The sequence below is a fragment of the Nicotiana tabacum genome, chromosome 7 (genome assembly GCF_000715075.1).
Source record: "Nicotiana tabacum cultivar K326 chromosome 7, ASM71507v2, whole genome shotgun sequence".
Taxonomy (NCBI): Eukaryota; Viridiplantae; Streptophyta; class Magnoliopsida; order Solanales; family Solanaceae; genus Nicotiana; species Nicotiana tabacum.
Window position 1 is genome coordinate 159284965 of NC_134086.1, and position 62432 is coordinate 159347396.

The following is a 62432-nucleotide window of genomic DNA, read 5'->3' on the forward strand; positions in this document are numbered from 1 at the left end:
CAGAATCTCTTCTCAATTCTCACTCTCACATAATAGAACTCTCTCTTCTTGTCTGTACTGAGGTTTTTACCAGACTACTGCATTTTTCTCTACTTGTTTCTTTGAAACGGGTATGTCCTAATTTCAAATTTCAGCATCCCCACAATGTGCTTACTTACAACTTTCTGCATCTATGTCTACTTTACTGCTTCTGCAGAGTTAAATACTTAAACTAGCATGTTGATTCCCTTTTGCTTGTTTCTACTATGAATCCCCATTCCCTATTTCCCTTTATGTGCTTTGAGTTACAGTTTAAAATATGGCAATATACAAGTTATTGTATATGGATTGAACTTGATCTCTTAGGGGATCCTAACCTCTAAACAATGTGTTCCAGTAGGTTTATGGGTGTGCCAGCATCGCCCATTGTTGAGTTATGACCACTAGCCTGCTTTTACCTCTTGCAACTCCCCATTCCCTATATCCCTATGTGTGCTGTTTCATTTTCCCTTTTTTCCCCTTTCAGAATTTTGCACTTACACTCCCTCTTAGTTCCTAAGTTCTGCCCCCCTATTGTGAGCCTTGCCTTGGGACCTTGAGTTCCCTCTGAACTTGGACACCTGAGGGCTGGCCTTTCCACACTGCACTTTGGCTTAATATGGTGATACATTTAGGTGTAAGCACTACCCGGAGTTCTTATGAAACTCTTAGGGAATTCTGACACACCCAAGTGGGAGAAAGGCTTTGAAGCATGATCTTTGGAGTTGGTTTACTTCATACTTTAGACAGGGAGTCTGAATCAGGCTCTCCTTGGTTGTAATTTTCAATTTCTGATGTATTTTTTCTTTATTTTATTTGGACTATAATAACTTGTAATAACTTTTGAGGATGGTTAGTGAAAGGGAAGGGTAACCATACATGTAAAAAAAGGGTAGATAACTTGCCTATAAGATTCCTGCATCTTTCATATAGCTACCATGCCTATAAGATTTCTGCATCTTTTCATATAGCTACCATGCCTATAAGATTTCTGCATTTTTCATATAGCTACCATGCCTATAAGATTTCTGCATTTTTCATATAGCTATCATGCCTATAAGATTTATGCATTCTCATTTAGTCACCATGTCTATAAGATTTTCTGCATTCTCATTTAGGAACTTCAGCATTCTCATTTAGATACCATGACTATAGGGACCCTGCACTTTCATGTAGATATTATGACTTCTGCATATGCATGTAGAGAACATGTCTATAGGTTCTGAAAATCAACTACAATTAGATGTCATGCCTATAGGGCTTCTACATTCTTATTATTTCCAAAAAGGTTTTTTTTTTAAAATCAGCAACGCATAGAAAACATGCCTATAGGAACTATCAACCAAGTTTGAAATGTTTTACTCGCTTACAAATCTAAAATCATTGTCTGACGTCTGCGGAATTTATGATCTTTTGTCAAAACTCGTCTTTCCTGAATAACTGACAACCTTTTTCTAAAATCAGTATACTTCATCTTTTTTTAAATCTGTAGATATCATGCCTATAAGTTTTCGTCTAACACTTAGGCAATCCATAGGACAGTTTATAAACAGAATCCAATTTTATTAACTACAACCAGCAGGCAGACCTGATTCGGGCTTCTTATTTAAACTATGTAATAAATTAATCTGCCTCCACCTTTTAAGTTTAATCAGGCCCTAATCAGTACGTGTAAGACATGCTAAACTATATGTTTTTCTTTGATTTAAGGAGGTCTGTTTGAGCCTTATTTGTATATGTGTTTCCTCATACTTGCTATATATATGTTTTTGCTTGTTGCCTTAGTAGTTTACCTTTTGAAACCACAAATAAGCCCAATACCTCCTCCCTCTAGGATTAGTAGTCCCAAGTACCTCCGGGGCTAATAGGATTGGGGCGGGTAATAGCATGCAATAAGTAAGCGATACCATTTCGTGCTTTAATACCTTAACAGGGTGGGAAAGGGTAGACATGGATATGATGACCACGCAATAACATCACGTGTAGCCCCTCACTGAGGAGTGATTACCGGATGTTGTGTGGGGTGATGCATATTATTAATAAACCTAGGACCCCCCTTCCCTTTGTTTTCTTTGTTTCTTTTAAATATTTTTTCAAAACCATTTTTTTAAGAAAATCAACTTTTTTTAGTTCCTTTTTTTCTTACTTTTGTTTATTTGTAACCATTACGTGAAAATCCCCTCTTATTTGAAGCCTTTATTTGCTTATGTGTTATTTACACTTAAGTCACAACAATAGCTTGGCTGAGAAACTAGTGGATTTTGAGGGGTGCCTAACACCTTCCCCTTGAGATAATTTCAAACTCTTAGCCAATCTCTGGTTGCTCAAAACAAACCCCTCCTAGTGTCATAATGCACTTAAATCATTAGGTGGCGATTCTTCAATTCAAACCCAATTCCCGAAAGGGAACGAGTTGTCTCCCAAATGTCACAAACCTTATTTTTGCGAGAAAAAAAGGGGTGTGACAGTAGGTGGTAGTAGAGTTTTCTTAGCTGATATCTGATTTCGATATTGTGGCTGCTGGGGATATTGTGTGCGTATAGCAACTGTGAATAGGTGACAGTTCTGAGAGTTGTATTCTTGATCACTATGAGTGTATAGTATATTCGATGATTTTCCAACTAAGGTGCCTGTATCCGAAGAAAAATCGTGAGTTTTGTAAAGGGGAAAGGTTAGTTCGTATCCTCGCTGACTTTGCTTGACTTGCTCAGCTCTGTTTCGGTGATACTGTGCGTATCATTGGGTTAGCGTTGCTAAACAAAGCAATTTTGGTGACAAACATGCATGATTTAGTAAAAATATAACATAAATACATAATCGAGAATAGTTTTCTTTAGATGAACTAACAACTGCGATGTGGTTCAAGACATTGCAACTTTTCTTGATCCGGAATTTTGAGGGTCCTCCTCAAAATTCTACCCCAGTTTACTGGGCTGCTGTTTCTGACGGCTGCTTGCGGTGACTGGTTGAAATTACTTCGAAATTTTTAGGGTCCTTCTCAAAATTCTGCCCGAGTTTCCCATTGCGGGGGGAATGAAAATTTTATTGAATTGTGACCGAACCTATAGGGCTGCCTATGTATCCCCTCTTAAATGGGAATTAGGTCAGGCGTAGTTCAAATTACATCATATAAGGAAAGCATAAAGGTTACACATAGTATCACTTGACTGCGTCTGAATTGATTGGCTTTGGCCAAACTTCCCCGTCCATTTCTGCAAGTATGAGGGCTCCTCCTGTTAAAACCCGGTGAACCATGTACGGTGCCAGTTGGGAGAGAATTTTCCTTTGGTTTCATCTTGATGTAGAAATTTTTTTTTAATACCAGCTGCCCCAGTGTGAATTGTCTTAGCTTGACTCTTTTGTTGAAGGCTTTGGATATTCTGTTCTGAGAGATGACCATGGCAAACTGCATTCATTCTCTTTCCGTCTATAAGATCTAGCTGCTTGTAACGACTTTTCACCCATTCTGTGTCGTCGAGATTTGCTTCCTGTATGATCCATAAACCAACATATATGGGGTTGCCCTAGTTGATGTGCGGACTGTGGTGCGGTACCCCAATAAAGCAAATGATAACTTCTCATGCCACTGTTTATGCTTCTCTATCATTTTCCTCAATATCTTCTTGATATTCTTATTGGCGGCTTCTACGGCTCCGTTCATCTGAGGTCTGTAGGCTGTAGAATTATTGTGTTTGATCTTGAAGGTTTTATACATGGCTTTCATCAGGTCATTGTTGAGGTTGGAACCATTATTAGTGACAATTAACTCTGGGATCCCGAACCAGCAAACGATACGGTCACGGACGAAATCTGCCACGACTTTCATAGTCAATTCTCTGTAAGATGCTGCTTCAACCCATTTAGTGAAATAATCAATTGCTACTAGGATAAACCTATGCCCGTTTGATGCGGTAGGTTCGATTGGTCTGATAACATCCAATCTCCAGGCGGCAAACGGCCATGGCGAGCTTGTTGCATTAAGCTCATTTGGAGACACCTTTATCATGTCTGCGTGTATCTGGCAGCGGTGGCACTGTCAGACATACTGGATGCAATCTGTTTCCATAGTCATCCAAAAGAAACCAGCTCGGAGTATTTTCTTTGCTAAGACAAAATCATTCATATGTGGACCGTAGGTCCCTGCATGAATTTCCTCTAATAGCCTGGATGCTTCCTTTGCGTGGACACACCTTAGTAATCCCAAATCAGGAGTCCTCCTGAATAGGATTCCTCCGCTATGAAAGAAATTGTTGGATAACCTCCGAAGCGTGCTCTTCTGAGTAGCATTTGCGAGTTCTGGGTATTCTTTTTTTGCTAAGTATTCCTTGATATCATGAAACCAAGGCTTTCCGTATGTTTCTTCTTCAACATGAGCATAGTAAGCTGGTTGATCATGGATCTTTACCGGAATGGGATCAATGAAATTCTTGTCTGGATGTTGTATCATGGATGATAGGGTAGCCAGTGCATCGGCGAATTGATTCTGGGCCCTGGGAACATGCTAGAATTCCGTCTTTGTGAACCTCTTTCTCAACTCCTATACATGATGCAGATAAGGGAGTATCTTGGAGTTCTTGGTCACCCATTCTTCTCGGACCTAATGTATAAGCAAGTCCGAATCTCCAATTACTAGCAATTTTTGAATGTTCAAGTCAATGGCCATCTTGAGCCCTAGGATGCAGGCTTCATACTCGGCCATATTGTTGGTGCAGGGGAACCTGAGTTTGGTAGACACTGGATAATGCTGACCGGTTTCTGATACTAGGATCGCTCATATGCCAAATCCTTTGAAATTTGTTGCTCCATCGAAAAACATTCTCCAACCGTCACAGGATTCTGCAATATATTCTCCTATGAACGATACCTCTTCATCAGAAAATATGTTTTCAGGGGTTTGTATTTTCCGTCCACGGGATTTTCAGTAAGGTGATCTGCTAGTGCCTGTCCTTTGTTTGCTTTCTGAATCACGTAGACAATGTCAAATTCTCTCAACAGGATTTGCCACTTGGCCAGCTTGCCAGTGGGCATGGGCTTTTGAAAGTTGTACTTCAAGGGATCCATCCTTGATATGAGATATGTAGTATAGGCACAGAAGTAGTGCCTCAACTTCTGAGCTACCCAAGTCAAAGCACAACATGTGTGCTCTAATAGAGAATACCGAGCCTCATACGGGGTGAACTTCTTACTGAGGTAATAGATGGCTTGCTCCTTCCTCCTCGTTTCATCATGTTGCCCCAGAACACAACCGAACGCTCCATCCAATACTGTAAGGTAGAGTAATAGAGGTCAACCTGGCTCGGGTGGGACCAAAAACCGGTCGTGTTGATAGGTACTCCTTGATTTTGTCGAAGGCCTTTTGGCAGTCATCAGTCTATTTGGTAGCGGCATCCTTCTTAAGCACCTTAAAGATTAGCTCATAGATAACTGTAGATTGTGCTATGAACTGGCTGATATAGTTAAGTCTTCCCAAGAAACTCATTACGTCCTTCTTGTTCTTTAACGGTGGTAGTTCTTGAATAGCTTTGACCTTTGATGGATCCAGTTCTATTCCTCGGCGACTTACAATGAACCCAAGTAGTTTTTCGGTAGGAACCCCAAATGCGCACTTCGCGGGATTCAGTTTTAGGTTGTACCTTATCAGTTTATTGAAGAACTTCCTCAAATCTTCCATGTGATCAGTGTCTTTCTTGGACTTGATGATAACATCGTCTACATATACTTTGATCTCTTTGTGTATCATATCGTGGAAAATGGTGGTCATGGCCCTCATGTAGGTGGCCCCTGCATTTTTTAACCCAAACGGCATCATTGTAGCAGCACATTCTCCATGACGTAATGAAAGCCGTTTTCTCAGCATCTTCTTCATCCATCCAGATCTGATGATAACCAGCGAAACAATCTACAAATGATTGCAACTCGTACTTGGCGCAATTGTCAATCAGGATGTGTATGTTCGGCAAGGGGAAGTCGTCCTTCGGACTGGCCCGATTGAGATCTCAGTAGTTGACATAGACTCTGACCTTCCCATCCTTATTCGGCACCGGCAAAATATTTGCTATCCATGTTAGATATTCTACTACCTTGAGAACCTTAGCTTTGACCTGCTTAGTAATTTCTTCTTTGATCTTCAGACTCATATCAGGCTTGAACTTTCTGAGCTTCTGCTTTATCGGTGGACATGTCGGATCAGTTGGCAGTTTGTGGGCCACAATAGATGTGCTTTGACCAGTCATGTCATCATATGACCAGGCGAATATGTCCTCATATTCCCTTAGAAATTTTGTGTACTCTTCCTTTTTTACCGGTGACAAATAAATGTTGATTCGTGTTTTTTTGATGTTCTCTGCATCTCCCAGGTTAACAATCTCAGTCTCATCCAGGTTGGACTTAGATCTGTTCTCAAAATTCTCGACTTCTTTAACAATCTCTTCCGGTATGTCATCTTCCTCTAAATCAACATCCGTTTGTTGCATTGTCTCATTGCATGTCACAACCATTGGTTCATCAAAATAGATAATAGTAATGTTGTATAAATAAAGTAATGAGAGAAAATAATTAGAGTAAGATTTGTAACTAAAATGCTTTGATAAATTTCATAACTGTTTTGAACATTGGAAAATCTTATTGCGAAAATTCAAAATGCGAAAGGAAAACCAACTAGTAAAAATAAAAGATAGTGCATGATGCTTTGTTCAGCCTTGCTACTCTGAGGCTTTCCGGGCTCTGGTGGTTTTGATGGTCCAATTGTTGAGGCATGCTCCTCGGCTTACAGCCTGTATGAAAGGGCCTTCCTCCTCCTTAAAGATGACACAACAATCCATGTCATCATCTTCTAGGAATAAATTCCTCACTGCTGCCAGTTCTTCCTATTCTTCCAACCCATAGATAACCTCGGCCAGCTAGAAAGTCTGCTCCAAATGTGGTATTGGCTGCTCCAGCGGGTAGTATGGCCCGCGCCATGGTGGCGACCAGTTGTTGAATTCTTCCCAAGTGTACTCATATCCCAGACCAAAGGTGGTGCCATGTTTTTTCAGTTTGATAGGCTTGGCGATTCCTTGGAGGTTCTTGCCAAGTCCCTTGCCAGGTTCATATCCACTCCAGTTCAATATGCTTTCAATTTTGTTGTCCCACCATTTGTCTTTGTCAATGGCGTTGACTCGGTCGATGTGGTGATAGGTTTCCCCGCCTATCTTCTTTCTTCCTCCGATCGCTGGGAAGGTTTGGAGACTGTATATGGGATTGCTACCATCGCCGTGAATGATCACCTCTTGGCGATTCCACTCAAACTTCACTGCTTGATATAGTGTTGATGCTACAACCCCAGCAACATGAATCCACAGCCATCCTAACAGCAAGTTGTAAGATGTCGGCATATCTATTACTTGGAAATTGACATCGAACCAAGTAGGCCCTATTTGCAAGCACAAACTAATTTACCCAATAGTGGACCTTTGGGAACCATCAAAAGCTTTGACGTTGATGGCCCCGTCCTTGATCTCATACATCCCTTTCCCCAATATTCTGAGTGTTACCAATGGACAAATATTGAGGCTAGACCCTCCATCAATCAGGATCCTAGTGATAAAATAATCTTCGCATTGCACGGTGATGTGTAACGCTTTGTTGTGACTCAACCCTTCCGGTGGCAGCTCATCTTCATGAAAAGTGATGTTGTGACTTTCCAATACCTGCCCTACCATGTTTGCCATTTCTCCTCCGGTGATGTTTCTTGGTACATATGCCTCACTCAGCACCTTCAACAAGGCATTCTTATGTGCATCGGAACTTTGCAACAAAGCTAGGATAGAAATCTGTGTCGGTGTTTTGTTCAGCTGATCAATGACTGAGTATTCCTTGGCTTGTATCTTTCTCCAGAGATCATCGGGGCCGGTTTTAGTGATGGTCAGCCGACCAGAGGCCTGATTACTCGACTCAGCTAAATGCTCCGGAGTATAAACCCTGCTGGTTCTTGTCATACCCTGTGCCGCAACTATTTCCTCGAACTTGGCTTTCCCCTTCCTTCTCGCCTCGGCTGTGTAATCCCAAGGTATGGCATTTGTATGGAATGGTGTTACAGCCGTCATTGCTACCGGAATCGGCATGGGCACCTTTACTCCGAATAGAGCATGTACTTTGGAAGGTACCACAGCAACTTCAAATGGTACAGGTGCATTTGCTGAAGACCCAAACTCGACCTAAATCGGTGCTAGCATATTTGCCGAAAATGGTGAGTCAAACTCAAGTGGTATGGACATGTTTACCTCGGCATCCCCAGAAGGTTGAGTCTGGACTATAATCAGATTAAGGGTGACTATTGGCTTTTTTGGTTCGTCACCTTCTATGATTAAACCGATCGATCCTTTCGGATCCCAATCACCCTTTATTTCAATCATGTGAACACCTCCACCCTTATGGTCCGGCAGAGGGTTGTTGCGGACATTCGGAGTAGGCTCCTTTGCCACAATGATCGTGTTATCAATCAAAGTCTGGATCTTGTCTTTCAGAGAGTGGCATTCATCAATGGTATGCCCTTTCATGCAGGAATGGTATGCATAGGATTTATTTGGATTGACCCATTGAGAAGGGTTTTCAGGGGTTATAGCAGGGATAGGGGTGACATAACCAGCAACATTGAGCCTTTCGTACAGCTGGTCAATTGGCTCAGCAATGGCAGTATACTGTTTGGAGGGTCTGCGGTCAAAATTTGGTCGAGGTCTAGGAAAGTTTTGGCGTGCAGGAGGTGACTGATTGTGGGATGGTTGAGTATTGTAGGCTTGATAGACATGTGCAGGTTGAGAGTATCTTGGTGAGGTAGGTTGATATGTGGGAAGTGGAGATGATTGATAAGTGGGTGGTGGAGTTTGGTAAGAGGGTGAGGGTGCTTGGTAATTCGAGGTAGGCTGATATGTGAGTGGAGGTATCGGATAGGCTTGGTATTTGATAGGGGATTTGGCTCTTTGTGCAACCTTTACGGTACCACCAGACAGTAAAGCCTTATTGGTGCTTGCAAAGCTTCAAAGTTTGTAACCATACCACTTTTGATGCCTTCTTCGATCCTTTCCCCTAGCTTGATGATGTTAGAAAATTTCTGGCTCTCAATCAACATCAGCCTTTCATAGTACTGCGGGTCTTGAGCCTGGACGAAAAACTTGTTCATTTGTTGTTCTTCTAAATCCGGTCTGACCTTAGCGGCTTCTGATCTCCAATGAGTAACGTACTCGCGGAATGTTTCCGTGGGCTTCTTCTTTAAATTCTGGATGTAGAACATATCTGGCGCATTTTCTATGTTGAACCTGAACCTATCCATAAATTCAGATGTCATACTCACCCAGTTCAACCATTTCTTCGGGTCTTGTCTAATGTACCAAGATAGAGCATCTCCTCTCAGGCTCCTCATGAAAAGCTTCATGCGAATCCTTTCGTCCTTTCCTACTCCAACTAGCTTGTTGCAGTATGTTCTCAAGTGGACTCTCGAATCTCCTGTACCATCAAACATCTCGAACTTAGGAAGTTTGTAACCCTTGGGCAGTTCGACATCTGGTTGTATGCAAAAATCTTCGTAGTTCAAACCTTCAATCCCCTTACTTCCTTCGATGCCCTAAATTCGACAAGTCAATTTTTTGAGTTCCGCAGCCAGGTTCCTGATGAGTAAGTCTTTATCATTAGACTCGGGTGTGCTTGAGATGGGTTGGGTGGAGTGTGGCATGGTTTTCACATAGATGGGGGTGTTATGGTGGGCGTGGAAATGGTTATTTGTGGAGTTCAAAGGTTCAGGTATGAGCAGTGGAGTATTATTGGATGTGTGGAAAGTATTACAGTAGTGGTGAGGAGCGGGGTGGTTTTGTGATTTTGGGATGTTTTATGGAGGCATGGGGTTCTGATCATTTGGAAAATTGATATCTGGAGTGGTGAGGGAAAATGACAAGTTTGCCAGATTCCGAACCTGATTAAGTTCCTCTTGAAATTTCAACAGTTTCTACTCGAGTTGGGACGCACTTTCTTTGGAGACCTGGGCACCATGAGTGACCTCTACCCGTTCAGTTGAGTTTTCCTTTCTAGTGTTGTTCAAATCTTCCATATTTCCTTTGTTCCTGCTTCTGATAGGACTAGGAGGAGGAGTGGGTGGAGGGCCCTTTGATCTTGTGAAATATGATGACGATGCCAGAGTGCACGAACTAACCTTTGGGGAGGGGAATAAATAAAACAAAATAAAAACAAAGGGTAACAAGTCAGTGCGAATTTTATAAGGAAAAAATGTTGTGATATTTAAACACATAATGTAAGAATGTAAATCGTGTCCTAATTTGGGAGCCTCGTCGTGCCCGAGGTAGGCCTAACGACAAATTGATTTGATGAACTTAGAATGCTAAATGCCTCATTTTATTGATAAAAGTAGACGAATCACAAAATGACACTAAATAATATGGAATAAAATGTCACTAGTGACCATTAGCCTCATTACATTTTTTAAAGCAAAAAGAAAAGATTCCTATCTATTTGGTCCCAGAAGGACCTTCTCCAGACTCGGCATCTTTGGCTCCATCGAACGGCTTCACCAGCTCGCGGAGTCCCAGCAGCAGGTAGGCTCTGGCCAGGTGTCCCCCTCGTTTCCTTCAGAATTCTGGCAGTCCTCGATCCTCTTGAGAAACTTCCTTTCTAGCTCCATTAAACCTCATTCCAAGTATCCCAGTCGCTTGTTAGCACTGACAACCATGTCTTTCCACTCTTCAATCAGTTTTTGGTGGTCTTAATGAATCTCATGGTGCTCGCTTTCACATTCCCGAATCCTTTTACGTAGTTGGTTGTATTTGACATGTGCTTCAGCCCTTTCATCGATGATTATATGACCTCGAACAAACCCGGATTGACCCAGACCATTATGATTATCCTCCAGCCAGCATGAATAGTATGGAGTACAACCAGCATGGTATCTGTCTGGTTCAATAGTGTCTCTTCCCATGATGATCTTGCAATGCCACATATGCTGAGCTCAACACTTATAAGGACTATCATCAGCTTGGAAGTCAGCCCGGAAGTGACTCATCTTGTCTACCCTTGGTATGACCTGCTTCCTACCAACCTGTCTCATAACTCGGAGAGGGACATAAGGGTAGGTTCCTCTCAGACCGATTAGTATTAGAAACGGTGCATCCCTTGATTGGACGATGAACTCCTCAGTAGGGAACCACTCGAACATCCATTGCACTTGATCCTCAATTAGATTTTCAAACAGTTCTAACCACCCTTTGGCATCCTCTGGTTGAGTGAACATGTTGGGCATGTAGTTCATTTGTCTTGGATGATGGAAGGCTATGTGATCATCCCAATCCCTTCGTTGAATCTCTTGCGGTATTCACCTCTTTGGAGGTGCCCCATGAGCCAGAGCTGGAGTAGCATATTGCAACCCTCGAAATGTTGGGCTCCTTGTTGACACTTCTCCAAGGCTCGGTATATCTCTACGAGGATCATGGGCACTATGCTGAATGGTTGCCCACCAATTCCCTCCATTAGAGTTTTGGTTACCATAGCTAGCCTGGTGTGGATCCTTGCTTTCTTCATTGGAAACACTATCATCCCCAAGAAGCAGAACATGAAGACAAAGACCCTTCGGTGAATATGCCCCAACGATGTAAGGGCGAACTCATCCGGATAAGTACGGTAGGATTTGCTATGACCGTACCTCTCGTACAAATAATCAAAGGGAATATACGACTCTTTCAAGCATGTCAAGTCTGGATTCTTCTTTAGGCCCATTATTTTGATAAAACCTCTACCCTTGCAATTTTACGGCATTAACAAACCCGGAGTCTCCCATGGTATACCAGTCAATCCTCCTGTTTCCTCTAGCAAGGGTGTCATCTCAATCTCCCCAAAGCGAAACACAGACCTATTACAATCCCAGAATAGTGTAGCAGCTTCTATGATTTTGTTGTTGGGTTGGACCTCCAGGAGGGAAGGTAGATTTCCTAGGTATTTCCGGACAAGAGTCTGATCACTAGAATGAAGATTCTCCCACCAGCTTAGCAACCTTGGGTGGACGTTAGTGACCATGCCGAATCTGGGGACTTCGTGCCTCATGTTTCGGCAAGACAAAAGGGTTAGGCCCTTACCCCCACCAGACTCGACTATTAAATACCAATAATTGGCATAAGACATTTAGTTCTCCAAATAAATGCACAGAACGTGGTAATGTCTGTTTGGGTTTTGGGAAAACCCAATGGACTGTGGACAAGGCTATCTTAAAGAGTCATTATGCGGACAACATAACTGACTCGGCTAGGTTTGACCATGATGCATACATAATTAAACAGAGTAAGGTTTCTATGGGGTTTTAGACTGGTACCCTTGAGCAGACAACTCAAGAGGGAAAGGCACGGTACCATCGACTACACCGTTGATCGACTGGTTTTACCGCAAATACGCCTTTTCTGGATTTAGGGGTGATAATATCAGAAGAGCGCAACCACTCATTATAAGCATTACTATGGCATTTTATTTGGCACGAGTGGAATATGATGTTGAAAACATGCTTATGCAATAATTAAAATAAGTTGTCATGTATTTGCACGTTTATAAAGTAATAATTACAATAATTTAAAACAGTAATAAAGGAGTGCAGTAAAGGCAAGCAGTAAAGAAATAAGGGAAAGAAACAAGACAAGTCAGTTTTTGCAGTAGGAGAGGGAATTAAATGCTTAAAGGTATTAAACAAATAAAGGCACATAAGAAATGTAAAGTCACAGTAATAGCTTGAAATGGTAAAAGCCTAAAGAAAAATCCCTAGCATAGTCGTCAAGCTGTCGCGCCCCCTTTTTCTCACGAAATCGGGTTTATGACATTTGAGAGGACAACTCATTCCTTTTGGGAATTGGGTTTGATTTGAAGAGTCGCCACTTAATGATTAAAGTGCATTAGCACATTAGGAGGGGTTCGTTTTGAATAACTAGAGATTGGGTAAGGGCTTGAAATTATCCCAAGGGGAAGGTGTTAGGCGCCCCTCAGGATCCACTAGTGTGGTTCCCGGCCAAACTATTGTTGTGACTTAAGTGCAAATAATACATAGGCAAATAAAAGCTTCAAATAAGAGAGAATTTTCACGTAATGGTTACAAATAAACAAAAGTAATAAAAAGGAACTAAAAGATTTGATTTCCTTAAAAGAAATGGTTTAAAAAAATTTAAAGAAACAAAGAAAACAAAAGAAAGGGGGGTCCTAGGTTTATTGATAATATGGATCACCCCACACAACATCCGGTAATCACTCCTCAGTGAGGGGCTACACGCGATGTTATCGCGTGGTCATCATATCCATATCTACATTTCCCACCCCGTTAAGTTATTAAAGCGCGAAATGGTCTCGTTTACTTATTACATGCTATTACCTGCCCCAATCCCATCATCCCCGGAGATACTTGGGACTAATAATCCTAAAGGGAGGAGGTATTGGGCTTATTTGTGGATTCAAAAGGTAAAATACTAAGGCGACAAACAAAACACATATAGCAAGTTTGGGAAAGCATATAAAAAAATAAAAGGGCTCAAACATACCTAATTTAAACCAAAGAAAGCACATAATGTAGCATGACTTGCATGTACTGTTTAGGGTCTGATTAAAGCTTAAAAGGTTGAGGCAGACTGATTTATCACATAGTTCAGATAAGAAGCTCGAATCAGGCCTGCCTGCTGGTTGTAGCACATAAAATCTGATTCAGCTTATAAGCTTTCACCTTATGGCTTGCCTAAGTGTTAGACGAAGACCCTATAGGCATGATATCTACTGATTTCAGAAATAAGGATATGAGCTGATTACATACTGATTTAAGAAAAGTTGTCAATTATTAAAAGAGGGCGAGTTTTAGCAAAAGATCATAAGATCTGCAACTGGTAATGTATTATTATTGATGGTTTTAGACTCATAAGTGAGTGAGGCGATTCATATTTGATTAAAGCTCCTATAGGCATGCTTTCTATGCGTTTATCGACTTTAGAACACTTTTATAGACATAGAGAAATGCAGAAATCCTACAAATATGATATCTAGGTGTTGTATTTTTTTATGGACATGATATCTAATTGCAGTTGGTTATTTAAGACCTATAAACATGTTTGCCTAATGAAAAGTGGATATTCAAGATTCAGAAAGACCTATAGGCATATTTTTTATATATGCATATGCAGAATTCAGATTTCGAGTAATTATAGACATGATATCTATATGAGAGTGCAGAAATTCAGAAAATTCTATGTATGAGAATGCAGGATTCCTATAGACATGGTATCTATATGGAAGTGTAGAAATTCAGAGATTCCTATAGACATGGTTATCTACATGGAAATGCAGAAATTCGGAAACTCCTATAGGCAGGTTATCTACCTCTTTTTGCATACATGGTTACCCCTCCTTTTTTCACTAGCCATCCCCGTGAGTCTTCATTACAAAGTTATTACAACCCAGAAAAATAAAGTAAAGTAAAGAAAATACATCAGAAATTAAAAAGTACAACCAAGGAGAGCCTGATTCAGACTTCCTATCTGAAATATGAAGTAAACCAACTCCAAGAGATCATGTTCCAAAGCCTTTCTCACATTTGGATATGTCAAAGTTCCCTAAGAGTCTCATATGAACTTCGGGTAGTGCTTGCACCCAAATGTATAACCGGATTAAGACATAGTGCAGTGTGGAAGGGCCAGCCCTCACGCGTCCAAGTTCAAAGGGAACTCAAGGTCCCAAGGCAAGGCTCACAAGAGGGGGCAGAACTTAGAGACTAAGAGAGAGTGCAAGTGCAGAAATAGAGTGCTGAAAGGGGAAAGGGAAAAAAGGAACAGCTTAAATCAGTACACATAGGGGTCTAGGGGAATGGGGGAATTTGCAAGAGCAAAAGAAAAGCAGGCTGATAGGCACACCCAGCAATGGGAGATACTGGCACACCCTCCAGCCTGTTTGCTTAGAGGTTAAGATCTCATTGGTTCAAACTTAATTTATGGGCAACAACTCACATTGTCATGCCTTAAGTCACAACTCTCAAACACATAGGGGTAATGAGGATAGGGAGCAAGGATACAGTAGAAACAGACAGAAAGATATGAGCGTACTAACTTAAATATTGAAATTTACAGAACCAGTAAAGTAGACATGGATATAAAAGTTATAAATGAACACATTGTGATGATGCTGAAGCTTAAATTAGGACATACCAGTTTCAAAGAAACAAATAGAGAAAATGCAGTAGTCTTGCAAAACAAGCCACAATGCAGACAAGAAGAGAATATTATTATGAGAGAGTATGCATTTAGAAGGATTCTCAGTTGATGATGAGTTTGTGAAAGAGTTGTGCGTTTATAGTGTGAAAATCGGGCAAAAATAAGGTAAGAAAATAGTTAAGGAACTGATTGTCAATTAGGGACAAATACATAAAAAGTTATTTTAAGGACAGAACTTGAAATACATAGTTGTACAAGTAAGGTAAGAAAATCAATTAGTAGCCAGTAAATCAAAGGGTCTGAGCTTTTTGAAATTATTGGTCCATGAATGAACCGAGTCAGAAAATATGAGAAAAGGTTTTTAACTTAAGTCGAATCACAGGGAAATCAACAAACAATAGAAAGAAATCAGTCAAACCTATTCAGAAGGAAGTTTGAACTAAATACAAATTTGAAAACCCCTTTAGAGGGAGGTTCATCACATATAAAGAGCATACAAACATGTTGAGTTGAAAGAAGATTTCGTGCCTTTGAAAAAATCAGTAGGTAATGGTTGTCACATAAGTCAGTAATGTAGAAGAGAGATAGCATCTAGTAGCATACAAAATATCCAATGCAAAAGATCTTAGAAGAGTTTAGCAAAAGGTCAGAATCATATGAAAACAAGGATGTCCAAACACAGTTCAGAGACTCGAAATTGGTCTGAAAGAGTTGAGCGTTTTTGAAATAAAACCCTAGTTCAAGCAAGTCACATAGCCAGACTTGGAGGAACCCCCAAATTCTAAGGTTTCCACCATTAATCGAGTGCAAAGATGAAAAGGCAAGTAGCTAAATCGAAACAGGTTCAGAGGTCTCAAAAAAAAAGAACTGAAACTTCTAACAGGTTTCTTTTCAGCAACAGAAACTCATGAGAAACATGATAGAAAAGTAACATGCAGAACATAGCAGAAGAGCTCAAAGAAAACATAGTAGAAGAAACTAATCCGAAACATAATGGGAAAATTAATACGAACAGTATGAGAAGCATATTAAGAAGTTTTTTTAGAAGAAGCTTAACCAGAACCCAGTAGGTGGAACTTAAAAAGAACACTTAAGGACATAATAATGGAAAAATATAGTAGGAGAAACACACAAGAACACAGTAGAGGAAAATACAGTAGAAAAAGCATACAAGAACACAATAGAAGAAAATACAAGGTCACAGTAGAGGCAAATACACACAAAAAGGAAAAGAAAGTCAAAAAAACATTTAAATACTTTCAGAAAACCCTAGATCGGAAAAGAAAGATTTTGAAAGTAGTTTTTGAAAGAAAAGTCAGGAAAATCATTTAAAATCTTAAGGAAAGCATGGATCTAGAACAGATCTAGAGAGATCAGAAAAACCTCACAACTAGGATTTTCAGAGGAACCCAAGCGATGAGAAAGGCTTGGATCTAAGCAAGAGGAGTCGAGACCAGGTTTCAAAATAGACATAGCTCACCGGAACGGGGTTGGAGATGGTCATGGAACTCGAATCGACAGAGGTCTAGACACAACCCTTCAGGGTCGAGTCATGGAGCTTTAATTAACCAGACGTAAGGAGCCATAGGTGGCCTGGTGGGTGGTGAAACCACCATGGATATAGGTTAGAGGGTGGTCGGATAAGGTGAAAAGGATTCATAGGAGAGGAGGGGATGGGGGAAGGTTCTAGAGAGAACCAGAGGTTAGAGAGAAAGAGACGAGTGAGGGGAAATGAGGGGTATTGGGGGGTCGTTAGGTTAAAAAGGTAAGGACGGATGAGGGTCGTTGATCTTTTTGATCAACAGCCAGGATTTAACAAGGTTCTGGGTCGGGTAGTCTGAAATTGGGCTGAAATTGGGGTCCAATTTGGGATTCAGATTTTAGGCTAAAATTGAAACAAATTGGGCTATTATTTGAATAGCCAATTTTCCCTTTTTAAAATTATGAAAAATAGTAAATTAATTTATGGAAATAAATTAAAAGAATAAAAATGATTTATAATACATAATTATCAATTAAAAAATAAAATCTCATTTTATGCATATGAAACAAATTTAAACCTTAAAAAGGCTAATATTGCAATTATGCAATTCTATCCTTAAAAATACCAAATAATTTTGTAAAAATATGTAAAAAAAAATACCTTAGCTATATTTTAATATAAACATAAGATTCCAATAAATGAATCACCAAAAAATGATAATTTTGGGGATAATTATTGGGTTTTCTTGGTAAAATAGGGCAGTAAATTAATTTAAAATATTTTGAAAAAATAATTTAGCGTTGTAAAATACTCATATATGCTTATACATGCTATTTTGAAAGGTATTTTACATATGAAAATATACAGGAAAAAATTGGGTATCAACAGTCAACAAAAGAGCACACCTCGGTACTGTTAGGCTGCTTCATAGATTTGCACACATGAAAGACGACCTTTTCATCTCCCACTCAGAAAGTGAGCTCACCCGCTTCAACATCAACCAACGCCTTCCCCGTTGCAAGGAAAGGCCTTCCCAAGATAATAGGAACCTCATAGTCCACCTCACAATCCAAAATCACAAAGTCGGCCAGCAATATGAATTTGTCCACTCGAATAATCACGTCATCAATAATGCCCAAAGGTCGCTTCATTGATCGATCCGCCATTTGAAGTCTCATTGAGGTTGGACTAGGTTTCCCGATACCCAAAGTTTTGAAAACTGAGTAGGGCATCAAATTGATACTAGCTCCCAAGTCACATAGAGCCTTGGCAAAATTCGCACTCCCAATGGTGCAAGGAATGGTGAAAGCACCGGGATATTCAAGCTTTGGGGCCATTGAATGTACTATAGCACTAACTTGGTGAGTCATCTTTATAGTTTCACAATCCATAGAACGCTTCTTTGTAACCAAGTCTTTCATGAATTTTGCATAACCCGACATTTGTTCAAGTGCCTCCACCAAAGGCACATTAATAAATAAGTTCTTAATCATGTCAATGAACTTTTTAAACTGATTATCATTCTTCTGCTTCGCGAGCCTTTGAGGATAAGGTGGAGGTGGCCTTGGCAAAGGAGCCTTGGCTTTAGCACAACCGGCTCCGGCATATCAATTATGTGTTCCCTAGACGGGCTCACATCATTTTGAGTTTCCACCTCGACTTCTTGAATATCAATCCTCACTTCATTGTTCACATTTTCATCAACCACATCTTCAACTACCAAAGGGACTTCGTCATCTTGCAACTCAACATCATCATCCACGACTTGCTTTAGCTTAGAGGCATTCACATCATCGCCTCTCCCACTTCTTATTGTAACCCCCATAACATGATTGTTCCCACCCTTTGGGTTCACTACCGTATCACTTGGTAGAGCATCCTTCAGGCAAGTATTCAATGACTGAGATATTTGGCCTAATTGCACCTGCAAGTTTCGGATAGAGGTGTTGTGAGAAGCTAACTGTGCATCAGAATCCGTATTCCTCTTCATCATCTGCTCGAAAATCATTTCAATTCTACCCATATCATTACCCGAAGAACTAGGACCTTGAGATGGAAATGTTGATGGATTGTTCGGTTGTTGGTACATTGGGGGCCTTTGAAAGCCTTGCTCCCCGTTTCCTTGGTTTCCATTGTTCCATCCTCCTTGATTATTATTGCCACCCCAATTATTGTTATTACCATTCCAATTCCCTTGGTTGCCTTGATTGTTGCTCTGATTGCCCCAGTTGTTGTTTCCTCAATTGCCAATGTTTTGTTGTTGAATGCCCCAAAGTCTCCACTGTTATTGGTTGGAAGAGTTGCCCCGTTGGCCTTGATAGTTGTTTACATATTGAACCTCTTCACTTTGGTCATCATAACCATCATTTTGAAAACCATCACATGCATCATCAAATTGCTCAGAATTCCCTTGGTTTTGTTGCCTTCTTTGCCTTCTCTTGTTGACAAGCATATTAACACCCTCCATGGCATTCACTTGGCGAGGATTTTGGACTTGTTGTAACTGTGCCTTAGCTAATTGATTCATAGTAGTTGTCAACTCCGCTATAGCTTGCTCATGGTCATGTAATTCCTTGTGCAAATGAATAACCGTAGGGTCGCCTTGAGGTGCATTAGCTCTACTTTGCCATGCAGAAGAAGTGTCAGCCATCTCATCAAGTACATCATATGCCTCATCATATGACAGCTTCATAAAGTTGCCCCCGGCAAGTTGGTTCACTATGCATTGATTTGTTGTATTGATGCCCCGGTAGAAAGTTTGTTGGATCATAGCGTCGGCCATATCATTATTGGGAATTCTTTCACAATCGTTATATACCGCTCCCAAATCTCATGCAAAGGTTTTGTGGGCTCTTTTCTTGAAAGCTAATATCTCATCTCGAATTGCTGCCATATGCCCGGGTGAAAAGAATTTAGAAATGAATTTATACGCCAACTCATCCCAAGTTGTGATGGAATGGTTGGGGAGTCTCTCGAGCCAATCTAATGCCTTCCCCCGAAGTGAGAATGGGAAAAGTCTCAACTTAAGAGCATCCTCGGACACATTCATCTGTTTGCTCCCCTAGCATGTATCCGCGAACCCCTTGAGATGTTTGTAGGCATTTTGATCCCCAGCACCTGTGAAGTACCCACGCTACTCAAGTAAGGTCAACATCACATTAGTTATCTGAAAGTTGTCCGCCTGGATTCTGGGTGGGACAATAGCACTTGCATAACCCTGGTTTGGAAGTACTCTGGGAGCCACTCTTGGAGGTGGCGGAGGAGGGTCTGGAATATTGTCATTTGGATTAGCATTGACACTACGGCCGTTGTCCTTGAGGTACAAGAGGCACCTCATCTTGCTCAACATCATCTACCTCCTCCCCCGCAATCACATTTCCAAGAGGGTCATTAGCGTTGTTCAAAGCCATATTGGTACCTGAGTAGTGACACAAACAAGTAAGTAACAAAGAAGGAAAGAAGAACAATACACAAAACTAACTAAATAGATAGCCAAAACCGTTAGCTCCCTAACAACGACGCCAAAAAGTGATCGCAGCCTACTCTGCACCACTGAAAAGTAGAGATAGAGGCTCGCAATAGCTTTTACCCGATTTTGGGTCAGGATCGATTTCCACAGAGAGCTAGAAAGGGAGTTGAGTATCTATTTAAGTTGGGGTTGTGTATTGGTTCCAAATTGCAGTTCTATTCATTTTTGGGTTTTCTTTTTTAATTTTACTATTATCAAACTACAAATTATAATTGCAACTAGATTAAGCTAAGAGTAAAATGCTACAAGTTGTTCAAATATTCTAAAAGGCACTAGGGTAGTGACTTTTACCTAGATGGCCAATTGACGGGTAATTACGTCTAAGACACGATTGACATGATCAGGGAATATGTTATAACCGTTGCTCGATATTACCCATTCTCACACCTCTCAGTAGAAAGAATGATTTTGCCCAATTGACTTTCTCAAGACCAATTGGGTATGCATATTTGCTCAAGCAACTAAGGTTCAAGTCGGGTATTACTCTCTCGAGGTTTAACCCTTTAATTGAGATTATCAATTCTTTTGAGTCCATCCCGATTCCTTGTTGGATAAATTTCGGAGACTTAGACTCTCTTGCTCAAGAAGATCCCAAGTCAACTTAGCACAAACTAGTGTTTGCAACCACTAATTCAGTAATTAAACCACGAAATTGACCCAAATAGCAAACACCCATAGTCAATCTAGCCCTAAATTGCAATACCCATCAATTACCCACACTAGGATTGAGCCACAACCCTAGATAATGGGTCTAGCTACTCATACTTGAAGAGAAAAATAGAGAAATAGATGAAGATGAACACATATTAATTAATTGCTAAGCTAAATACAAAGATTCAATGATAAAAAGTAAGTAAAAATGCCCAAAATGGCTACAAGATATGTTCCCACGAGCGCAGTAGCTGTTCTAAATTGTCTGATACCCTAAAAATGGAAAAAGGATCTATTTATACTAAGCTGGAAAAACTAGACAAAAATGTCCCTTCGGGGTTAGTGCGGACCGCACAAAATGGTGTGTTGCCGCACTAGGCTCTTGAACTTGAAAACTTGGCTCTCTGAACTCAGGCTCCACGGACCGCACAAAATGGACCGCAGCCGCGGAGCCTTCTAGTGCGGTCCGCATAAACTAGACCGCGGACCGCACAGGCTTGAAAGCTCCAACTTCACCCTTTCTGAACATTAGCTCTGCTGACCGCACAGAATGGTAGTGCGGCCGCATTGCCTTCAGTGCGGACCGCACAAAACCTTCTGTGGCCGCACTGCCTTAATGCCTGAAGTACCATCTCTCTGAACCTCCCTAGTGCGGACCGCACAAAGAGTAGTGCGGCCGCACTAGGCCTGTTTTTCCTGAGTTTGTCTTGTCTTTGGTACTTGTGCAAGTTTCACTCCTTTTGAGCTGATCTTTGACATCTTGTCACTTTATTGATCAAACATGCAATGAAGCACAACTTATGAGCCTCTTAGGACTATTTTGTATGAATTTATAATCAAAGCGTAAGCAAGAAGGAGTATAAAATGCGTCAAAATTCCTAGTTATCAGTACTCCTCTCTCTAAGTGACGAGAAGGAACTTCTCAAGAAATAGCTGCGAGAACTAGTCCCAAGTGAGAGCTGGTGACCTAGCTGGTCTGGCCAAACAATAATGTCTCCACCATTTCTTGGTGAAACCTGACAAACAAAAAGCAGCAAAGCCGACCCCATTAGTCTCCACCATCCCCATGTTCTGAAGAACCTCGTGATAGTTGTCCAAATAATCCTGGGGATCCTTAAAGATGTACCACCATAGGTAGTAGTGAAGAGCTTGGTGAACCTGTCCAATCTCCACAAAGCATTTGAAGACATAGCTGATCCATCACTGGTGTGAGCTATAACACTCGGTGGAATTACCGCAACTGACTGAGCTGCTGGAGTCTAAAACTGGGGAGCCATATGCTCCGGAGTGCGAGTAGCGGGAGTCTGTGCTTCTCCCCCAGTCTGAGAGACGGCTGGTGCTACCAAAAGTATGCCAGCCTGAGTGACACTCTCCATAAGGCCCACTAGACGGACCAGAGTATCTTAGAGTACCTGGGTAGCGATGAACCCCTCTGGGACCTGAGCTAGGCCCACTGGAATTGTCTGGGCCGGAACCTCATCATCAAACTCTACCTGAGGCTCCGCCGCTGGTGCTGCTGCTTTGGGTTGAGCTATGCCCCTACCTCAGCCTCGCCCTCTACCCCTCGTAGAGTTGCCACTGGGGGCTCGGGCTGCTGATCAGCTAATGAAGCGGTACGAGTTCTCGTCATCTGCGTAAGAATATAGTAGAAGTTCAATTAGCATTGAGAAATCAAACCGCACGATAGAGATGAATAGAAGTGAAATTTTTCCTAACTCCGTAGCCTCTTAGGGATAAACACAAACGTCTCCGTACCGATCCTTCAGACTCTACTAAGCTTGTACGTGAATTGTGAGACCTAAGCAACCTAAAGCTCTGATACCAACTTGTCACTATCTGAATTCCCACTGTCAGGATCGTGATGGAGCCTAATATTGAACCCGCTAGGCAAGCCAACGTTACTAATTATTTTTCCTTTTTACCTTTATCTTTGACAATTTACCAAGTTAATGTAAGGAAACAGCAGAAATAGAAATACAGAAGAACAAAATTTAACAGTTTAACTTAATACCAATATGAAATCCATAATAATACTTCACCCAAAACTAGTGTCACAATCTCATGGACTATCTACGAATACTACAAATAGTGGTATAAACAAAGAAAATACATGTCTGTCTCTGAAATAGATAAGAACAGAAAGAAACAGGATAGAAGGGGATACCAAGGCCTGCGGATACCTACAGGACTACCTCGGGTTTCCGCTGGACTGAAGGCAGCAACCTTTAACTATGGTCCGTATGCTCCAGTACCGGGATCTGCACAAAAGTGTAGAGTGTAACATCAGTACAACTGACCCCATGTACTAGTAAGTATCGAGCCTAACCTCCGCGAAGTAGTGACGAGGCTAGGACACAACAAACATCATAACTTGTGCAGTTAAACAATATCTAAAAAAATAACAATAATAGAAACTAAACAGAGATTAACGAGAAGGGGCAACATGCTATGGGGGATACCAACATAAGGAAACACAGAAATAATGGAATGAAACAATTAAGGCACTTGAACCGATAACAACAAGTAATTACAACAAATAGATAATGAATGCACGACATCACCCTTCGCGCTGTTACTCTCAATCCTTACCATGCAATCAACAATGAAAATGTGCACAACATCACCCTTCATGTTTTATCAATCTTCCTCACCATATGAATATTAGAAATGTGCACGGCATCACCCTTCGTGCTTTATCTCTCTTCCTAACCATATGCATCAATATCAATGTAAATGTGCATGGCATCACTCTTCATGCTTTATCACTCTTTCCTCACCATATGCATAAGTATGAATGTGCATGGCATCACCCTTCGTGCTTTATCACTCTTTCCTCACCCAAATAGTGGAAAATAACAACATCCTGGCAAGGGAATCAACAATAGAAATAAATACATCTCGGCAAGGGAATCAACAATAGACATAAATACATCCCGACAAGGGAATCAGCTATAACCAATCTCGTTCTAATAATTAACTTCACAAAATAAACCTCAACTTGAGCCAATACTCAACAATAGGCAAATATCGAGAAAATGATCGTAAGTCTTACTCAACATGGATAATCATCAATCTAGGCATGGATAGTATTTAATAAGAATCACAACGATCACAATATAAGACTCGCGGGCATGCTCAACACCAACGTATAGATGCTTGTCACTACACCTATACGTCGTACATAATACTAACACATAGCAAATAACACAGAACACCTATTTCCTCAAGCTAAAGTTAGACCAAACACTTACCTCGATTTCACGACCACAAATCAAGCCTCAATTATCGCTTTCCCGTTAGATTTCACCTCTAATATACTTGTATCTAGTCATAATTAGCTTAATAACATCAATAAATGCTAAAGAACTCACATCAAATGCTTAATTATGGTTTTTCCAACATTTTCCCCAAAAAGTCAATAATCGACCTCGGGCCCGCTTGGTCAAAACCCAAAGTTCGGATCAAATCCCGATTACCCATTCACCCCCAAGCACGGATATGCAATTGATTTTGGAATCCGGCCTCAATTAAGGTCTAAATCCCCAAATTTCACCCCAAAACACCCAATTTCCCATGAAAATCCCTAAATTTTGTGATGAAATCTTGTAAAAAGATGAAATATATTGAAAGAAATGAGTTAAAAGTTGTTTACCTATGATTTGGGGAAGAACTTTTCTTTGAAAAATCGCCTATGGGAGCTTAGAGTTTGAAAATTTGAAAGAATGAGTTGAAATCCTGTCTAAGTTATAATTTACACAGTCGCAGTTATCACATTTGTGATGCCAAGTTCACAAATGCGAACTCGCAATTGTGGCCAAGGCTTCACAAAATGCGAAGGTTGGCCTGTCATGCTGCCTTCGCAAATGTGAACATTGTTCACAATTGCAGCTACTGTGCATGTCGCATTTGCGACGATGAACTTTGCATTTGCTAAGGTCCCCTCCCAGCCCAGTCTTTGCAATTGCGATGAACCTTCGCAATTGCGGTGCTCGCATTTGCGAGCCAGACTTCGTAAATGCGAAGTTTACAGACCTGCAATCACACCAGCAATTTCCTTAAGTCTCAAAACACTCTGCGGCCTATCTAAAATTCACCCAAGCCCTCGGGGCTCCAAATCAAACATGTAGACAAGTCCAAAAATATCATACAAACTTGTTCATGTAATCAAATCATCAAAATAACATTAACAACTACGAATTTAGCATCAAAATCAATGAAATTCTCAAGAACACCTAAAGTTACTATTTTTCACAACCGAGGGTCCTATTTATATCAAATCAAGTCCTATTCTTACCAAATTTTACAGATTCGACTTAAACATCATTTTAAACCTGTACCGAGCTCCGAAGCCAAAATACATGCTGGTACCATCATATTCCATCATTACTCAATTTCCAAACTCCTTATATTTTTCAGTTAAACAATTTTCTTCAAAAATTCATTTCTCGGGTTAGGGACCTCGGAATTCAATTCCGGGCATACGCCCAAGTCCCATATTTTTCTACGGACCCTTCGGGAGCATCAAATCATAGTTGTGGGTCCGTTTACCCAAAATATTGACCTAAGTCAATTTAAATTCAAATTTAAAGGCAAAATTGGTATTTTCTCAAATTTTCACATAAGGGCTTTCCAGAAGCGCGCCCGAACTACGCACGCAAATTGAGGAGAAAGAAAATGAGGTCTTGAAGGCCTCGGAATCTCGGATTGAGTTCTAAAATACGAGATGACCTTTTGGGGTCATCACAGTAATGCCATAAGTTCGACTTCAATAGCGGAAGAGGAAAGCAGAGGCAAAGTTTAACCACAAACCCAACAACTATCAGTACTATGAAAAATACCAGTTGCAGCTGCTTGATTGTTAAGACATGGAATGCTCCATCAGTATTAAGCTTAAAAGGAGGAATAGTGGGGGAAAGGGGTACCTTTTGATATATTGAGTGTGGGAAGGAGGGGAGGGGGGCACATGGGAGAGGTAGATGAATTCAATGAGATGAAAGCAGATATTGTGCACAGAAGGAAGTATATGGAGATGATTAAAAACATTATTATTGCAAGCTAACCAAATGTGCCAAAAGGTAAAAAGTATAAGGGATGAAGCAGGAACTACAATATCATGATAGATGAACGAGTTCTTAGAGTGTGTGCACAATAACTAGAGTCACTCTATGAGGGGGCTGATAGAAGGTTGTACGCTAAAAGTTGACCAAATATGAAAAATCATTCGACATTGGAAAAAGATATGAGGTATATTTTCAGGTGTGTTTGGACATTTGTGACAATTCAAGTTAGGGATTGTCAGACCTCCTTTTTTTCCTACACCCTCCGAAAGGGGTATGTATAAGGGAGTTTTTCCAATTAAAGGACAGTCGAAACGAGATTATTTATTAGAATTCAGAGTCGCCACTTGGGATAATTTATGGTATCCCAAGTCACCTGTTCAAATCCTGAATTGAAGAAAATATTGACTCTGTATTATAGTCCGCGAACCAGAAATCCGAGTAAGGAATTCTGTTAACCCGGGAGAAGGTGTTAGGCATTCCCGAGTTCCGTGGTTCTAGCACGGTCGCTCAACTGTTATATTCGGCTTAATTATCTGATTTTAGTACATTTTAAAACTATGCGCATTTTAAAACTTTAATCGCTTTTAGTCATTTTAGGAATATTGCAATGTTATTAAAACACGTCTTGAACCACGTCACATAAATGCACCCGCGGTATTCGACATATTTTAACTAACATTGTGATTTTGAATTTGGGTCACATAAATGCACACCGGAGTTTAGGAAGGTAAATTATTAACATAACGCGCCTAAAGCAACTACGTGTTTGGACTGTTATGCTCGAACGAATTTAGGATGGGTCGGGAAGCTAGGATTCATGGAGAAGTGACTGTGAAGGAGATGTTATGAATTTCATTAATTTTTAACCCATGTAGTAATTGAAGAGAAATTTTTTATATATATAAGAATTGGGCTAGGCTCACTAAATCGAGCTCAACAGAAACGACTCGACTGGCCCATTTAATTCTAAAAATGCATCTTATCAAACCTACTCAATTTTCCCCAAGCCAATTTATTAAAACATCAAACAAAAATAGAATTATTCTCGAAACTTCCATAGTAATTAAACTAACATGAGTATTAACTCCAATTAAAGTAGGCACATAACGATATTGACCAATGAAAATGATTAAGCATTTTAAATCACAAGAAACAATAAACATGACGGAAGCCCGCAAATAAAGAATTAAACTGAACTTAATAACATGCTAAAAAAACTTTATTCGTGCTCAAATATACACAACTAACATATCCAAACAGTGCATTCGCGAAAGAGTAAAAGAGTGCAAAAGATGAACCTTCTATTGCTGGAGTTTCCCAATGTTTACAACAAAGAGGAGCTCCAAAATTGCAAATCCAAACGATCTACAGGCGACAACTTCGCCGAACCCAGCAACCGGAGTCCACCTCACCGGAAACTTTGACGACCTGCTACATCTTATAGTAAAAAAGAGCTGGCCGGAGATGGTGAAACTCCGGCGAAACGCCGGTAAAAAGCAGTGACCTAGCGGAGATGAAGTTGCGATCGTTTTTATGTGGTTTCAGAGGGCTTTTAATGGTGAGAAGACGCTGTGTTTTGTGAGTGAAAATGAACGAAAATAGGGATGGTTTGGAGTGGTGTGAAGAAGGAACGACGTGAGGGTCGGTGTCGTTATTGTGTTACGATGGAATTGGGTGGAGCTCGGCGACTGACTTCTAGGGTTGAGGTAAGTCACTGGGAGGTCGCAAGGAGGTTCAGCGACGATGGTGAGCTGAAGGGTGGTCATCGATAGAGCTGCTGGACGCTGGCTGTTACGGAAGAAGAAGAGAACGACAGTGGGGTGGGTCGGGGAAGACGATGATCAGGGGCGAGGTCATTTCTGTATGGTTGTTCCTCAGCGTTTTGTTTTTCGGCCTTCTGTGTTCTCTTGTTGCTGGTTCGACGAAGTACAGGAGGGGTCATTTTTAGAGGTAGGGTCGTTTGGAGAAGATGACGCGCATGGGGGGTCTGTTTTTGCGCAGCATTTGTGTGTATTTCAGCCCTCAACGTTTTTTTGTTCCTTCCACCTCTCTTCTTAATTCTTTAGTCTTAGGCATTCTTTTATAGTGTAGAGTCTAGGTTGTAGGATTTTAGGTTAAGGAGTATGGGCCTAGGAATTATGGGCTTGGCAATTGTGGGCTAGGTCCAAAATTAAGCCTAAAAATGGGTTGCTCGAGCCCAAGTTCTATTCTTTCGCTGCGAACGAGATTAAAAATACGGGCCCATTTGTTAATTATTCCTACTATTCAAATAATTATTAAAATAAAACTAACCATTAAAACAAATCTATTTTTGGTATTTTCAAATATCATATTAAAATAAAAATACGATACTATTGTTGTATATATTTTTTTTAAGATTTGTTTTTAGATTAAAAATGACTACAAAACATTAATGAACCTATTCTTGTGATTTTTTTATTTTCTTGTAATAAAATAAAGTAAAAGAGTCAAAATTGATTAAAATAGTTATAATAGGACTAAATTAAATATTTTGCGCTAAAATATGAAAAATTTTGGGGAGGATCAAAAATCACATGTCTACAGGAATTATATTGAGAGAAGCAAGATAAGAAGCAGTAGGTAATTTATTAAGTAGAAGTAGCCAAAGAAAGGTTTTGATTTTATTGGGGATATGTAGGTGTCATATCCATTGGAGGCCAGGACATTCAGGAGCGAAGGTAAAGATGATGAGCAGATTTAGTGGAGAATAGGCCAGTAAAAATAAAGTTCCAGCAGAAAGTATCAGGATGTGAGAAAGAAAGATTAAAATAAGTATCATGAATGAGTCACGAAATGTGTAGGGGCAAATCAAAGGATAGCGAAGTAAGGTCCCACGCCACATGAGAAATAATATGATCCACCGTAAAAGTAGATTCAAGTTGAGTAAGAGGGTCCTGTATAAGGCTTCGGAGATTAGTCTTATTTACAAGCCAATTATCATGCCAAGATCTGTATTAGTGCCCTGACCAATATTACATTTATAGCAGGTTTTGAAAAATTATGGTCCTTAACAAGAATTTTTCAAATAAAGGAGGATCTCTGCTTAGGGAGTAGATCACGGCTGGGGAAGTGATACTTAGCTCGAAGAATTTTAGCCCAGAGATGATTGGATTGCATCGATATCGCCAAGCTAAGCTAGACATGTGAGCAATATCTTTTTCCTTTTCTTCCAATTATAGGAGTTCTCTTTTTATAGAGTTCTACGAGAAAAAAAAATTCTTTAATAATAAGATTAAGTCGACCTTCAAGTCATGAATAATAGAAAATTAAAAATGTACCGAGCTTTAAGCTCTCGCATGTGACTTTTTGTCTTATGACGTGGCATGGTAATTAATGGAGTGTTTTTTACATTCTCCTGCTTCCTCTACGTCCCTTGTATACTCCTATATTCATCTTACATAACATTATCGACCATCAAGGAAAGTGACTATCTATCATTTTATACACAATATCTTAAATGGCAAAAAAAAAACTTTCTCACTCAAAGCACTCATTGATTTTTTTTTGTTTAATTTAAGACTTACAATCTAAGGGAATTGATAATCTATCCTTTATACATAATATTTTTAAGATAAAAAATTATATTCAATCCTGAATACTTTAAATTCTTTTAACGCAACACTCTCAGCCGCTCAAAAGAATTGATTACCTATTTCTTATACGTGTATAATTTTAAAACGGTAAAGAAATCTTTCCCAAAATGATCCATGTCAAATGAGAAATTAAAAAAGATCCATCAAACATATTTTTTCTCAGCAATATACAAGGGGAACAAAGATCACCCTTGACAAAATTCATCATTTGAGACAGGAAAACCACGGATTGAAACAAGAAGATAAACAGTATGAAATTGAAGGAAACACAACACATATAAAAAGGGGCAAAGAGGCGCAAAACCTTGGAAACAATTCAAAACTCACGAACTCACAAACAACAAAGGTAGTTGCATGTTTGACATGAGTCAAACACTTGAAGTTCCACATAAGTCAGTCACTTTCCTCTCTCTATGTTCGTTTTGTCTTTCCCCGCAACCACCACTGATCGTATTCTGAACAGAAGCAAACAGTGATGGAGAAATCAAGAATGTGAGGAAAGTTTGTGTCAGAAACCCAACTGACCCACTTAGAGAGAACCTTCGATTTCTCCGAGAGAGAGAGAGAGAGAGACCAAACACTTTTACCACTGTTTCTTCTTCCGACAACCATGAATCCTAGCAAAGTTGAAGCAGAAGATCTATTCCACCATCACTTGGACCCGCAACATCACCAAATCTTGGATCAATCTCAGCCGTCAATTCTTCACCAGGACGATGAAGAACCGTTCTTTTCTGATATCGGTTTTTTCCGCGACGAAGATGACGACGCTGCCAGCCATAGTTCCTCAGACCCCGATCAACATCAGCTAATTCAGTCGTCGCTACCTCAATTGGAGCATCAAAACGGGATCGTTTCTGAAAACCCTAACCCTAACCCTAATTTGGGTTTGGGGAAGTCCGGCGATAAAAATAAGGCGGAGAAACGCCACCGGCATACGGCGGGTGCATCGGCGGCGGCGTATATAAGTCCGGAACCCCACATTTCATCTCAATTCTACACATTTAACAAGGAATCCCATGCCCTGATGATACGCTGCCTCCTTGAGGGTCGGGTCGCCACGCCGGAGGAAATCCGATCTGTCACGCCCGCGTCGGTGCTCCAGAGCTGGCGCCTGGTGTGGAAGGACCGGAATGAGGACACGGCGTACCTTACGGCCTGGAAGCGGATACAGGACAAGCTCGTCGTGAGTATCGACCCCGTGAATGGTAATGAATTACTGTGTTTCAAGAATAATTCGAGTCAATTCGTTTCCCATGTTGACCAATGGCATGATATAGTCACAAACTTTCACCGTGACGCTGATTTAAAACACTTAGGTCTCAAAGACACTATAGAAAAAATCAAGCAGGTTTGGACTGTAGGTGCTAAATTTTATGGCATACCTGAGAGTTATATTAGGGTCTGTGTGGAGGTGTGCCCCGTGTGCTCTGAGTCTGCGCCACGTACTAAGAGGCGTAGGTTTGAGTATACTGAATCATTCGATGTACCAGCAAAGGAAGTGCCAGTTAGATTACAGCAATTAGCTGCCAAGTATAAAGTGGTGTTGTGTATTAGACAGAAATATATAAGGTATAAGCCATTTATGGCTGAGGTTAAAGATTACGCGTGTCATCGAGCAGGAGAGCCTGCATCCTCGAAGAAATCGAGGATTTTAAAGAGGGAGCCTTACGCGTCAAAAAGGTGTGGGTGTGGGTTTCGTATCAGGGCGATAGTTCCAATATCGAATTATAATGAGAAGGATAAGACATTTGTCTATCAGGAGGAAGGGACAGCAGTCTTTAAGTTGTACGCGGTGCACTCGGGGCATGAACCTGGCCCTTTGGATGGGAATGCGAGGATAATACATCGAGTTGTTGGGCATAAAGGAGGGTTCTTGATGGATCAGGAAACAGTGTATGGGATGGGTGATGAAGCAGAAAATGAAGACTTTGGGTTCCTTGTGAAGGATGGTGGAGATCTGCAACATTCGATTTTGCAGCAAATGCAGGAAGCAAGGAATGAGATTGGGCTACTTGAGGGCCAGATCGGGAAAGTTCCTCATGAGTTATTGTGCTCGGTATCTCGTGAATTGTTTGATTTTGTGAATAAGCTTAGGCATGTGAGAGAATATGGATCAAAGTCAGTTGGATTGCTCTCAGATAAGCCGATCTCGGATGATCTCTTGGTTGGGGAAAATGATTTGGCAGATTGGGGCGCTCATCATCATCATCATCGCATTTATGAGGATGGTAAGGATGCAGAGCTCATCGAGGAAGATGAAGACAGCTTCGGGAGGACACTTGGGGAGGTTGCATCTTGGGATCAGATAAGGCCAGGTTGTAGGAACGAGAAGGATCTACTGGGTGAGTCTTGTAAATCAGAGAAACCATTGGAATGCAATGAGTTTGATCAGAAGCGCATTCTTGAATGTGGGAATTCTAAACTGACCAAGCCCTTAAGGCATGATGAGAGTATAGATACAGATGTAGGTTTCGTTGTAGAGAACTTCTACCCAGAGAACCCTAAATGGTTTGATTCGCCCTGTGAACTGGACTCCGGCACAGATTGTGGTGACAGCGGATTCAAGCCTGGGGAGATTGTTTAGAGATCTTACAGCTGGTGACCCACTCTAACTTAATTCTGAGTCTTCTGTTCCATTTTTCATACTCTAATGTTAGAAGTGGGTTGTATATTTGTGTAAACAAAAGGTTGAAACTTCTGGCAACCTCTTTGTTGTCTTTGCTGTTGTAATTCTGTAAAGTACAGCCTATGGGCTTCTTTGCACATACATTAGATAGTGATTTGACTTGTCATAAATTTTCAAAACTTCAACTTCGTTTTTCATATCTGAGTTAGTGGTCACCTTTATTATCTTGCATTTATAGTATATACTGCTGCTCTATTGATTTTATTGCTGAGATGATATAGCAGAAATTTTATTGCTGAGATGCATATAGCAGATAATTACTGAATTGTGCTGCTTTTTTGTCATTGTAATTATTGTAAAACTATTTCTATATGCAGTTTATTATAGAAAAACTGGGGTTCTATAAAAAAATACTACTAAACCATTGTGCATATATCTGTAGAATGGTGTTAAACAAATTTTGGGAAGTTCCGAAAAGGAAAGAGTGTCACTTAAATCTGAAAAGAGTAATATCTAACTAATACGGTAGATCACAGGAGACTTGTTCCACAATAACTTTTGGCTTCAAGAAGCATTACCTTCTTTGTTCATTCTTCGTATAACTCATTGAATCGAAAGTCACATTTGGCCTTCAATTGTGCTAAAACCGAAAGTAGACCTACTTATTTCCTAACTGACATACTTATCTTTAAAAAACGGTATACAACTTTTGATTTCTTTGCAAACTATTGATGGTTAAGTAAAGAATAAGGACGGTTATAATTTGAATTTCCAAATAACAAGCAAGATTGGCTAAATCTGTTTCTGTTAGCTGTATTAATTTGGGATTGAAATGGTCTCCTTGGAAAAATCTTCTCGTGTGTATTAAAGAATGCACTCACAAGCGTTATAAATATTTATGTGTTTCCATAAGCAATTGGTAGGTAGCATTTGAAGAAAAAGCTCAGAAGACATAAGTTGGAGTTGCCTCAAAGATCTGTGCTTCAAACCTAGAGAATCATAATGGAACATCCCGTGCCGTTCCACAGTAAAATCAGTTGTTGCTGATACCTTCTTATCTTTTCCTCCTTCCACAACTAGAGCTCGGACATTGACAAAATTGTTTTGAGAATGTGGCAAAAAGTTCTAGTTTTTATTTACTTGTTTTTTTTCCTTTTTGATGAAGGTGGCAAAAGCTTCTAGTTGGAGGTGGCAATTTGGAACTCTTAACTATTGTCGATGTGGTGATTACCTTAGTGTTGATGTACAAATATTGGCTTATTTCTATGGCTTCTGAGTGAGATTGAACGGAGATACATGAAATGATTCTATTCAATGGTTTGAAAATTATCATGTAGATGGATATCCTTAGTACTCAACAAGCTAATCAACTTATCTTAATGTAGGAAAAGAATAAAGAAGACAAGGAAATCAATCTAGCTTATTCAGGTTTGTTTTGGTCAATGTCTAGTTTGACCTGTTGGCTCTAAAATCTAAGTCCTATTTCAGAAACAAGGAAAATTTGGAGAAGATGAGACTGTTTAATATTCATTTGGTTCATATGGTTGCATATCCTGATCCCATATATCTTACTTATGTGTTATGACACAATAATGACAGGTATATGCAACCTCGTAGATATGTTGAGAATCAATAAATTAATCCACTTTAAGTAAGAACTCTTTTTTGAAAGATAAGTCTCAATCTAAGTGCAGAGTATTTAGAATTCTGTCTGCTAATTTGAATTCAATTGTTATTAATGAAGAGACCTGTTTTGACAGTGCACTAAAATCACCAGGATTTTTCTCGGGAAGTTTTGGCAAAATTAAATGTTGGTAATATTTAAATTTTACGCACATTTTTGGAATTTCTGTTAAGTCATTAATAATACTAATGACCAAATCTATGAATTGTATCAATATGTGAATATATGATTTGTCAAACAATTATAATGAGTTGTGATGGTGTCATTGAGATTCTTGTTCCATTGGTGCTAGAGAGAATTTTGTTGGTTGCTTGTAATAAAAATCCTTTCCAGTCATCTCTTCAGTTAGTTCAGATTTGCTGTTGTTGAAAATGGAAACAACAGATCTACCTATTAAAATTGTATTTGCTTAAGAAAAACACAATTCAATGTGTTCATACTATTGAGCATAAGTTGCTACGTTTAGCTTTGGGTTCTGAAAGCAGTCATGAGGAGAGAACCTCTTAAGCTAGCAGCAAACATTGGAAAAAGTGTGAAGGTTTATTATTGAAGAACTAGTTCATGGCGATTATCTTGATATGGACATGTAATTGAGGAATAGAAATCTCACGGGAACTTGTCATTGTCCATTATTTTCAGTTCAACTATAAATGTTGTCCTCACATATATCTGTACCGGTTTCTTATTTCCTTTTACTTGTCTGTAGTATCTGAGTATGAAAATAATGGGTAAAAGACAATTGAAGTTCATTTAAGATTCCTTTGGATGTGTTTTGACAGCTCCCTTGCGTACAAACAGCTTATGGAAGTTTATCTCTCATTACATTGCTGTCCTTTTTCTTTTCTATTTGAATTGTCAGAATAACTACTGTTTGGTCGTAGAAGAATGCATTTGTATGTCTAAAGAAAGCTGATGTCTGCTCCTGCTGCTTTAGGGATAAAATTCACTTCTTGATTGTTATTTTCCCTTTAGCAGACCTTGTTACCTGTGAGGTGTTTTCCCACTTATCAGTAATTTTATTAATCCTGCTCCACTTATCGACATATGACACACCTAATGAAGGCTAAAGTTAAGATGCATATACATATGTCCTCTTGGCATAAACATAAGGAAAGGCTTATTAACCATTAACCTATTGGAGCTTCTTTGGATCACAATGCCCTTCATCAACAAGTATTTGTATCCTGTAACTCTTAAAAGTACTTGTGATGTGGTTGACAAGTTTAACTGTTAACTCATGAAACTAGAACCAAAATAAATCTTTCTCCCTGCTTTCTCAAAAAAAAAATGTTTCTCTTTTTTTTTTTTTCAAGTAATGGCTCGTCCTGTTAATTAGGTTTTCCATGTGTCTAAAAATCTACTTTACCTTATAAAAAGAATTTATGTGTCTAGTTTGGTAGGTTTTGTTAACCTAAGCCTAGCATAAATAGCCCATTATGGATCTTGGAAATTGCACAAACTAGTTTCTCTGGTTCTGGGTTATTTTGAGGAAAGTATAAGATGTTCAATGAGTTATATGGCTACCTCGCCATATGGAAGCTGGCACAAACGGACTGCAGGAACATCGATTGCACAATGTTGGCAGGCTGCTATTTTGATGAATACAAGCTTTTGACATGTTGCTTGGGTGGCGTGAAGCTTTAGGTGAGTAAATTTTAAGTTTCATTTTGTTAATTATATGCAGATAATGCTCGTTATGTTATCATTTAACATACTGCTGCTTGTTCCTCTTTTACGTTTGCTTTTATTTGCTTCCTTTGTTATTTTGGGGGTGAGAATTTACACAATGGAGAATGATCTTTGTAACTCGACCGATGTTTCTTATGCTGTTGTTTGCAGATGTTCATTAGTGAAGTGCAGAGGACAGTTTTCTTTTCTCAAAGAACAAAAACAATGCTTTCATTGTCTTCTGGATTTTGGGTGCATGGTACCTTATCCTTTTTTGTCTTCTTCTGCATTAGAAAGAAGGCAGATTCTGCAGAAAATAATTCCAGTTTATTTTTTGAGTGAACTGCTTGGCTTTCCTTTGTGCATTTTGATCAAGTGTTCTGCTGTGATGCTTCAAATCCATGTGTTAAGTTTCTGCATTTTACTTTCTCGTTTCGTTTTGAAAGAAAGTTTGCAGGTCAAGTGGAGAAGATTTTATAGCCCCATGCTTTCTCTTTTATTTTCATTTCACATAGTAAAATGGAAGGATAAAATTTTACTCTTGGGACTGGCCAAATCAGAAGCATGGGATTGATTCATTAAATGTCTTTGGGATAGAAAAATTCCCCTTTGACCAATTCCTTCTGATTATGTGACTTGGTCCAGTTCTCCCCTCGAAAGCCAGAAAGGTGCCATTCTTATTGAATCTTTAAACCCCCAAAGTACCTCAACTATTTTGTGAGATTTCAGCTATGTCAGCACATGTGCATGAAAAATTTAACAACTGTAATTACAGTTGGATGGCTTTTTTTCCCTCTTTTATGTGTTAATATGGGATGTGAATTTTAAAATCCAAGCTTTACGAGGAATTGGTTATGTTGTGTCAAAAACAAGTAAGCTATAGGAACTTATCAACACGCTAATCTCTGTTTTTTATGTGATGTTTTTAAATTCACTATTCTCATGTTTGGTCTGGCTAACTCAAAACTCAGTTTGATGTGGCATTTGGACTGCCATCTTTCTAACCCCAAAAGTTTTATATGCCTCTCATGGAAATAAAATTTCATTGGTAGACTACCCCTAGTTATTACAACTTGTGTATCTGAGCTTGCATTTTTTGAACCTGTGAAATGTTTTTGCCTGCAATCTGGGCCCCGGCCCTGAAAGTCATGTGTTCCCCTTCCCCCGCTGTCCCCCCTCCTTTTTTCTTTTGCCCCTCTGGTTCCTCAGATTGGTGGCACCTTAGGTTATATTGAGGTACTAACAACCCAGTCAATTGATCCATGTGAAGAAGTGTAGTGGAATTCCAACTAATTGTCGAAGCCATCTCAACTTTATTCCACTTCAGCTCAGTCAAAGGTCACATGGTCTTCAATGTTCGTGACGAGAGCAGCAACATTGAGTGCCTCCTTACTCAACTTGGGACCTTGAGGAGATGGGAATGTGCAAGTTCTCTTCCTATGCATAATTGCTGTTACAGTTTACCGAAGTTCCACTATTCTGTGGTTCTCCGGTTTACATGTGTACAGGTGCCTAGTATGGCAGTTTTAGAAAACTGTCTTTGTTTGGAGAAAAAGCAGAAGCAGTCGACATTGGTGAACCATATTGAGAGGTCTGTCTCACAGGAATTGCCGGATTGAAGTGTCAAACATGATCATTTCATGGACATTCTGTTACAAATGCTATCGGTCCTGGATAGCGTAGAGTTGGTAGTTCAATTAATATATAAACACGTGTGCTCAAGGGGTGAGTAAAATTTGGGTTTGCAACCTATATTGTTGCTTGAGTTTCTGACTTTGTAATTGCTGTCATATTTCTTTTGGACTGATGTCACAAAGTTTCCTCAAGTACGGCGCGAGTCATGATTGGTTATAGTTATTTTGCTGTGGTACAAAGCACAAACGTTTACTTCTGCTGCGCTAACTGGAACGTTTTTGGTATCTGATGTAGTTGCAATTTTTCCCTTGATTATTTTTGTGCAGCAAAATAGAACTGAGAGCTCCAGGATCTGTCTTTTGCTGCCCACTTTCAATTTACGTTGTTTCTTATGCTTATTGTTGTAGCATCTATCATATGGCTGGAATAGCTCTTTTGGTTTGTGTAGGATTCACAATCTTAATCGTTATGTATATTGCTTAGTGCCAGTTCACATCATGTTGAGAAGGAAAATTACATGAGAAATTGTTTTTCTGGTAATATGTGTAGTAACAAATTAATTAAAATATATTTGGATCGGTTTTAAACTACCAAATATTCAATCATTGTTTTAGGCATGAGCGATGTTTTGCCCAAAAAGGAACTTATATTCTCCATAATACGCCCAGTCCTATTCCAAACAAAAACAGAATTCAATCATTCTTACTTGTTTTCTGTAAAACAAAATTTGCTCTCCCAATACTTAAAACACCACGTTAGATTTCAGGAGGTGGAAAAAAAATTTGAACGAAGAATGAGAACTAAAGTATTAAAAGGAAAGAAAAAAAAGAACTTATATTGATGCCAGTGGGAAGGAGAAATACGAATGAAATTTAAAAGCTGTTTTTCAGTATGGTGTTGTAAAAGGGCGAAATTTTCCTTCTTCCTAAATAGTAAAATCTCCTTCCCCTCCCCCAGTAATGTGGCATTTTGGTGTGCGAGGTCAATGCATTTAATATTTCTTCTTTTATAAAAAAGATTTACATATTTAGAAATTATTATTCAGTGAATAAAGGTAGTCAAAATCAAAGTAACTTTGCGGTTTAAAATATTCAGGAGTTTGAATAAATCTAATAACAGAAAATCATTTCGACCTTCAAATAGCTATAGTGCACTGCGACTTGAGAAATATACATGAATTGAGGTATGTAACTTAATATTTTAAGAAAGAAACGATGTTGTAAACTTGTAAGTAATATATTGTGTGCGTGTATACTCGATTGCTTTGAATGTCAAAAAGACAAATCGCACCATATTTAAGAACCCTGCGTATCTTCAAAACTAAATATGTGAGAAGATATCTTCAGTAATTAAAATTAAATTTTGTTCTTTCCCTTTCTCCTTATAGTCGGTAGTCACGGTTAAAGGATTTTGAAGTATCAAAACTAATTTATAGTGGCTATATATTGCAATCAAATCGTGCCAACCGGTTTGTGTAATTAGTATGATACACTTTAATGAGTAAAACATCATACGAAATCGATTCAAAAATGAAAAATATAATTGCGAAAATTATGGAGGAGTCTATGCTATTCGATAATTGTATCTCTTGGCTAAAATTAATATTGGCAATCTTTATTATCCAATGGATAGACTATTTTCAAATTGTTTGCAAATACGTGATTGTAGTTTTATACTCCTTTACCACTTCACCAAGTCTTGGTATTCAATTTTAGGTATGGGATGGTAACTTTTTTCACTATAACTTGATTTAAATAAAAAACCTAAAAATTGAATCAAACCATACCAAGGTGAAAAAAGAAAAAAAGAAAAAACAGACGTACTCCTCACCTATGAATTGACCAACTTATTCAGTGACATTAGCATTTGATTGTACCAAAATGGGACAAGTGAGAAATACCCCGTTCACTTTTACTTGTCCATTATACCAAAAATATATTTTTACTTTTACTTGTTCCCTATACTAAATCAAAAGAAATACAATCTTTTTTTTTCTGTTTTATTCTTATCATTAACTATTTATTTTCCAAACTATTTTTCAATACTTTTGAAAATACTATTATTATTATGGATATATATTTTATTTATTTATTCTTAATAGGAATGGAAAAATAAAAGTGGAGAACTAACAATTTACGGCCGAGAAATAAAAGAAAGGATTAAAGAAAGAAGAAATAGAATAAAGGATTAAATGGGAATCAACTTTGAAATTCAAAAAAACAAAGTCGGCATTTAATGAATAAAGATCACAACGCCAAAAAAGGCGCTCTCTCAGCACATACGTTTTGCTTTACAAAAGCTAACGTCTCCTCCTTTCCCTCCTTCTCCCACTCAAAAATCAAAATTCAAGAATTCAATTCTACTCCCCCCTTTTCCCAAATTATCATATCATCACTTGGTTTCTCTTCCATTTTCACCAAACTGAGGAAAGCAGAGAATTGGCCGGAAAAATAAAGAACCCTCCGTCGGATTCTTACGTCATTGTACGGTGGAGTTTTCTGTTCATTACGGGTGATAAAGACTTTAGCAAGGTTTCTTTCGTTGTGGTTCTTTGTAGTGAAATTGGTACTCTGTTTTTGATGCCTTTCTTGCCGAGAAAACTGAATGTTTTGATTTCTTGTATTTCTTTATATCTATAATTCAGTATCTCTAGAACAACCTAATGGGAACCTCAACAAATGATCGCAATATTACATTAATAGAGACTTCCGCTCTATTAGCTGATTATTACTTTGTTATTTTTGTACATTTAACTAGAATTCTTGGGACATTTAACTGGAAACTTGAGACACACCAGAAAAGTTTTTGTTCCCAATTTCGCAAACAAACACAATATGCAAGTTGAAAACCTTTATTTAGAAACGAAATTCACAAAATTGCACGAACAAATGCACCCACTAATTCTTCTTACTTTAGGGCTTGGTGTTTCGTGAACGGTTAATAAGTAATATATTAGTTGGTTTACTTATCAAAAATTATGATTGTAATAATAATAGATGGTCTTAAAATCCCGTAGAGATAACAATTTATAAAATTTAAGATTGAGGTATAGTTGATTGATTGTATAGATAAAATTTAGATTTAATATATGCTTCTATTCCCTAACAAAGTAAATATCAAATAATTGTTTGAGAAGATTCTGTTCAAGAGATGCTCCAAGATCATCTCTACTTTAGTTGTTAGGAGTAGTGATACTTGTTTTCATTTTAAGGTTGGAGGGTGCTAAATCAGAAAATACTTCAGCATTTTGTTCCCAATTTTGCTGGGATTTTACTATGTAGCTCATCTAAATTCAGCGTTTGGATTGCCTCTAACTGGTCTTATAACTATTCCTTTTTACCATCTGATTCTCTTTCTCTGTCTTAACCTTTTAAAATTCTTTGTCAAGGTGTAAATGCTTCAACATGCATAACCGCCAAAGTGACAAGCCTTTGCATATGGAAACAACTTGTGGTTCTCTTCTGTCTGAGATGCAGGTTTGCTCCAAATATGCTCTTCAATTGTTATATTACAAAACACAAGACTTATATCGTATTGTGAAAGTGTTCTCTTTTTTGTGTGTTACCTTGTTTTTCTTGGATCAGAGAATATGGGATGAGATGGGAGAGCCAGAAATTGAAAGAGATAAGATGCTTTTTGAACTCCAACAAGAGTGTTTAGAGATATATAAAAGAAAAGTGAATCAGGCAAGTCGTTCTCGGGCTCAACTGCAGCAAACTGTTGCTAACTCTGAAGCAGAATTAGCAAAGATTTGTGCAGCGCTAGGAGAACAATCATCATATGCTAGGCAGGTTAGAGACTCTCTTTTGAAGCATTCAGTAAAACTTTAGATCTTTTGCTTGGTATATAGAACCTTTTTAACATTTAGCCTCCTATATAGCAGAGTTCCAAAAGTTTGAATGAAGAGCTTAAGGCCATTAAGCCTAAGTTAGAAGAGATGAAGAAGAGAAAAAGAGAGAGGATGGACCAATTTGCAGCTGTTGTCGATCAGATACAGTGTATATCGAAAGAGCTCTGTGTACACTTCCAAGGGAATAAACAAATGAGCGTCATTGATGAGAATGATTTGTCTGTCAGAAGACTAGAAGAAATGAAGAACTATTTGATTGCTTTGCAAAAAGAGAAGGTCTTTTCTGTTTCATCTTTTTCCTTGTGTTATTATATTATTTATTTAAATATCACACTGATATGAATTGAGCTTAAAGAAAGAGGTGGGGATTCATATAGCCGACCCCAACTTGTTTGGGGCGGAGGCACGGCAGCAGCAGCAGTAGTAGTAATATTAGTTGTTGTTGTTGTTGTTGTATCTCTTCCCTTGTCTTCAAACTCTGCTAGTTTTAGCACTGAGATTGCTGCTTTGAATAGAAAAGTTGCAGTAAGTTTCAAGTTCTGCAAAAAGAGTATGGTAAAACTTTCACTTCGGAACTGCTTAGTATAGAGAAAAAACAAATGGCAAGTATCATTCCACGTTCATGTTGTAGAGTTTCATACTGTTGGAAATATTTCCTCTGCTATAAAGAATTTCAAGAGTTACCATTTGTCTAACAGAATCTCCTAAACATTTTCAGAGTGACCGCCTGAAGCTGGTGCTTGACCACTTGACATCCATCAATTCATTATGTGTGGTGCTTGGGATTGACTACAAACAAACTATTGTTGATATTGATCCAACCATGGACGACTTCAGTGTCTCGAAAAACATTAGCAAAGATATGATCATTAAGTTGTCCGCGACAATCAACAGATTGAAAGATCTCAAAAAACAGAGATTGCTTAGGGTTAGTATAAATGTCAATTTAATTGTTCCAAACCAAGTTGTATATTGATCTCTGCTACTAATGCTGATCTTCTTGTTGCTTAGCTTCAAGATATTGCAACTACCCTCGTAGAGCTGTGGAACTTGATGGATACACCGTTAGTGGAGCAACAACAATTTCATGATTTTACAAGGCACATAGCAGCTTCAGAAAATGAAATAAATGAGCCTAACATTCTGTCTTTGGACAGTCTTCAACATGTATGAAATAAATAAACCAAATGATCTCCATTTAATTTATTTTATGTTGTTAATTTCTAGCAGAACTAGAATGCTCCTTTTGCTGGTGCTGATGCTTTCATAGCAGTAGATCTATTGCAGTAATGAAATTATTGCAATTCTATACTACTTATGCAGGCGGAGGTCGAAGTGTCGACGTTGCAGGAAATGAAATCAACAAAAATGAAAGAGGTTCTTCTGAGAAAGAGGCTGGATTTGGAGGAAATCTGTAGGAAGGCACATATGATTATTGAGACTCAACATTCAGTTGACTTTTCTGTTGAAGCTATAGAATCTGGTAACTGTTTTCTGCCATGAATCAGACATCAAGGTTACACATAGCTAGTTCTAACCAAATAATTTCTAACTGAATCATTTCTGCAGTTATATCTGGATTATTTGTAAGCCTAAAAAAATTGATTTCTTAGGAGAAATCAGTTTAAGGTTTAATATGATTGGAGGATGGTGCGAAGGACGGTGTCTATTTCAGACAACCAGTTCGGGTTCATGCCGGGGCGATCTACCACAGAAGCTATCCACCTTATTAGGAGGATGGTGGAACAGTACAGGGATAGGAAGAAGGATCTCCACATGGTGTTTATTGATCTGGAGAAAGCGTACGATAGGGTTCCTAGGGAGGTTTTATGGAGCTGCTTAGAGGATAAAGGGGTCCCGGTTGACTATATTAGGGTGATTAAAGACATGTATGTTGGAGCTAAGACTCGGGTTAGGACAGTAGGAGGCGACTCTGAACACTTTCCAGTTATTACGGGGTTGCACCAAGGGTCTGCGCTCAGCCCATTCCTTTTTGCCCTGCTGATGGATGCACTGACTCATAATATTCAAGGGGAGGTGCCATGGTGCATGCTATTTGCTGATGACATTATTCTAATTGACGAGACACGAGGCGGCGTCAACGAGAGGCTAGAGATTTGGAGACATGCTCTTGAGTCTAAAGGTTTCAAGTTGAGCAGGACGAAGACGGAATACCTCGAGTGCAAATTTGGAGTTGAGCCGACGGAAGCGGGAGTTGAAGTGAGGCTTGACTCTCAAGTCATTCCCAAGAGAGGTAGTTTCAAGTACCTTGGATCGGTTATTCAGGGGATCGGGGAGATTGATGAGGATGTCACACACCGTATAGGGGTGGGGTGGATGAAGTGGAGGTTAGCGTCGGGAGTCTTGTGTGACAAGAAAGTGTCACCGTTACTAAAAGGTAAGTTTTATAGAGCAGTGGTTAGGCCTGCCATGTTATATGGAACTGAATGTTGGCCGGTAAAGAACTCACACATCCAGAAGATGAAAGTAGCAGAGATGAGGATGTTGAGGTGGATGTGCGGGCATACAAGGATGGATAAGATTAGGAATGAAGATATTCGAGAGAAGGTGGGCGTGGCCCCCATGGAGGACAAGATGCGGGAAGTAAGACTCAGATGGTTCGGACACATTCAGAGGAGGAGCACTGATGCACCGGTGAGGAGGTGTGAGCGACTGGCTGTAGTGGGCACACGGAAAGGTAGAGGGCGGCCTAAGAAGTATTGGGGAGAGGTGATCAGACAAGACATGGCGCGACTTAGGATTACTGAGGACATGGCCCTTGACAGAGAATTATGGAGGTCGAGCATTAAGGTTGTAGGTTAGGGGAAAGTGTGAATATTTCTACAGTACAATAGAGTGAGACTAGCCAGTTACGAGTTAGACTAAGAATGTCATTGGTCGTCTATTGATGCAGGGCTTTACCTGCTAGGTTTACCTGACCATCTATTTCGTATTTCCTATTCTGTATTTCATATCTCTTATATTGCAGTTATTTTATGTTATGTTATTTTATTATGCATTTCTTATGGTACTAATATATCGGCTCCTGTTGCTTTTTTTGAGTCGAGGGTCTCCTGGAAACAGCCTCTCTACCCTTCAGGGTAGGGGTAAGGTCTGCGTACATATTACCCTCCCCAGACCCCACTTGTGGGATTATACTGGGTCGTTGTTGTTGTTGTTGTTGTTGTTGTTGTTTAATATGATTGGATGTTTGTTGAATCACTCAAGTTGTAATGCTATCATTTATAGGGGCAAATGATCCTTCATATCTGCTTGAGAAACTCGAGGTCCTGATTTCCAAGGTTAAAGAGGAAGCTTTTAGTAGGAGAGATATTCTTGAAAAGGTTGAGAAGTGGTTGGCTGCATGCGACGAGGAGTGCTGGCTGGAGGAATATAACAGGGTTGGATGTTATGCTGTGTTTTTTTTTTACCTCTTTCGTGTATATTCTGCACCATACTTCTTTTTCTAATAAGTTTTATTTTAGGATGAAAATCGTTACCATGGCGGAAGAGGCACACATCGTAATCTGAAGCGAGCTGAGAAAGCTCGAGTTCTTGTCAACAAAATCCCTGGTATGGAACCTATTTTCTCTTCCCATATCTCCCATCATTAAAAAATGATTTTATTCTAATAGAATAATCTTTCTTGCTTTTGATACTCTTCTTTGAGTTAGCGTACTGCATTACATGTGTGCTCTGCTGAGAATACAGATACCAGAAAATAAGAGTTTACTCATCTGTGTGGTGTCTGAAAATTTGTTATGCAAATCAATAATTGGTTATCATAAACAAATCACCGACATTGTTAAATGTCTTCTTAGTGTTCCAATAAAACTTGATCTGTTTGATAAGAAATCTTAACATTGACTTTGTGGCAGCTATGGTAGAGACATTGAGATCGAGAGCTAGTGCTTGGCAGAAAGAAAGGGGACATGAGTTCTTGTATGATGGTGTAAGCACCTAACTGGAATTTGTTAAAGCTTTATTAAGCATGACTCCCTGCATCCACATTCTGTAGCTGCCTTAACTCTTGGAAGAAGGTGATTGCACTCTTTTTTTGTTACTTAATCCTTCACTTTCTCTTTCCAGGTAGCGCTTCTTTCTATGGTTGAGCAGTATTGTGCTCTACAGCGGGAGAAGGAGCTTGAGCGTCAGAGGCAGAGGGTATGAATTTTCCATTTGATTACACATGAAACAACTGCTCTAAGTATTGGTTGTTTATAAGGTTCTTTTTCTTATTCAAGGACCAGAAGAAGCTTCAGGGACAGTTGATGGTGGAGCAAGAAGCACTTTTTGGATCAATACCTAGTCCTTTAAAGAGTGCAAAGAAGAATTTTAGACCATCAATGGGAGGTTTGACCAATAAAAGGCTTTCGCTCGGAGGAGCAATGCTTCAAACCCCATATGCTGGTAAAGCTGCACCATCCTCTTATTCCGGAAGACTGTCTAGCTCGTTGAAACAGCAAACTCCCCAAAATTCTCACCAAACTGGTAGGCTTGTGATCTTATTCTCTAGTATATCTAAATTTACTTTTCCACCAATAATTGTAGTATACTAGTAGTAGTTTCTATAATTACATGTTTATTGACCTTTTGCGGCTTCTAGGTTAGGCTGCATTATTGATATCTAAACTGTCTAGTTTTAATTTTGTTGTTGCAGGAAGGAGAGATAGTTTCATGGCACCAAAAAAGCAGCAATCATGCAAGGTATTAAATTCACTTGGAACTGAATCAAAACAGACGATGAAGCCCCTACCGGATCCACGTAGAACTGAATCAACACAGACAAGGAAGCCTCTATCTCCCTTATCGTCTATGTTATCGTCAAATGCAAGCACCATTAATATTCAGAATCAGACCCTAAAGAGTGGGGGAGATAAGGAAACACTGTCTTTGAACAAAACTCCGCTTATGACTCCAACCAAGATTGCCTCTGCTGTTGAAGATAGACTCAACGAAACAATGTCATTGAACAGAACTCCAGTTATGGCTCCAACCAAGATTGCCTCAGCTGTTGAAGGATGTATTACCCCAAAAACAATGACTATTCCAATGCCAGCAACTCCTTCCACAGTTTCCATTGCAATGCAGACTGCGATGACACCTGCTGCCCTCCATGTTTCTGGTTGTACTGATGATATTGAGTACTCATTTGAGGAGAGAAGAGCCGGTTACAATCCATTATCACATACCAAGGTCATTAACAAATGCTTGATTTAGCAGTACTAGTAACAGTATATTTTCTTGGGATGAATTCTTTTCTTTGCATTGTTGCCCGCCATAAATGCATTCTACTCATCTGGTTTCAGGCAATGATTTTTCCACTTTTTTTTTTTTTTTTTGGTTGGTTTCTCTTTAGTCATTTGTATAGTGGTGCAAGATGAGAAATAGTGTTTACTTTGTTTTGATGATTGTGGACTTGTGCTCTTGAATGGACTAAAGTTCTCAGTAAGTCCTCTAATACCAAAGAATATGAGACGTTGCTTTTGGAAGGGTTAAACTTACTTTTGGGAGAATCCTTCTGCTGGTAAATCAATGTTAATATTTTTTTTTAATTTTACACATGGTGTCTGCATTGGAGCCCGACTGTATCTGGATTCGCGCCGAGTAGGTTTCCATTCAGGGGAAGCGCTTCCTCCCAAAGATTTTTTCAACCCTAACCTGAGGGGGAGCATCCCACTAGAGACCGCAATGTTAATATTAAATTGCTTCAGTTGGTAGCTAAAATATTAAATTTTGGAACACATCCTAAGTCAAAGTCAAGCATCTTTTGTTTCATGCTTGTTCGGTCGTCCAATTACAAACTATTTTACTTCAATTCTATTCCTCAGGATTTCAAGTAGTCAAATGATACTTTATAGTGCTATTTTCATTGTCAAAAAAAAGCCAAATGAAACATAATGAAAAAAAGAGAATCTTTTTCCTTCGATGAGTTTTTTTTTGGGTTAGGAGTAAGTCTAGCAAATAGAGGGGAAGGAAGAAAAAGAGGATTTTTGTTGAATTTAGATGTTAAACTTAAGTGGTATATGATAAAATTGCAGCCCCATTACACTCCTTTACAAATTTACAAAACTTTTTATCATAGATAAATAATATTATGTATTTTCACTTTTAATTGTGACTTCTAATGTTAAATTATTTAATTCCTCTGCCATAGAAAACTACTCTACCACTGAGCGGCGCTAAAAAAAGACAGAGGTAAAAATCCTCCGTCTCAAATTATCTATCGTGGGTCCAAAAATAGTTGTTACAAATTACTTCCTCCGTTCACTTTTACTTGGCATGTATACTAAAAATATATTTTCATTTTTACTAGTCACTTTACTCATATCAGGAGAAGATGATTTTTTTTTCTGTTATACCCACAATATTTATTACTCATTTCAAATTATTTTTCTCAAATCCAATAAAATATGCATCAATTAATATGTGTATCATGGTAAATTATGCACTTCATTTATTATTTTTTAAGGGACGTGAAAAGTCAAAACATGCCAAGTAAAAGTGAACGGATAGAGTATTTGTCATTTTAGAAGTTCAAGACTAATTAATTATTTTTTTCTTATTTTACCCGTAATATTAAATTGCTTGAAGGCAAGAAATACCTCATATGAGTAAATATTAAATGAAGAGAGATTATATTTTAAGAGATAAATAGGGGTAAAACAGTCAAAAATTATGTAATATTCTTTTAGGGGCGTACAAAAGAGAAACACGATAAATAATTTGAGACAGATGGAGTAAAAAGTTATACTAGTAGTAAATATTACAGTGACTCATGCCCAAACCATGAATTTCTTTCGCCAACCAATTTAATTTTGCAAAGAAAACATGTCAAAAAACAAAATTAATTCTTTTGACTAATGAAGCTAGGGGACTCATATTTCAGCAACTTATCCAAGCTGGGCCATGACTGCCTCCAGAAGCCACAAAGGTCCCCACCGATGACTTTTTCCTTTTCAATTTCGTATGTTTTTTTGGAATTTGTTTGTCTTGTCCCTGGAAAACCAAGTTTTGAAAAAAATAAATTCAAAATTATTTTAGAAAAACAGTTGTCTATTTGAATTACTTTTGAGGAAATATATTTTATGCTAGTGTTTGGATCCGGCTCCCCTCCTGTATAGGTTCTCTCCAATTTCAGCAGTGGAGGTCTAATTTTTAAACTATGGTTAAAACAAAATATTCCTATAATTTAGCCTTTCTTTAAATGTAGAATCCTTTACTTACAGGGATAGTGGGATACGGTACCAGCAAATCAAATCCTTTCATGGATTTTTTTATCTTTTTTCCCCCAAATTCTAAATTCTTTCAAACCAGATTTTATTTTCATAGGCATCATATTTTTTTCTATTTTCGCAGGGACAATTTCATTTGTGTTCTTCCACCTTTTTTGTTTCTTGAAACCAAATAAATATAATTTTTTGTTTGTAGTAGGAAATTGGTTGCATTAATAAAAAAAATTGATTGAACTTAATGTGAAGAAGAAATAAAAAAAACTAACGAAAAGGCAAATTGTTGTTTGAGAAAAGGAAACTTGAATACAAAAATGCTTCGATGAGGTTAAACATTGAATCATATTACATATCTAGATGAAAAAGATAGTTTCTCTATGATTACTTAAAGGAACTAACAACATCATATCAATTAAAAATGGTCAACATAATAACTTATAATAATCGTTGATTTTTTTAGTGAAAATATTTTCATTAAAGAATCGCTTCCATTGATAAGAAAATATTTTCCCAATTAAAATGAAATTCCCAGCAAGATTTTCGTATAGTTGATTTCTCTTTCCAATTTTGATACTAACCTAATAAGAGAATGTAGTTTAATCATGGGTTAGTCTAAATAAATTTTGGCCCTTAGATATGAAAGATGACAGATGTCATTAAATTAGACATGCACTTATGAAAACGGAGAGATATTGTACACGAGTTGAGCCAAATCCCTAGTGTTTGGACATAAATTTGATTGAAATTTTAAAAAAGTAACGGTCCTCGTGGTCCAAGATAATCAAACCATCAATAACAGTAACGTAAGCATGAGACTTTTTGGTAGTACTGGTGAACCAGATGACCGCGACGTTTCAACTCATTTTTTTTTTCCAAAACGGGAGCTGAGAACATTCATCTCGGAAAAATCTAATTTGAATTTTTAATTCCCCTAAAATATTTTGGTTTATATTTCGGAAAAAATATGATTATCTTTACAATACAACGATTCTTTTAAACAATTAGAAATTTGTCAAAATCTTTTACCGTCTAAAGTTGGCCTATTTTTTTCATGCAACGGAGGGAGTTGGTTAAGGCCGATTTAATAGAAGCAGTCTCATGATAGATTACAATTATATGAACTATGCCTTCAAAAATTAATTTAATTTTCTCGCTATCTTTTAAAGTCAACTACCTCAACTAGGGGTGCCAAATGGGCAGGTTGCGCTTAATTTGGGCGAGTCAAGATGGATTAGGTCAATAAATGAGTCAAAATAGGTTAGGTCAATAAATGAGTCAAAATGAGTTAGGTCAATAAATGAGTCTTCACCATTTACAGCCTGGAGATATACGGTGGTGAGAGTGAGATATTGAAGGGCGACAACAATGCAACGATATTCCGTTGCATCAGAGAGAGAGGAACACCCTCGTATGCAGAGAGCTTTAAGCCAGACGCAAGGGGTGTGGGACATGGCTTGGAGTCTTGCAAATTAGTTCGAGTAATTCCAAGGTGTATTTAGTCTGAGTCAGCCTGTTATCATTGAATTCACATATTTGCTCCCGCAAGTTATATTTACAGAAAATTACTATTAAGCCAATCCCCATCTCAGTATATTTTTTGGGGGGCAAAATTACTTTATTCTTATTATGAAAACTAACACGACTACAAAATTCGGGGAATTTTTTCCTTCTAATTTTGCACGAACATTGTCTAAGAGTAGCTTATATATGAATAAATACTGTTTAATTCTAAGATACAGTAAAATTTATATTTGTGTGGGCGAGAATTGATTATGTAGTTCTTTAGAAATTTATTTTTAGTTTTACGTTTGTTTACAAAAGATCTTTATTTTTACACATAAGATATCATAAAATAAAGCAAAAGATCTAAAAAGGTCATTTTCTCCTATTCAAACGGTAAGTAATCACAAGAGATCATTTCCTCATGTGGTGTATATATCCTTAAACATTTCCTTCTACTGAAATTTATAATCTGCAAAGTATAGTAAAAGATATTTACAGTCAAAAGCCCATTTAAAGTTTAATTGTCAAGAGAATATAATTTAAAATCAAGAACTCAATTAGGCAGGGGCAAATTTTACTTATCATGGGGCTTTCATCCCGCACAAAAAATAATTACATGTAATTTATATAAGTATAATATATTATAACAGATGAAATTATACTGATAATATCAAAATCATTTACCTCTTAGGTCGTTAGTTGAAGTCCAACATAATATATTCATAAAATCCTTCTTGATATAGCCTCTTTCTACACATTGACTCCTTTAGACAGAAAAAGGTAAGCTGTAAGAAAAGAATGAAAGCTTGATTGACTATTGGGTTTATATTTTTTTGTGGAAATTCGATCCAAATGTTAAAGAATTGTCATGTAGTGCGTAACTTATGCATTAAGCCACGATGAACTGGATTCACAAAATCTAAGCAATTGATTACTACCACTATTTTTAAAAGAATTGTTTTTCCGACATTAATCTATTTCTAAACACAATCAAATAGTCTCTTTGGCCAAGCTTTTCCAATTTTAGAAGTACTTTTTTCCAATCAAATAGTCGGCCAAACATAACTATAAAGCTACAACTGCCCCGCCTTCGTCATATGAAGTCCGCAATTGAAAGTTTTCTAATTTTACACTTTATCAAAAAATACAGTGCGGATTTTATAGAATTTCTTGTACTGAACTTTACTTTCTCGAAGTATAGACTCCAAAGTTTTGTTTCATAAACGTAAGTAGCTATATGGTCCAATTTCATTTGTTTCATAAATGTAAATAGCTATATGGTCCAATTTCATTTGTTTCATAAATATAAATAGCTTTTTGATATGTGATATCGCGTTGTTGTTTATTATTACTATTACTATTTAGTGGCAGACCTATAATTTTCACTAAAGAATATTGAGATATAAAAAATTAAATATTTGTAAAGTCAAAGGAATTTAACGTATAATAAATATGAATTAAAAAAATAACATAGTAATATCGTGCAATTTTTCGATGTAGGGGTATCAATCGAATAAATGTCGATTGTTAATATTCTTTAGTTAATTTTCACTATCTAATATTTAGGGCCCGTTTGGACATAAAAAATCCCTTTTTCCCAAATTTTTTTACTTTTTTTCAAAATCAGCGTTTGTTCGTAACATTTCCAATTTTTACTTGAAGATGCATTTTGAAAATTTTCGAAAATCTGAAAAACTCCAAAAAGCTGTTTTTCAAAATTTTCACTCAAATCACTCACAAAACTTCAAAAACAACCTAAAATTATATTCATGTCCAAACACAACTCTAAATTTCAAATACCATTTTCACGTGAAATTTTTTTTCACCTTTTTTTGAATTTTTACAATTTATGTCCAAACGCCCACTTAATACAACGGAAATAACTTTGTCATTTTATTTGCATGTTTTACAAGTTTATCCTAGACATAAGACACCACTAGTAGCTTTATATAACTCGAATTGTATTGAATTATTAACAACAACAACAACATTGACGGCAACAAAATAGCAACAATGTCATTTTTTTCATTCATTTAGTTGTTTTTCACTTTGCTATATCTATATATTCAGTAAATATTTGGTTAGAGATGTAGGAAAGCTAAGGAAATAATATTATTTGCAGAAAAGATTTTGAAGATCTTTCTGAAGTCCAAGAAAAAATCCTTGCAATCCAAACAGTAGATTGTTTGAATTACCATATTTAAGAGGATTATTTGATAGATTCGGTTGCATGTCTCCCACGTGTGAGAAATTCACTTCCTCAAGATTAATGAAAAGAACAAAAATGTGAAATTAATTATTATTATTATTATTCGAACCAAGTTGCAAAGTATTTCAAAATTAGTTTTCAAAAATATATTTTCATAAAAAGTTATCTTTTGATGTTTGACTATTAATTTTTCTCATATATTAGAATTTTAAAGCAAAAAAGAAGAAGATGAAAGTCATTTTTTTGTGTGTGGAAAATTGCCAGGGAAATTTGCTCATCGGATGCGCACTAAGTAACCTGTTCACTATGCAATAGTTTATAAATCATACATGAAATGTAAACTCGCACTGGTAAGTCGGTGCGACGAGCTCTCACTGAGAAGCTGCTGATAAGGATGATCTATCTTAGATCTACTATATGGGAAACCACTCACCCAATCAAATCAACCGACGCTGAACTCAACCAACCCTTGAGGGCGAAAAGTTCTTTTTTTTTGTACAAAAATCATAATAATAAATTTCATATTACTTGTTCGGACTAATTATCATACTTTACAATCAATTTTGTTTCTTAGGTCAAAATGACCTTATAATCTATCGTAATCACTCAAAAATATTATCAAAACAATCTTCATTTTGTTTTATTATTTATAAAATATATCTTTCAAAGAGTATTCTCCACCCAACAAACGAAAAATGGGAAAATATTTTCTAGACGATTACCCAATTGGAGAACCAGATAGCAATATCAGTGGCATGGATTAGTAATTAAACGAAGACTTCAGGGGCATAAGTTTTAACTTGTCACATATACCCTTCGTTTGGAAAAAAGGACAAAAAGTAGGTCAGCGGCAAGAAAAAGGTTGACCGCTCTGACAACCTTTTGGTCCCCTACTTCACTTTTTCAGCTTTAATTTGTACAAAATTTAATCCAATTTTAAAAAAAGAAACTTTATCTTTTTCCCTATATAACCTATATATATCACTTATTTTACCATCATACCCTTTCCCAATAATTATATGAGGAAGTTTTTAATTTCCTTACTCGGACTTGAAATTCATCTTAATCATATTTCATTTTTTGGTTTTAGTGCAATTAATATTTTTTATCACTAAAAAGGAAAAAAGAACTTGTCTTGGTTTTTTCTTGTTAACTTGCATTGCATTCAGAAATTTGCTTTCTGCTTTTTTTTGTTTTGGTCTAAAGAAACTGATTTTACCCCACCTGAAAACTGGTTCTCTTGCCGGGAAACAGCCCATTGTTAATTATTTTCCTCCTTAAAACCACTAAAAGAAAAAAAATAGTTTTATTTCTTTTGGTTTTAACCATTTCTTCCTTTTTTCTCTTTTACATCTTCATAAAATTTTGATCTGTGAAGTTAGTTTTAAGGAGCTTTAGATATATTACATCAGTGTAAGTCAAAACTTCACTCTCACTCCTATTTTTGTTTTCTCTTAAGTCTGTTTTTCTGTGACCAGTTGCTTTAAAATTTTCTTGTTAGTTTTTTGCAAGTTTCACGCTTTGATTTGAAAAATCTTTTGGATTTTTGTTTAAACATTTTACTTTTTCTGATCTTTAAAACAGCAAGAACATTCTTTCTGGTCTGTACTTTGGTTGTTTTCTGGTTCAAGCCTTAATTTTTTGTCAATAGAAAATTAAAGGGTCAGAAAATGTTGGTTTTCTTTTCTCACTGTACTTTCCCTTTTTTTCTGTTTTTTCAACATAGTGAAGTAAAAATGTTGAATTGCCATCTTGTGTTTTTCTGCGAGGAATTTTAAAGAAACAGAAAGTGTTTTTTTTTTTCTTCTGTTTATTAAAATGTGCAATAATGTTGGTTGAGTAGTACAAAAAAAATGTAATTTTGTGCTGATTCTTAAATGTACTTGTTCTGATTCGACCGAAGCAAATATAAGAAAGATCACTTCTTTTACTGTGCTTTTTTACAGTTGCAAAAGCATTTAATAATATCTGCTGAAGAAAATGGAGTCAAGAGAAGCCATGAATTCAGGAGTTACAGTGATAGCTCCAGAAGCTCCATCAAACTATCAAATGGCACCAAGAACGGAAAATGCTCTGGTGCCGGCGGGAACATCACCGGCGGCGACAGCTCCGGTAGCTACTGGCATTCCACTTAGCTCAGAGAAGAAGAAGAGAGGCCGTCCTAGGAAGTATGGGCCAGATGGGGCAGTCACACGTACACTTTCACCTATGCCCATTTCGGCGTCGGCCCCACCAACCTCCGGCAGCTTCTTGCCGGAGAAAGTCAGTGTTGCTCGGCCTGCATCGGAGAAAAAGCCTCGCAATAAAGTGGGAGCAGAAAATTTAGGTAATGGAGGTGTTTGTTGAACTCGATTTTGTGTGTGTGTGTGTTTTTTGTAGGACCTGGAATCTTGGAATCTTCAGTAGATATGAACATGTTGAAATAATTAGGATATTGGTACTACTGGGTTTTTTATTTTTATTTTTCACATTAATGAAGTTAATACATTGACACTGGAAACTTGTGGAAACCTGGGACTTGAATTTGTCCATTTGGTAATTTAGTACTAATTATTGTAGTTCTGAGGGGACCATGTATGCTTGATTTTATGATGCATAGCTGATATCATTGTAGTTTCTATCTTCTTTTCTATTTTTCTTCATTTTTGCCAAATGAAGATTTGAAATTTGTTTTTACAAATTAATAGAGATTGATTTGTAGGGCCTGTTGGGACAAACTGATCTGTGGTAGATATGTGAATGGATTCCTTCTGAATTAGGAAAGTGATTCTCTAGATGCTTAGTTTTGTGCAAAGAAAAATTAGATACTAATCCCAGTTTCTCAATTTACTTGATCAGCTTTACCAAAATGGTGATTTTCCTGTATTTTTACTTTGATTGCATGTAGAGTGTGAATATTGGAAGGAGAACTTATGTAGCGTTGTTGAATTAAAAAAAAAAAATCGGACGCTAATTATTTTCTTTTCATAATTTTGATTAATTTCCCCTTAGTGGTGCTAAAATTAGCAATGCAAGTCTTGTAACTGATTAAGTTGATCTCGTCTTGCAGGTGAATGGATTTCATGTTCCACAGGTGGCAACTTTTTGCCACACATGATCACAGTTGAAGCTGGTGAGGTATGCTTTGGCATACAAGGAATTGCATTAACAGATAGAAAAGCTTTGTTTGTCTTTCCTTTGTGATTATTGCTGCCTTTCCTACTCTTTCATGTATATGTAACTGGTGATTTATATTTAATTTTTCTTGGGTGGGTTACTGGTTGAGTGAGGTCTCAATTCTCTTGTTAGTCATAACTTGCAAAGGTAACCTCAACTCTTTTTGTTGAAAAATAAAGAGTGGGTGATACTATTTCTAAAAGTGAAGAAGCACGGCTTCTGGACGGGGATGGGTGATTTAAGGGAATGCTTTTTCATTTCTCTGTAAGTGATTCCTTACACGGTTATAGTCGGTCAGATGTTCTTCAAGAACTTCTACAGTTGGAGCAACCATCTTTTCAGATTTTAAAGGGCCAGTTTCTGCACTTCTATGGGAGTATAGATTATGCTTTATGCATTAACCTTTTCCATGCAACTAGAGTTGTCTTTTGTAATTATAATATCTATCCAGGACTTGTCAATACCACCCCTCTTCTTCTTTATGGTCTATTTTCTCTGCTACTTCTCCAAATGAGAAAAATATTTACTCTTTTGTTGGCTGTTTAGGATGTTACAATGAAGATAATCTCATTTTCTCAGCAAGGACCTCGAGCTATTTGCATTATTTCTGCTGTTGGTTTGATATCAAATGTTACTCTACGGCAGCCAAATACTTCGGGGGGAACTTTGACTTATGAGGTTGGTCATTTGAGTGCTCAACATTCAATAGCTCTTTGTTTTGCATCACATCATGGTGGTTATTATTTTTCTTTATCAATGGCTCACCCTTTCTTTGAACCTTGTCAATAATTGAACTTAAAGATATGAACTGAGGGTCACTCATTACATAGTTTACTCACAAGCATGGTAGTGCTGAAGTTGCCTCACAGTTTGATCGTAGATGTATAGCAATTTCAGTAGAACTTATCGGACTAGAGATGGATGCATGTTTGACAAGGCAGGGTTCAAAATTTTCTTTTCTTTTCCTACAAATGTCCTTTGTGTCTCATTAGGTATGATGGCAAAATTTCAGTAGATATGGAATTGAGGCATATTTATTGCATTAAGAAAGCTTCATTCCTGCTTGGTGCCCGTTAATGAGTATAATCAATCCCTTTTGTAATATTGTTGTGTAGGGTCGATTTGAAATCCTTTCTCTGTCTGGATCCTTTACTCCAACAGAGTTTGGGGGTTCTCGTACTAGCAGAACCGGAGGGATGAGCATTTCTTTGGCAAGTCCTGATGGTCGTGTTGTCGGAGGTACACTTGCAGGACTGTTAATAGCTGCTAGTCCTGTCCAGGTAACCTATTTATGTACTATTGCAAGAATCCTAATAACTGAGGGTGGTCAATCTTATGCTCAAATTTTGCTCTTTCAATATATCAGGTTGTAGTGGGCAGTTTTCTACCAAGCAACTACCAAGAGGCCAAGCCAAAGAAACAGAAAGCAGAACCCAAAGCAATACCTTATGCAACGGTCTCTCCTGCTGCGCCCCATAGTTCTAATATGGAGCCCAGAAGTTCCAATGCACTCACTGTAAACATTCCCGGAGCTGGAAATCAAAATATTATTTCTTCCTCCACCATTCAAACAAATCACTGGACCACTATGCCAACTGTTCAAGACTCAAGAAAGTCTGCAACAGATATTAACATATCATTGCAGGGAGAGTAGTCTAACTGGACAAGAATTCATTCCCAGATTCTGAAGCTTCACATGCTGTACCAGAATAGTATACTTGTCTGATCGGCTATAACTTGTGTTAGGATAGAATCTAGAATCTCTTCTTTCAGCTCAAGAGCATGTATTATTGTTGTGTAGTTGCAGATTATTAGTTCTAGGGAACTTTGAATGCTTTAATATAACACGTTTTGATTAAAAGTTGAAGAGTCGTAGTTTCACCCACATTGGGACTCTTTTTGGGTAGTTTCAGTGAAATCTTGCATCTCAAATTCTGTTATAATGGCTCTATGCCTATAATATTACTGCTATAATGGATACTTGTATAAACAATTAAAATGTTTTACAAGAATGTATCATAAGCTCAAGTTGAAACTTGAGTTCACAGTGGAGTTCATTTAAAGTACCAAGCCAAAATGATATGAAGTCCAAGTTCTATCAAAGCTTATATCACTTGAGCTTGTTTAACATTTGCGGACAGTATCAGCAGAGGCACGACAAAAATTAGGTAATCTTTTTCTATTTGTAAGTCTTGGCGAGAGAAGAGAAGAATAAAAAGGAAGAAGGGAGAAAGGATGGACAGAAAGGGATCCGAAGATATCAATTTATCAAATATTATTCATGTCCATGATAGAACTTACAAGTGACAACCTGAACTCTATTTCTAATTAACTGAAAAGACTATTCTTTTCTACGAGGAAGTAATTGAAATGACTAATTTGATCATGCTTATATCTTAAGTAATTAGATAAGCACTTCATTATTAAAAAAATTTAAAAAATAAAGATAAATAGCATCGATAATAATATCTTAATAATCAACGTCAATATGTTTTCCCAAGTTGAGGACAACCAAAATCCTTTCCTTAAATTGGAATAATTCTCCAGCCCATCAATCAGCATCATTCTCAGCAAAATTGGCATCATTACTGAGAAAACCAACAAAAGCCAGCTCCAACATACAAGTGCCCAAAGTATCTCATTTTCATAAATTCATCAAATTGTAGGCCTGAGAGAAAGGAGAAGAAAATATTTAGAAAATAATTCCACAAGTTAATGCCACAGATGTTTAGGTCCTTCAATATTGTAGTTCCCAGAAATCAGAATTGGCAAAAGGTGCTGTAGCTCCCAGAAATTGAAAATTGTAATACATCTTCACCTCGTTAACAGTTCAAGGCTTAAATAAACAGATCTGTTTTTCTCCCATATTTCTTCTGGTGGGTTCTAAGTGATCCACCAATAAGTCATTGAATGTTATGATTGGAGTGTTGAGACATCTGAGATAAAATAACAAAATTTCTTTTGCCTATAAAAGAAGTTTGGTTGGGTATATTTTTTCCCGGATAAAGTGTAATTTGTGGGGGTAAACATAGCGAAAATGAGCATGCATAGCAAAGCCTTTTATGTTCTTGCTTTGCACAAAATGCAAATTCATCCCTTATCTGCAACTCATCTTTCCAACTTGTATTTTTCTAGTTTGTGTTCTTTCCTCTTTTCTCTTTCTTTATTCCCATTAGAGAATTAGCATCAGATGTTTCACATTAGAATTTTACAGTCACTAGATCTTTGTTGCACCTGGTAGAATATATGCGGACGAAGGATAACCTTTTTTTTTTTTTGATAACGAAGGATAACCCTTTTTTTTCTTTTTGGAGTATTAGGAGCCAGTAGTTTATAACATAACCGTAAACCAGGTCATGCTTACAGCAAATGCCAGATTTACCACAAATCAAAGGCCTAATGGCGTAGGCTAACTAGCTTTCCTGAGAATCGATTATTTAAACCAATAAGGAAACCTTTTTTGGTCCTACACTATCCATAGTATGTGATCAAACACGACCAAATAAAAACCAAACTGTCCAAGGAACTTTATCTCCAAAGATATTCTCACAGAAACTGTGCACAATTTGAACAGGCAGTTCAAGGATCAAGTAAAAGTTAGTTACTAGAATCAGTCATTTGAAACAGACAGATTTAGGTATACTTGCTTTCGCATGTAAATAAGTAATTTATTGGGAGAAGTGTTCAGCAAGTGAGTAATTTATTTGGAAAAGTGCTCCACCGCTTGCTGCATAATAATATACATGAAAGTTTGATACAGAAAACAAATACAATAATCTAGACCATAACTTAAAGCTCACCCATCATGAGTTCAAGAAAATAGGCATCTGCAAATAGCATCTAGATTTTCACATATGATAGCATCTGCAAACGTCATTATATGATTTAATAACATCTATAGCATGGTTAGTAATAGCTGGAAACTTTACCCCAAGCAAAACAAAAAAAGAAGGTAGTTGAAGGGACAGGCGGAGCTAACATTGTTTTTGATATTCGCAAGAGTAAATGAGAGTTTGAAAAAGTGAAAGTGCATCTGCTTTAAAGAGATAACTATACTCCATCTTTACACAGTAAAAGGTTAAATTTAGAATGACCTCATGTAGAAACTGCTTGTTGAAGATATAGGGAAATATTTACATCTACAAAGAATTAAAAAGAAATTAAGAGAGCTTGAAGAGCAATAGCTCTTGTGAGAGCCAATACTGGTTATATGAAGAGTAAAATAGAATGCTGGACAAGTTGAAGGAAACACACCAAGTTAATGTCCTCCATCTTTTTTCTTGTGCAAATTTACAGAGCCATATCACAGATAGAGGAACTAGAGAACCTTGATGAGAGCAGCAATTCCTCATTCTTCATTCAGCCACGATGCTCCAGACCATACTAAAATCACATACAGCATTAGACAACCAGATGAAGTAATTAGGTTACAAGTTCCTAAAAAGGTGGAACAGCTTGTACTAAAACCAATAATAAGAAACAGGAATAGCTCGTCACTGACACACACCTGATTATAGAAAAGACAAGGAGTATCCCAAGGTATCCAAGCTTATACAATCGAATCTTCTTCTCCCATGGTAGCTGATTGAAAATCTCAGTTACATCTAGCAAGTGGCGCCGATCAGTATATCTAATCAAAAAGTTAACATCAGTTGTCGGAGCATTTTGTGATGCCAATGCCAAGAAACAGCAGGAAGCGGTTAGCAGTGCTACATACTTCATTTAAAAGACTTACACTTTGACATCATAATATAAGTATGGGAGACAGATCAGACACATAAACCAATGCCCCATCACAAGATGTACGAAGCATAGTGCTCCTTGTAGAACAAACTCCGGAACCACAAGTCTGTTAATCTCGGATGCTGAATCATAAGGGTTGATATAATCATTTTCAAGGTCCGCCAAGCACATGACCTGCAGTAAAAAGTTCCAAATGTAATATTAACTGACCCCCAGAAACATAAACAGAAAAGAGCAATAGAAAGGAGAGCATTGAGTAGAAAATGGTAAGCAGCTTATATTCAAGGTAAACAACATTGTGCCCCCGAATTTTGACCAGTAGATACAACAACAGACGTATTTGTCACTTGTGAATTTCCAGGTCAATCTAATTAGCCCAGAAGAGCTAACAAATCTAAACTAACAACGTCATCATCGTCCATGAAAAGAGAAAACATCAGAATGCCAAACAAGCAAATCAAAGTGATTTCTTAAATGACATGCTTCGTTAAGCTTGGGTTGACCTCTTAAAAAAATTACATTGTCCGTTTATTTATTTGATAAAGCCCGTAATGTAAATTACAGTAAGGAGATTTTCAAACTGCATTGGAATTGGGCAAACTTAGGGGTCGTTTGGTAGGAGGTATTAGAAAAAATAATGCAAGCATTAGTTCTATGCATTACTAATACCTTGTTTGGTACATTTTTTCAACTTGTATATAACTAATACTTGTATTAGTTATACATCATACTTGGCATTATCCTATGCATAAGTAATGCATAGAAAACCATGGCATTAGTAATACCAAGGCTTTAATGCATGCATTAACATGGTTAAAGACAAAATTATCCTTAAAGTCCCTTAAAGCTAGAGAATATGGAGGGCATTTTTGTAAGCAACTATTTTTCTTAAAAATTATGCAATGCATTATAATTTTAATACACCACATCAAACAATAGATAAGAAATAATATTTGCATAACTAATGCTTGCATTACTAACCCATGCATCACTAATCCATGCATTACTAATACACTTTATTCCGCACTATTCTAATACACCCTACCAAACGACCCCTTAGTATGATACTTATGTTTCCGGTCCAAGTACTAATGACTTTAACGTTTTAGGGTACAGATAATTGCAACCCCATTGAGAGTTAAAAGTTTGAAATTACACGTTTTCATATGCTTTCATCATCTGAAGCTGTACCCATAACTCAGTGAAAATATTTTCATTCAAATATTCCCAATTTCAATTTCAAAAATTTATTCGCAATTGGAAAAAGATGGAAAAGTTATCATCTTTTTCCAATTTCAAAACTTTAACATCCAAAAGATTTACAAAGGCGTAAAAAATAGGAGATACACTGTTAAGTAGTAGTAATATTTAAAAATAAAGGGTAAATGCGAAGAGATAGTTGAATAAACCTGGTAGAGAACTGCGGCGAGAACGGCAACGAGAAGGAAAAAGGCAAGAAGCCATGAGAGTAGATCGCCCATCATGGCCTTTCTCCCCTTCTCCTTCTCTGCTTTCTTCGCCTTTCCCACCTCTTGCTCTGTTTCTCAGGTTATATAACTCGAACCTAATTGTTTGATTATTAAAAATAAAAAAACTTGGTGCTAAAATTTTACATGCTCGATAGTATTGTTTGTTTGGAGTAATTTTCGTTGGTTATTTAATTTTGCGTTCATTACACAAAAATTATTTTTCTTTTTATTGTTATACAAATATTATTTTACTTTGCTCTATTTATCATAAAAGTCATATTGGCTAAATTTTATACTCCTACTTTTACTTGAAAAATCTATTATGCCCTTGACATTATAAATCCTCTCATTTACATAACACATTCTATATTATATACTATTTAATATATTTTCACCTAAGTATCTTACTTATAATTAAAATAACTTTATATTATTTTATTTATTATTTTTATAATACATCCATACATTTAATTTTTCCATGGCACTTAATTTGTTTAATCATATTCAAACATGAACATATTTTAAATATAAAAACAACAAAAATATTTATCTTTTAATATTTACTTGAAATAATAAAAATAGATTTTTTTAACAAATGATAGGATTTTTTTATAGTTAATAAGAATTTTAGAAAAAGTTTCAAAGATACTAGTGTTTAATATTAAGTTTTTAAAGCTTTAACTGTTAATATTATTTATTTGAAAGTATTAATCTGATATGTCATTGTCGTAAATGTAAGTATTTTATTTATTGGATTAATGGGTATGGTTTGGCTGATACATCAATGAGCTTTGATTTTATAATTCCATTAAAAAAAAAAATTGAGCATGGTTAAGAACGTGGGCCTGAGATTTGTTCACGGCAATATTACCTACAAATTTAATAATGTTACCTATATTTTAAAATTTAATCTTAAAAAAATAAATTAAATGTACGAATATATTATAAAAATAATAAATAAAATAATATGAAGTTATTTTAATTATAAGTAAAATATTTGGGTAAAAGTATATTATATAGCATATAATATAAAATGTATTTATAATGTCAAGGGCATAATAGATTTTCAGGTGAAAGATTTGTAAAATCTTGTCAAAGT

General features: G+C 37.6%; 4 protein-coding genes and 1 long non-coding RNA gene across 12 annotated transcripts; 3 read left to right on the top strand and 2 right to left on the bottom strand.

Annotated features, from left to right (window-relative positions):
* Positions 1-20984: 20984 nt before the first annotated feature.
* Positions 20985-28190, bottom strand: LOC142161901 (uncharacterized). Its single transcript, XR_012693620.1, has 3 exons — positions 27240-28190; positions 23066-23139; positions 20985-22511 (listed from the first exon to the last, which is right to left on the bottom strand). It is a non-coding gene; the product is annotated as an uncharacterized LOC142161901 (long non-coding RNA).
* Positions 28191-29868: 1678 nt separating this feature from the next.
* Positions 29869-32381, top strand: LOC107772995 (uncharacterized). The gene has a single exon (XM_016592450.2). The coding sequence runs from the start codon at positions 30166-30168 to the stop codon at positions 32140-32142; it is 1977 nt and encodes a 658-aa protein (XP_016447936.2). The 5' UTR covers positions 29869-30165; the 3' UTR covers positions 32143-32381.
* Positions 32382-39439: 7058 nt separating this feature from the next.
* On the top strand, positions 39440-46510 carry LOC107820704 (65-kDa microtubule-associated protein 3). 4 transcript variants are annotated; one of them, XM_075217939.1, is made up of 13 exons: positions 39440-39654; positions 40560-40647; positions 40756-40962; positions 41055-41297; positions 41740-41949; positions 42033-42188; positions 42345-42504; positions 44271-44422; positions 44507-44594; positions 44900-44973; positions 45111-45185; positions 45266-45512; positions 45682-46510. In XM_075217939.1, exons 2-13 carry the CDS (start codon positions 40576-40578, stop codon positions 46239-46241), a joined length of 2244 nt encoding a protein of 747 aa, XP_075074040.1. In that variant the 5' UTR covers positions 39440-39654; positions 40560-40575; the 3' UTR covers positions 46242-46510. The 4 variants fall into 4 exon arrangements, with proteins under 4 accessions (XP_075074040.1, XP_075074039.1, XP_075074042.1 ...); XM_075217938.1 differs by having other exon boundaries at positions 39495-39702; XM_075217941.1 differs by having other exon boundaries at positions 39496-39702; positions 45272-45512.
* Positions 46511-53016: 6506 nt separating this feature from the next.
* LOC107773749 (AT-hook motif nuclear-localized protein 1-like) lies at positions 53017-57006 on the top strand. Its single transcript, XM_075217942.1, has 6 exons — positions 53017-53378; positions 53912-54291; positions 55015-55082; positions 55668-55799; positions 56237-56401; positions 56488-57006. Exons 2-6 carry the CDS (start codon positions 53946-53948, stop codon positions 56773-56775), a joined length of 999 nt encoding a protein of 332 aa, XP_075074043.1. The 5' UTR covers positions 53017-53378; positions 53912-53945; the 3' UTR covers positions 56776-57006.
* Positions 57007-57359: 353 nt separating this feature from the next.
* Positions 57360-61429, bottom strand: LOC107773748 (protein cornichon homolog 4). Of its 5 annotated transcripts, XR_012693623.1 has the most exons (7): positions 61274-61429; positions 59857-60038; positions 59629-59751; positions 59376-59504; positions 59216-59260; positions 58922-58985; positions 57360-57789 (listed from the first exon to the last, which is right to left on the bottom strand). XR_012693623.1 is itself a non-coding variant. In XM_075217943.1 (5 exons), exons 1-4 carry the CDS (start codon positions 61346-61348, stop codon positions 59477-59479), a joined length of 408 nt encoding a protein of 135 aa, XP_075074044.1. In that variant the 5' UTR covers positions 61349-61429; the 3' UTR covers positions 57360-57789; positions 59449-59476. The 5 variants fall into 5 exon arrangements, 1 of the variants encoding a protein (XP_075074044.1); XR_012693624.1 differs by lacking the exon at positions 59216-59260 and having other exon boundaries at positions 59449-59504; XR_012693622.1 differs by lacking the exon at positions 59216-59260.
* Positions 61430-62432: the final 1003 nt, after the last annotated feature.

What these genes read in the sequence shown, in the direction of transcription:
- LOC107773748 (XM_075217943.1), bottom strand. Translation starts at nt 61,348, where the DNA reads ATGATGGGCGATCTACTCTCATGGCTTCTTGCCTTTTTCCTTCTCGTT. An exon ending in TTATATTATGATGTCAAAGT is followed by an intron (nt 59,752 to 59,856) that starts GTAAGTCTTTTA and finishes CTTTTTGATTAG; the next exon opens with ATATACTGATCGGCGCCACT. An exon ending in CTTGTCTTTTCTATAATCAG is followed by an intron (nt 59,505 to 59,628) that starts GTGTGTGTCAGT and finishes ATGTGATTTTAG; the next exon opens with TATGGTCTGGAGCATCGTGG.
- LOC107772995 (XM_016592450.2), top strand. Translation starts at nt 30,166, where the DNA reads ATGAATCCTAGCAAAGTTGAAGCAGAAGATCTATTCCACCATCACTTG.
- LOC107773749 (XM_075217942.1), top strand. Translation starts at nt 53,946, where the DNA reads ATGGAGTCAAGAGAAGCCATGAATTCAGGAGTTACAGTGATAGCTCCA. An exon ending in GGGGAACTTTGACTTATGAG is followed by an intron (nt 55,800 to 56,236) that starts GTTGGTCATTTG and finishes ATTGTTGTGTAG; the next exon opens with GGTCGATTTGAAATCCTTTC. An exon ending in TAGCTGCTAGTCCTGTCCAG is followed by an intron (nt 56,402 to 56,487) that starts GTAACCTATTTA and finishes TCAATATATCAG; the next exon opens with GTTGTAGTGGGCAGTTTTCT.
- LOC107820704 (XM_075217939.1), top strand. Translation starts at nt 40,576, where the DNA reads ATGCATAACCGCCAAAGTGACAAGCCTTTGCATATGGAAACAACTTGT. An exon ending in TTGAGCGTCAGAGGCAGAGG is followed by an intron (nt 45,186 to 45,265) that starts GTATGAATTTTC and finishes TTCTTATTCAAG; the next exon opens with GACCAGAAGAAGCTTCAGGG. An exon ending in CCAAAATTCTCACCAAACTG is followed by an intron (nt 45,513 to 45,681) that starts GTAGGCTTGTGA and finishes TTGTTGTTGCAG; the next exon opens with GAAGGAGAGATAGTTTCATG.